The 72,089-nt window shown below is 36.0% G+C and overlaps 1 long non-coding RNA gene across 1 annotated transcript; it reads left to right on the plus strand.

The window, feature by feature from the left end:
• Positions 1 to 13,943: 13,943 nt before the first annotated feature.
• On the plus strand, positions 13,944 to 43,016 carry LOC127555204 (uncharacterized). The gene is made up of 3 exons (XR_007952181.1): positions 13,944 to 17,717; positions 28,208 to 28,284; positions 37,260 to 43,016. It is a non-coding gene; the product is annotated as an uncharacterized LOC127555204 (long non-coding RNA).
• Positions 43,017 to 72,089: the final 29,073 nt, after the last annotated feature.

Here is a 72,089-nt window from a genome sequence, read left to right on the forward strand (position 1 = left end):
ATTCCACCCATGAAAACCTGCAGGAAAAACTTTTCAATTTAAAATTTGGTTAAAATGCATGGCTAGATAAACACATATGTAAAAAGTATATTCATTAACAAACAGGATGTTTTTGTTTTTTAAAAAAAGATCTAAATCAAAATAAAAGTAAATAGTCTAAATTTAACAAACGGATAATTTTTTTTTAACAAAGCCTACTTCATTAACCAATGAAAACTAAGGTTTCAAAATAAGAAAGTCTCAAATGTGTTGCTTTAGATCACAATTTTGTAAAATTATGGTCTCTACTATTTTACTTAAATTACAAACTTCAGATATAGTGGAAAAATCTTTAAAAAAAATTTTTTTTAACTTACAGGAGTCCTAAGGAATATTTATCAGTTCTCATCATTAATTAAGCCAGGAATAGGGGGAAATCGAAATACCACCACCCAGTTCAATCTTCAACTCCCGAACCGCTTCCTGCCAGCCAATCGGGGGTCAAGAGACAGATCTACCCTTCAGTCCCCTGCTTTTTGGGTCCAGTACTACACAAAATTTGAAAATCATCAAACTCCTTTGCCCCTACGTTTCTCTCGAAAAGACTAGTTAAGCAAGGCCAGTCCTTCTCCCTCTTATCCCCGGGAACTTAATCCATATAATAATTCCGGAATAAACCCAATCTTCAGTCCAATGCTCAGCTAACAGTGCGTGAATTGTGTTCGCCGTGCATCATTATTCCTCTCGTGAACAACCCAATAACTGAAGCAAAAACCATCTTCCCAGGGCGAGCGCCCCACATGCCAAGGACTCGCCCAAGAAGGGTTAATCGAGCGATTTAGAGGAAAGAGGGGCAAAATCTAGAACCCGTATCTTTACAGAGAATTTTACAAGACACATTACAGATAAATAATTGCCTAAATGAAGTTGAAGTAATCACCACGGTCATTCCATGGCTGTAGGGCAAAAAAGTACAGAAAATCCACGGAGAGGAACCTACAACGACTAAGACAACAAGTAACACTTCCTTACCCCTCGGAGACAAGCGCGCTCTCTAGAAGAGATTGGTCCGAGAGAATACTTTTCGGGGGTAACAGACGCTTTGCAAATCGCCTTTTCTCTGATTGCGACGTGTTATAGAAACAGAAGTAAACTAGGTCCGAGGCAAAATAAGGGAGCACCCCCCTCCCCAAAACAAAACCAAACCCGACAAATCGCAGGGGAGAACAGGAGGCCAGAGCAGGGGTGCCACCTCCGAACACCGCCCTCCCCTCTTCCCCTCCCCCCCCAGCAAAGGAGAAATTAGGCGCCGTTAAAAGTCCCTCCTTGCCAATTTCCCTAACTGGGGCCGGGGGGGTGGGGGTGGGGGTGCAGCGGCTGCTGGGCGTCCAGCCTCTCTTCGGGACGTCCTGAACTAGGTTCACGAGAAGGACTAATTGTCCACCTGGACAGCGGGAACTGTCCTCTGCCCACTGCCGGGTCTTCTGACATCTGCTGCTCAGGTTCCTGAATTCCACCCCCGCTACCTCCCTCCCCTCCCCCACTCCCTCCCCCCAAGTTTCCTGTCTCGAGGAAGAATCCGTCAGAGGACCAGGAGAAGGGCACGAGGCACCCAGCTCTCGGGAACTCAGAAATCCGGAGTCTGGGTGAGAGCGCGGCGGGAGAAGCGTCAGGGCACACCCCGCCAGCCGCTGTCAAGCAGCGCAGCCGCCCGGACCCGCCGACCCCCGCTCCGACTCCCCCCTCCCCTCAGCTTCTGCGGTGGAGCAGGGATGACAGATCCCGCGGCGGCCTCGGCGCTACCGCCGCCGCTCCGCCGGTCCCGCTCAAACTAAGCTCCCCTCCCCCACCTCCACTTCTCCCTCTCCCGCCACATCCCGCCGGCCGCCGCCCAATCCCTCCCACCCAGGTTGGCCGGTCCCCGGGCCGGGAGAATTTTCCCGTCCGGAGAAAGGGCGGATTCTGCGCCCTTTCCCCAAAGCCCCCTCCCCCTCTGCAGCCGCTGCCGCCTCCCTGGTGGCGTTCCACCGTCTCCTCTGCTTCCTTACCGATGGCGCTAGCCCCAAAGAAGCTCCCCGAACAGCCTCCATCTATAGGAATTTTTAAAAGATTTTTTGGTTATTTTTCGGCAGGTTTCCCATAGGGTTCTCCAGCCGAACTAGGGTTGACCAGTCTCTCTAGCTAAATTGATGCGATCAGGCATCACTCGAAAATGGCGCCGAAAGCGCAGGGGCTCCTCATTCAAATTCGTTAGAGCCAACCCCGCCGCCCCGGGGCATGCCGGGAACGCGGGCGGCTACTACTGTCAATATCTCTCCCCTCAACCCTCCCCCTCCACTTTCCCAACAACTTTTGCACATGCGCAAAACCCCACCCAATTCTCCACCCCCTCCCTCGAGTCTTTTACACATGCGCGTCAAACTATTCGCGCCCCCTCATTTCAACATCCTTTAGCAGCGATCTTGGCGCATGCGTGTTTTCTCATGCCTCTCAACCGCAGAGATCTAGCCAACTGCTGCAGCTACGCAGCAACGGTTCGTAGGTAGTTTGCCGTTTAATGAACTGAACGGAGTAAACAAGTGTGGTTTAGGATAAACGTAAAAGAAAACGGTGGGCAACCGACCCTTCGGAAAGACTCCGAACAAGAGAATGCTTGTAAGACTTTGTGTGTATTTACCCATGCGATGAGTGTGTTCCTGTCTAAACCCATCCGTCAGTTTTTACGCTGCTGCCGGCTCGGACGTGTGCTGTCCGAAACCCCAGTCCGAGCGGGTATTAGTGGCATCTCCAAACACGATTTCGGGAGTGAGTTTAGAAGGAATGGGTTTTGACGATCGAGTGAATTCTTCCCTCCTCTAGGCTGCCTGTGTGTGCAAAGCATACGGTTCAAGAGAGACTTTACTTGGACAAATCTCTTCCTTTTTAACGTAATTTTTACTATAAACCAATAAAAGTCTAAAGTATAGAGTCCTTGGTAAGCTGAATTACTTCACTCAGAACAGGACTGAGTTTTAAGCGTGTATTGGGAGTAGACTATAGAATAAAAAGGTCCTCTCTTACCTTACCATGTTTGTTTTATGTAGGTAGCATGTTAAAGTGGAACGCTCCTGGCTCTTGAGTCAGCCGCGTGGAAGGCTCAATACATTATCCCGGATTCCTCAAGTCTCAGTTTCCACATAAGTAAAAGAGAGGGTTTGACTTGTTGATCACTGAGAGACCTTCCAACTTTATGTCCATGATCAGGGCATCCAACTTAAAAAAAAAAAAAAAAAGTGCTTAGGTCTTTCTGGCCAGTTACTTGCCAAAGTTGTGATCCCTTTCACTTGTTCAATTCCTGTGATTACTAAATCATAGAGTTTGCACTGGAAGAGATGTCAGAGGCTATCAAGTTCAACTTCCTCATTTTTCAACTGGTTATCTTTGCTCTGTCTCCTTTCTGAGATTTTAAGGTTGTCTCTGACTTCTGAATTTTCTTAGATTAATTACACATTTCTTTCCCACACTGTCCTGTTTCTGATGCGGACACCACCGTCTTTATTCTGTAAGGTCAGTCTTCTTCAACTCTTCACTTTCCCTCACCTCCTTTAATTAGTTGTGAGTCTTGATTCTTTATCCACATCTTAAATGCATTCCCTTCTCTCTACAGCCCTTGCCCCAATTCAGGTTCTCATCAGCTTTCCATACACTTTTTAACTTTGTCTTTATTGTTCTCCCTAGTTCTCTATTTTTAATCTATTTTCCAAATTTATTCTTCATAAAATAGTTAAATTTATCGTCTTTAGAGGTTTGACTATGCCATTCTTGTATTCAAAAATCTCAAGTGGTTCCTTATTTCCAAGATTAAAGTAATAATTCCTCAACCTTGTATTAAAACCTCCCACAATTGCCTTCATCTTATCTATTTGGATTTATTTCACATTATTTCCCTTTAGAAACTACATTTTGCTAGCTAGCTTTCTGTTAACACAACTTGACATGCCATTTTCTACCAACTTTCTCTTAACAATCCCAAGCTTTCATTCAAACTCACCTGCCCCTCCAAGAAAAAGACTTCCTGATTCTCATTGGTTGACAGTACAGGTTTCTTTCTGAAATTACTTTTGTCAACAGTCAACAAACATTTACTAAGTACCTGCTATGCACCAGGCACTGTGCTAAATACCGAAGATACAGGAAGAAAACAGAAAAAAGAAATAAAGTCACAGCTCTCAAGGACCAAACAATTTGTTTTGTATTTATTTAGCTGTTCAATTATAGATAAATAGGATAATAAGTTCCTTGAGGGCAGCAATTGTCTTTTTCAAAGTACTCTTCAAATAGAAAGCACTTAAATGTTAATTGAACTGAACTTTTATTTTATCCACCAGCTTTCATTAAATTACTTCTTCCTGGGCTAGGTTCTTGAAAACTTATCTAATGGAGCATATACTTTGAGAAAGGTCCTTGCAAGCTGGGGAAAGATGTGTCTATGATGGAGACATTGTGCTTATTCAAAGACTAGCATAGACACGTTTATTATAGAGTTATTAGGATGAATTCTTGGGTCACAATAACTCTCATTTATCTTTTATTCTTGTGTTTTATTTTTTTAAAAAAGATTTTTCTATGTTTTTGTAATGTTTTATTGATTTAAAATTTTTTTCAACACTTTGATAAAAAATTTTGATTTCCACTTTTTCAAGACCCTCCCATCCTCTTCTCCTTCCCCAAGACAGCAAGCAATCTGATATAGGCTATATATGTGCAATCATATTACATATATTTCCACAGTAGTCATGTTGTAAAAGAAGAAAAAAAAAAAAAAGAAAAACCATGAGAAAAAAACAAAAAAAAAAAATGAAGTATATGCTTTGATCTACATTTGGACTGCATAGTTACTTCTTTGGATCATTTTCCATCATGGGTTTTTTATCTTATCATGTGATAATAAGAATTATCACAATTTTTAATAGAGTAGGGATTCTTAATCTTTTATGGATCCTGATTTTTTAATAATCTGATGAAGCCCCTAGATCCCTTCTCAGAATATTTTAAATAAAGGAAATGCCAAAATTCAGTTATAAGTTAGTAATTACTTTTTTTTCTGTCCAAGCTTACAGAACTGCTGAAATATATCCATAGTCTTAGGGGGCCTGTGGACTTCAAATTAGGAATACTTGTAGCAGAATGTATGTCCATACAAAAGACATTCTGAATCCTTCGGAATAGTAAACTATCTTTCATAGTGATAGCAGGATATTCTGAAAACTGCAACATTTATTACCAATAAGGTATGTACAGTGTAAAGTATAGTAGTGAAGAAATATGTATTGGATTTTTTTTTCATTAACTTAAATTAGGATCAATACCTTATTTCCCAGATTGCTGTTCATGGCTAAAACTGATACTGTACAAGTAGGAAAGGAAAAAAAAATAATTAAATTAAAAAATAGCATGACTCCTTTACTGGTGAAACAAAAAAAGATAGCTTCTTGAATGCTAAGAATCTAAAATTCTGACCATTGGGGTAGAAGGGTAGGAGTTGGGGGTGAAGATTCTTGAGTCAGGTTCAGAAATCCTCAGTTCTCTTATTCTTTCACTTCCCTGGACAATATCTACCCTAGGGCAAAAATCTATGAAATTTGAAGTCTTATATGCTACTTAAAACAAACCCATTCTGTGTTTCCAATCTTTCCTTTTCCACTTGGTCTCCATCTAAAAATGTGCTCAGGTCTTTCTTTGTAAGAACAAACACTGATCCTCTGAACTATAAAATTTTTGTTTTTGTTCAACTTCCAGAAAGTAATATTATACATTCATTGCCTACCATTCTTCATTATTTAATTATCTTCAATCCTTTTTAATCTGGTTTCTGTTCCTAGTACTAAATATCAGGAATGACTTCATAATTGCTAAATCTAATGGTCTTTTTCAAGTCTAGTCTTATAAATTCTCTGACATTGCTGAATGTACCATTACTTTGCTGATGGTTTATATGTGTCTATGACACAAAACTCTTAATTCAATTTCTGTTTTTCCTTTTGTCCCTTACATACAGATTTAATTCTGAGATCTTGTCAGCAACTCTCCTCTCTGTATATGCATTAGTGGTATCATCCACTTCCAATGGCTTCAAGTTATCATTCTTCTTGATCTGTAGTTCCAGCTTTACCCTTATCTTTAGTTCCAGCCCCATATTTTAAATTAACAAATAGCAATGTGAGTTAAAGGCTTCATATATTTTCTCTTATTTTTATAAAAATCTTGTGAGTTAGATCCTATAAATTATTCCCATTTTATAGAAGAGAAAACAGACTCTGAGAGTATCTGAGGCAGCGTGCAAACCTAGCCATTCCAGACTTCATTCTAGTGCAAAAGAATCATCCTGCCTTTCACCCTGGCTTGCAACTGAAGTATACACTGCTAATTCCTTATTTCCTCCCAAAATTCAATCAGTTGATAAAGCCTGTTGACTTTATCTTTGGAATATCTTTTTGATATGCCTCTTTCTGATAATTGCCATCTTAAAACCTTATACTGAAGGAAACAAACATTCTGGCTGGTCTCCCTAATATCCCCATTCTAATACATAGTCCACTCAGTCAATTCATCCTCCTAAAAAGTCTAACTAATTCACTCTCCTATTCAGTAAACTCCAATGGCCTCCTATAATCACTTTTAGGATCAATTACCAAATCCTTTGGTTTGATTTTAGAGTTCTTAACTTAGCCTCCTGCTGCCTTTCCACATTAATTTCCTCCAAATAGTTTAGGATCCAGTAACACTGGCCTTCTTATTGTTCTTTCAAAAATATTTCATCTCTACAGTGAGTACTATCACTGGTTGTCCTCCATACCTGCAATTCTTTTTATTTCCTCCTCTTCCTCCTCCTCCTCCTCCTCAATTCCTTTGTTTCCTTCAAGTGTAAGCTAAAATTCCATCTTCTGGAAAAAGGCTTTCCCAAGCCCCTCTTAATAGTAGCACCTTTCATCAAGGATCATTTCCAATTTATCCTATATCTTGTTTGTATAAAGTTGTCTGCATATTGTCTTATCTCATTAGATTGAGTTCCTTGAAATCAGGAATTTTTCTGTCTTTTGTTGTATTCTCAGTGCTTAGCATACTACCTGTTACATGATAGGTGCTTGCTTGATAAATACCTGACTAATGCAATCTATTGTGCCATTTATTTGTATCCAGATGAGGGCTGAGGATGTGATATGGTCTTTTGCCATGCTATTTTTCCTATTCCTAAAGGCAATTTAAACCTAAATTTATTCCTATTATGATGTCCCTTTACCTTTCCAAAAACAACTCATTATCTTGCCAACAATTTTCTGATTTTCCTATTTCTATGAATAGGGCCCATTATTCTTCTAGTGACCTAGATCTGAAATCCCTTTCAATTATGTCTTCCTCATTTAATTTTGAAATTCTGAGTTGATTTTGCCTCAATAATATCTCTAGTATTTGTCTCCTCTTTTCCTTCTCGAACATTATCTCCTACTCCTATGAAGGACATGGGCCTTCCATTTCCAGTTTATCATCCTCCTAAATCATCCTAAATGCTGCTGCCAGATTAATCTTCCTAATGCATAAGTCTGTTCACAGCACTCCATTCCTCAAAAATCTTTAGTGGCTCCTATTACTTAGCAAATAAATATAATGATACCAACACGTAATATTAGTGTGTGCAGAAAAATATTAGGTGTTGGGAATATTAAGCCAAATTCTTACCTTCAATGAAGGAACTTAACTGTGCTTTCTGGCCTAAGACCTTTCTCACACAATTTCTCTAGGCCTGGAAAGTTCGAAGAACACCATACAAAGGGTTTTAAATAATCTTTATTTATTGTTTCTAATTTTTTTCTCTGGAGTTCCAGAAGGTTTATTGTTATTCTTCTAAATCACAATCCCTCAAATATTTGATGTCAATTATTATGCTTCCCCACTACAATTTTCTTCTCTCCCATTCATTTATTAAAAAAATATAATTCAGCACTATTTGGAGATACAAAGTTTGGGTAAAATTCTCCCTCCTCAAACTTAAAGGAGGATATGATACAAATATAAGTATAATATCATACTACATGGGACAACAGAGTGGCACATGAGACAGAGTGCCAGGCCCAGAGTCAGGAAGACTCATTTTCCTGAGTTCAAATTTGGCCTCAGACACTTATTAGCTGTGTATCTCTGGGCAAGTCACTTTACCCTGTTTGCTTTGGCTTCCTTATCTATAAAATAATCTGGAAAAGGAAATGACAAACCATCCCAGTATCTTCGCCAAGAAAACCTCCAATGGGATGGTAAAAAGTCAGATACAACTGAAAAATGACTAAACAACGGAAAATGTATATATACTGCATTAATGAGTTACTTTTAAACAAAAAACTAATGTGAAGTCAGGGGAGATGTCAGAGAAGGGATAGCACTGATGTTTGGTTTTTGAAAGAATGGTTAAGATATTAAATAAATACGTAGGTAAAATTGAAGATAGTTGAAGACTCCAAAACATAGGAATTGCATGAGTAGGAAGACTGAGCCAGGAAAAGGTATAGTGTATTTTTTTGAGGGAAGGATTGAGGGCAGAGAATAGTTCAGTTTGAATGGCAGATAGAATTTATGGAAGGATTAATAGGAAATAATTGGGGAAGGAAGATAATACCTTGAAAACTAGCTAAAGGAATTTGGACTTTATTCAGTGGCAGGCAGTATTCACAGAAAATATTTTCAGTAGAGGAATGGAATGACCAAATGTAAGAAATATTGTCCTGGAAATAGCATGGATAAAGTCTGAAATAAGCAAAAAATATAGTAATATTGTATCCAAGGACAATATTAGAATGCTGGCATAGAGAAGGAAAGGATAAATTTGAAAGATCTTGGAGACAAAAGGGATTTTAGAGACCATCTAATCCAACCTTCTCAGTTCATATAGAAAGAAACTAAAAAGTAGAAAAAGGAATCCCAAAGATAAACTTCAAATATAGGGTTTTTGTCTGAAAATCCAGCATCCTCAACTCTGTATCATAAGAAACTGACTGGAAAGATTCTTGGTTAAGTGGATAGCACAATGCCTGCCACACAGTAGGTATTTAATAAGTATTAGTTTATTTATTGGGAAAAGGGAAGAATAAAAGGTTATAGGTCTAAAATGTCGTGAATCAATGAATCAAGTAGTATTTTTCAAATACCTGATATGTAATGCTGTGCTATATAATAGAGGATACAGATATAAAAGTGAAATAATCCCTGCCCTCAAGGAGTTTACATTCCATTGGCAGGATACAACATGTCTACAGTTAAGTAAATAGAGAAATAGAAAACAACTTGGAAAAAAACAAACAGGAAAAGCTTAGACTTTATCTCTCTCCTATAGTTATCAAATTCTAATTTCTATTAGTCATACAGATGCCATGTGTAAGGTTTATAACCAAACTCTACTTAAGATACTGTGAAATCCTCTTATGGCAACTTTATATTATAAGTCATCACTCAAGAAAAACCAATGGCTGGTAACAATCTGAACTAACCCCCAGTGGCTTTAATTCTCCTGAATTGAATAGCTTATTCTTTCCATACTGATTGTGATGTATGCATGAATTAGTGCTTTGAAATTAATCATGCCCCTTTAATATTTTCTCAGAATTAATTATGCAAAGTGGAAAGTTTTTTTTTGAGTACACATCTTTTGCCTTTAGATCATAAGTCCTTAAAATCTAGAATTTCTCATTTCATTCTTGTCTATTCTTAGTGTCTATCCTATCTTTTATTCAACAAGTGCTCAGCAAAAGTTTGTTACATTAAAATGTCTATTGATCTAACAAACTTTAAAATCTTAACTAATGTGGAATAGTCTGGGTACCTCATTTTAAGAATCTTAGTGATTCTTCAATTGCAAAATACTCTTGTTTCTCTGTTGAACTAAATTTCTCTAGCTAATAGTAATCATATAATTCTTGTAAACTAAGATTTAACAGAAATAAATAGAATTCAAAAATTCTATAACTTGATTTTTGAAAAAGCTATCGATAGAGCACTGATGTTTGCCTTATTGTATTGATGTGAGCATTCAGTGTTTAAAAGCTCAGGCTTAATTTCACATGCTGGAACTTCCTTTAGAGGACAGTTAAATAAAATATACTCAAAATTTTCTGTATGACTTTACATGATTCTTTTGGTTTAGATTCTATTTGATTCATGTGAATATTGAGGCATGTTAATATGAGCCATAGAAAGGGGGAAGTTTGAAAGTAGATCAGAAAATATAATACTTCCAATACTGTACATTATTGAAAATATTTAGTGTTTCCAAAGTCTGACATGTTCTAAAATGGACCAGATTTTAAAAAGTAACATTTTCACCTCTTATTTGAGATGAAATTATTTGTTCAAATTACTAAATATGTATTCTCTAAAATTTTTCTTTAAGAATCTGATTTATTTTCTGATATCCTTATTCACAATTTAAGAATATTAAGATTCCTTGAGAGAATGAGTTAATGACTTGGGAAATAGGCCATGCTTTAGCAGCATGGTGTTAAGCTGTTAGTTTTTGTAGTTCATTGCATCATAGATTATAGATTTAGAGCTGGAAGGGATCTTAAAGAAAAATCTAATGTAATACCATTTACATGAAGAAACAAAGGCTTAGTGGGTTAACTGACTAGTCTCAAGAGTCACATAGCAAGTATCTGAGGTAGAAACTGAACCCACTTCTTTCTGGCCCTAATAACACCTTTTACATGAAGAAACAAAGGCTTAGTGGGTTACTGACTAGTCTCAAGAGTCACATAGCAAGTATCTGAGGCAGAAACTGAACCCACTTCTTTCTGGCCCTAATTGTAGCATTCTATGCATTATACTGTATTACAGTTTTTTCAACTTAAAAAAAAATCAGAATACCTATTTTCAAATGTCCTTAGTATGGCTATTTCAATTATCTTTTTTTAGAGTAAGAGTAAAAATGTTTCACTTGAACACAAACATATAAGTAACAATTCCCCCTCCCCTGCATTGGTCAAATAAACTCTACAGGAATTTTTTATGAGAGATTTTAGACCATCTAGAGTAAAACGAATCATAGTTTTCTCTCCAAAGGACTTCTAGGGGTCATTTCTTCTAATCTTTTAATGCAGAAATCTTACAATCTCTGACAATCTCTACTTAAAAACTTCCAGGAACAGAGTTTCCTTATTAAACAGCTCATTCCATTTTAAGCAACTCTAATTAGTAAATTAAGTTAAAATCTGCTTCCCTTTAGTTTTCATCCCTGATTAAGTAACACCTACCCTTTAAAATTTCATTTTAAATAAATTCATTTAAAAATTCAGTCCTTTATACACTGAAAACTGCATCATACCTCTCCTTGTGCCTCTCCCCTCTCTTTTTTTTGGGGAAAAAAAGGCTCATCTTTTTATTTTTAACATCAATATTCTTCCAGTGAGCTTCTATGACTGCAAGTAATCTTGTCCCACTTAAACAAAAAATTCTCCTTGTCTTCAACTATTTTCCTAATCGGTCAGGTTCACAACCAAGGCATCATACTCAACATTCATTCTCATCTCACTATGCAATCAGTTGTTCATTCTAACACTTCTCACCTGGATTATTGCCATAATGGGTCTTCCTGTCTCTATCCTCTAGAACCCACCCCCCACACCACTGCCACATTGGTCTTTCAAAAATACAGTTCTATGTTAGACTTTCTGCTCAAGAAGTGTCAGTGGCTTCCTAGTTACTTCCCCCTGTTGAGAATTTAAAGCCCTTCACAATTTGGCTCTATCTCATTTTTCTAGATTGAGATTACCCATCTCTCCCCCTAATGTACTTTGCCCATGCCTTGGAAGGTTTTCTCCTTTACCTCTGCCATTGGGAATCCCTAAATCCCTTCAAGGTTCCTTTACTACTTCTTTCTTGATTCCCCCCTCCCTCTCCCACTTCCCTTCTAGGGCTCTTCCTCCCCCTTCTAAAAGATCAGTTTCAATTTGTTTGTGAACACAATGTATCTCCTCAGTAGAATGTTAAGACTGAGGGCAAAGCTTAGGTACTTTGTTACTTTTATCCATAGTGCTCAGTATAGTGCTTGGCACATAATAGGGGCTTATAAAATGCAAGATTAATTATCTCTAATTATTTTAGGTATTCTTCATATAACATAGGTTTTCAAGCCCTCTCTATTTTTCCTGCCTTTTCCCTATATATGCTTTGGTATCCCAAAGTCTTTTAAAATGTAGAGCTTATAACTGAACTCAGTATTTTAAGCATCATTTAACAAGAGTAAAATAGAAACATTACTTCCTGTTACCTTGCATATACCAACTGCCTCTTAGACATCCCAAATTAACATGTTCATTAATCATTCCTCCTCTTTCCTTTTAAGTTCTATCCCCTCTTTCAAACTTCCCTAGCAATGGGTACCACCATCCTAAGTCACCTAAGCATGCAATAAAGGTGTTAATCCTCAACTCTTTCATACTTGCCTCATATCCAATGTGTTGCCAAATTTTATGATTTCTACCTTCATTATGTTTCTTGTGTATTTCCCCTTTTCTGTTTACATATTATGGCTGCAGATCCATACACCTCAGGCCTTGACTATTGTAATAGTCTTCTGGCCGGTTCCCCTGCCCATAGTCTCTCTACTCTAATTCATATTCTACTTAACTGCCAAAGTATTTTCCTTAAAGGGCAGATTTGACCAAATTGCCTATTTGATAAACTTTAGTGATTTATGTTTCAGATCAAGTATAAAATGCTCTGCTTGACTTTTAAAGTCTTTTAGAACCTCACCCTTCCTACCTTTCTAATATACTACTTTTCTTACACTTGACTTCCCTCCCCACACACCCCCCTCCAAAAACCTCAATCTTCCTACTGTTTCTGAACATGGCACTTCATCTTCTGATTCTTTGTGTTTTCATAGGTCATCCCCCAGGCCTACCACCTGCTTTTCTTCCTCATCTCTACTTTCTAGTTTCTCTACCTTTCTTTTAGATCCATCTCAAAACTCATTTTGAAAGGAGCTTTTCTTGGTCACTTTTCTTGTAATAGTGCCTTTCCTCTGGATTCCTATTTTTATTGTACATCTCTCATATATATATATATATAAACTGTTTTCAAGTTTGTTTTGCCTGGTAAAATGTGATCTTTGGGAACATTTTTTGGAAGATGCATAGCAATTGCTTAATAAATGCTGGTTCAGTGACACTTGGTTAGAATCATAAGGTGGCTCAGAGATTATCTAGTCCAATTCATTCCTGAATCCCTCTAAAACATTCCCAAGAGATGTTCATCCTGATTTTGCTTATCTTCTGAAAGTGTAATCTATTTCACTTCTGAAGAGCTGAAACTGTAAGGAAAAATGGCCTCACATCAAACCTAAATCTACTTTTCTTCAACTTCCTCCCTCTCTTGTTCTTGGTTTTGCCCTTTAGGCCTGGTCAGAACAAGTCTAATCCCTCTTCCATGTAAGAGTTCTTCAAAGGTAGCTTTAATAACTTCTCTGGAGAGAGTATGTAGCCATAATTCATTGTCATATGGCATGATCTAGAGGCTCTTCAGCTTTGTTTCTTTCCTTCGGATTCCCTTCAGTCTATCAATGAACTTCCTAAAATATGACACCCAGTAGTGAGTACAGTATTCTAGATGTGACATGTAAATGAGTCCTCTGTGTTCAATTGTATTGTTTTGGCTATTGCTTAGGTCATTAACAGATTATTTCTCTTGGCACTCAGCTTGCAATGACCCTAAAATTCTTAATTTAAACATTTTAAAACACTGTTTTATCTAAATCTTCCATTAACAAACTTGCACATTTAAAAAAAAAATTTAAATGCAAATTTTATGGACATGAAAATCTTTATTTTCAGGAAACAAATACAATTTTAAAAGCAGAACTGTTAAACATGTAGAAATTAATCTATTTTAACTGTTTAATTGAAAGAAATTAGAGAAGTTACAATATAGTAAAGTCCAAAGTTTAGAAAAAAATATTGAGGAAATGTTTTACAAGTAGTGCTTAAGACCTTATAAGTTTCTTAGGGATTTTTGATTTGATGCAGCATATACTGTCAGGGAAGTATAAAGAATAAGGGGACCAAATATTTCTGTTAACCATATCCCTGTTCCTCTACTCATCATTTCCTAATTCTATGACCCTACGCAAGTCACTTGCTTTATATTTTGCTGTTGTTCATACTGTAAAAATCAAAATAATTAACTTGCATGAAATTGACAGGAAAGTTAAGTTTTTGGTGATGGAAAGAAAAGGAAAAACACGGTACCAAGAAACCTCACTGAGAAACACTGGTTTTTTACATTATTTCAACATTGTGTAAACTCAATGAATCACAATATATTTTCCCCCTGAAGTAATTGGGGTTAAGTGACTTGCCCAGGGTCACATAGCTGGGAAATATTAAATATCTGAGATCACATTTGAACTCAGGTCCTCCTGACTTCAGGGCTTGTGTTCTCTCTACTGCACCAACTAGCTGCCTTGCTCACGATATTTTTTGTTTTAACATCTAGAAGGGACTTTAGAGTTTATCTGTCAGTTAAATTAGGTTATGCTGTCTACTGAGGGCATAGTCTTATCCTTTTTTATAATCCATACAATAGAACCAATCCTATAGTTAAATAAACTGAATAAAACATGTCTTTAAGCCAAATTACCCTCCAGACTGCTCTTGAAGAAATAGTTCATTCAAAATAGTTTAGCAGTTTATAGCTCTAAAGGGAACACTTTATTACTTACATTACTCCATTAAAGGATTAGACTTCTTATATTCTACATTTAAATACTTAACATTTTTGCAATTAATTTCATATTACAAAATACTGCCCTACAGTATTAATGTTAGTGATATGGTGCTTTAACATCAGAATAGGGACTTGACATTTTTTTTTTTTTTTTTTTTTTTACTATGATAAGTAACTTAACAAACCTACAACTAATTCTCAGCTCTAGAGTTAAGTAGAACAAGTCTGTCCCCTTTTCCCACACAGCAGCCCTTTAAATGTTTCAAATTACAACTATTTACATCCACTCTAAGTCTTCTGTTCTCTAAGATAAATATCCCTAGTTTCTTCAACCATCTTGGTTGAGCTCCTTTACATGAATGCCTTATGTTAGCTGTACTTTTTGGGACAGCTAAGTGATGAAGTGGATAGAATGCTGGGTCAAATAGAGAATAGACTGAAGTAGGAGAGATTTGAAGTAAGCAGACCCTTCTTCAGGCTAGTGCAATAGTCCTGGCATCAGGTGCTAAGGGTCCACACCAGGGTGTCAGTGGAAAGAAGGAAGCATATTTCAGCGATGTTGCCTTTTCCTTGTTAACAGATTGGATACAGACAGTGAGAGACAGTGGGGGATCCAGAACGACTTCCAAGCTGGGAACTTTAGAGACCCTTTATGGCCATAGAGAAGGTAAAAGGGGGGAGGAGGGCATAGAGGGAAAGCCAATGCGTTCTGTTTTATTAAGTTTAAAATGTTTCCTGGACAGCCAATTTAAGATGTCTTAAAGGCAGTTATAGATGGGAGAGTGGAAGTCAGCAGAGAGGCTGTAAACAGTAGAGGTAGATTTGAGAATCATCCTGAGAGAGACATTAATTAAATTCACAGGGGAACTGATGAGATCACCAAGTAAAGTAGTATAGAGCCAGAGGAGAAGAGAAGAGAGAGCCCTAGACTGAACCCTGAGGACTAAAGTTAGAGAGCATGATGTAGAAGATAAATCATCCAAGGAACAGGAGATCCAGGAGAAAGTGGTATCTCAAAAACCTATAGAGAAGAGACTATTATAAAAAAGGAGAAAATGATATCGAGAATCAAAGGCTGTAGAGTGATGAGGAGAATGAGGATTAACAAAGGATCAACTAAAAAGTTAGCTGGAATGATTAACAACTTTGGCAAAATTAGAGGATATAAAATAAGCCTACATAGACCATCAACACTTCCATGTACTACCTAGGAAACCCAGCAACAAGAGATAAATTGCATTTAAAACAGCTTCAGGCATTATGAAATACCTGGGAGCCTACTTGCCAAGCCAAACTAAGGCATTATATGTATACAATTACAAAATGATTTTTATACAAATAAAGACATCTAAATATTTGGAGAATTATTAATTGCTCATGAATAGGCTAAGCCAATATAATAAAATTGTTAATTATGCCTAAATTATTTTACTTATTCAGTGCTATACCAAACTATCAAAAATTATTTCATAGAGCTAAAAAAATAATAAAATTCATCTGGAAGAATAAAAGGTCAATAATATCAAGGCAATCGATGAAAAAAAAGTGAAGAAAGGAAGCTTCAAGGTTCCAGATTTCAAGCAATATTTCAAGTGGTATTAATCAAAACAATCTGGTATTGGTTAAGAAATAAGTAGTGGGATCAGTGGAGTAGATTAGGAACATAATACACAGTAGTAAATAATGACCATGGTAATCTAGTGTTTGACAAAATCCAAAAATTCAAGCTTTTGGAATAAGAACATTTGATAAAAATTGCTGGGGAAATCGGACAACAGTTTGTCAGAAACTAGGCATGAACCAACACCACACTTTGTATACCAAAATAAAGTCAAGACTGAAAAATAATTTAGACATAAAGAATGATATCATAAACTAGGGAGTATGGAAAAATGTTCTTGTCAAATCTATGCAAAAGGAAAGAGTTTATGATTAAACAAAAGAAAGTAAAATAATTTTTATTATATGAAATGTAAAAACTTTTATCCCAATGAAACCAATATAGCCAAAATTTGAAGGAAAATAGAAAACTGGGGGAAATTTTATAGCAAGTTTTTCCGATAAAGGCCTCATTTCTCAAACATATAGGGAACTGAACCAAATTTATAAACATAACAGCCATTTCCTAGTTGGAAAATGGTCAAGAATATGAACAGGCAGTTTTCAAAAGAAGAAATCAAAGCTATCAATAGTCACCACCGATTAGAGAAATGCAAAAGAAAACTTTGACTCAATCTCATACTTATTAGGTTTGCTAAAATGACAGAAAAGGAAAATGACAAATGTTAGAGGGGATGTGGAAAAATTGGAATACCCATGAGAACAGTGAACTAGTCCAGCCATTCTGGAAAGCAAGTTGGAGCTATGTCTAAGATGCTATAAAACTGTGTAATATTACCACTAGATCTGTATCCCAAAAAGATTAAAGATTAGGTGTAAAAACTATTGTATAAAAGTATTTATGGCAACTTTTTTTTTTTTTTTTTTTTGTGGTATGAATGAGTTAGTAATCAAGGGGATATCCATCAACTGGGTAATGGCAGAATAAGTTTAAAGTATGATTGTAATGGAATACTACTGTGCTATAAGAAATGAGAAGCAGGACATTTCAGAAAAACCTAGGAAGACTTATATAATGTCATGAAATGTGTAGTGAGCAGAATAAGGAGAACTCTTAGCACAATAACAGCAACATTGTAAGGATAATCAACTATGAAAAACTGAGCTACTCTGATTACAGCAACGATTCAAGATATTTCCAAAGATACCATGATGAAAAATGCTGTGGTGAGACAGAATGAACTCTGAATGCAAATTAAAGCATACTTTCTTTAAATTTTTTCTTGTTTTTACTTTTCTGTATTTTCTTTTGCAGCATGGCTAATATGAAAATTTGTTTAGCGTGATACTTCACCTGTGTAATTGAAATCAAGTTATCTACCTGCTCAAGGCAAAGAGGAGGGGAGAGAATTTGGAACTCAATATTTTTATATGTAAGTGGGAAATATTTAACAAAATAAGTAAAAATATAACCATATTAAATAATAGTCAAAAGACTGAAAAAAAGGAGAAATATGATATTCCTAACTGAATAGAATAATCTAATTGTATTCAAACTAGGGCAAAGCCCAATAATACTATCACCAACTTTGTTTTGGACATTATTCCTCTGATAAAGCAGCCTTAAGTTTTTATTAGTTTTTTTAGTTGCTATCTCACACTGTTTAGACTTTTGTCCCCAGATCTTTTTCAGGTGAACTTCTGTCTAGTCATGTTATCCCTGAAGTTTTTAAAGCCACAAATAAGCATTTTGTATTCTTACTAAATTTCTAAATTTTCTCTTATTAGATTTAGCTTATAATTTTAACCTACAAAATTAAAATATTATAAAAATAAGGTTGAAAATGAGGATTTATGCCTAATATTAGAATCTTTGCATGGATATTTTAGTCTCTTAAACATAATTTCAAAATTTTCTCAATAATTAGATCACTTCATAGCTTTACAAACAATGCATTAATTTGCCTGTTTTTCTGTCTAAAAATTCCTTCTATCAATGCTGATTGGCAATTCATCTACAATTTATAGTTTAGAGAGTTGTCAAGGAAACTGAGAGGTTAAAGTAATTTGTCCATTGTCACACAAATCCAAGTCTTCCTAATCTCTAGGCTAGGTCTCTACTGTCCTGGACTCCATCTTAGACTCCCCCAGACTATTTCATTTGATGATTTTATCAGCTCCCATGGTTTCAAAAAAAAAAAAAATGCTGATTATTTTCAAATCTACTTATTCAGCCCTAACCTTTCTCCTAATGTCCAGATTTATATCTCCAATTCCCTTTTAGATATCTCAAACTGAATGTCCCATAGGCATCTTAAATTCAATATGTTCAGAACTAAACTCATTACCTTTCTCCTGAATGTCCCCCTTTCTGAACGTCCCTATTTCTGTCAATGTAATACCCATTCTCCCAGTCATCCAAACTTGTAACCTAGTCAAGGCTTCTTATTTTGCCTTTTTAACATCTTTCAAACACACTCCTCGTCTCACACTGCTACCATACTGGTGCAGGCCCATATTATTTCATACCTGGATTATTTTCTTATTGCTAGTTGTTTTTCCTAATTCAAGTCTCTCACCATTCCAATCCATCCTCCTCTCAGCTGTCAAATTAATTTTCCTAACTTACAGATCTTATCATGCTATTCTCAACTCAAAAATCTTTAGTAGATCCCTACCATCTCAAGGATGAAATATATTTTAAAAAATTCTCTAATTTGACATTTAAAGCTCTTTATAATCTACCCATCTCCTACCTTTCTAGTTTTCTCACACCTTACTGCATATTACATATTTTCCAATCCAATGATACTGGTCACCTTGCTGCTGTTCACACAAGACCCTCCATCTCTAGATTCTAAGCATTATCACTGGTTGTGTCTCATGATTGGAATATGACCCTCTTTATCTTCCTCTGGCTTTTTTCATGATCTAGCTAAAATTGCATTTTTTACTAAAACTCCTTCTGATCTTTATTTACTTATCTATCTACTATATGTAGTTTATACAGGATTATAATCCAGTACATGGTGTCTATAGAACTAGTATATTATTTGCATGTTGTCTGTCCCATTAGACTCTGAACTCCTTGAAAGCAGGGACTATTTTTTGCCTTTCTTTGTTTCCCAACAGTTAGCACACGGCTTGGCACAGAGTAGGTATTTTTAAAATGCTTATTAACTGTGTCACACTCATATCTGACTATAATAAGTAAAATAATTTTCTTATATTATCCTTTTAGTTCTTTTGTTTCTTCTTTTGATCACACTCATTTTCCTTTCCCCCGATCATCATTATCATCTTCTTCTTCTTTTTTTTTTTTTTTTTAAATTATTCTCTACTTAACTGGATTTGCCAGTTCCCTCTTTACTTATCCCAAAGCCTGCATGCACACACACACACACACACACACACACACACACACACACACATACACACATGCTAATGCTCACTTGTTATGTATGTTATTTATATATTTACATGATGTAATGTAATAAGATAGTAGAATCTTATGATTTCAAACTCAAGAACTTATATCCAGAAAAAATTTACATACAGTGATAAACACATTTGTTAAATTTGGGGTCTTACTATTAAAAGAAAGTATGTGGGGAATAAAATATTTAAAAATTAATCAAGTATGTATAGAGATGGCTAATTTCATTCCTGGAGATGAGTTTATAATAGCAGCAGCTGAGGCTAACTAGGATTGTGAATTTTTATATGGCTGAATTAAAAGACATCTTTGCTATGCAAGTCAAAGATCACATGTGATTCCTCCCTGGCTTTGGAGAGATGTTTGGAGATTAGCTATAAAAGCTAAAGTCTTGACCCAGGTTTTGTAATAGGATATTTACTGCTTACATTTGTATACTTTATGGTTTACAAAATGCTTTACATATCGATTCTCTTTTGACTTCACTATTATTCTGTGAAGAAAGTGACATAAGTTTTATTATTCCCATTTTACAGATGAAAAAAGGAAACATACAAAAGTTATGTAACTTGTTTAAGGTGACACATAGTTAAGAAGTATAGTTAGGATTCAAACACAGATCTATTTCTATCTAGTACTGTTTTTACTCCACCACACTTCAGGGATCCTGCATTTATTTGTACAATTTAAGTATTTCCACTGACTTTATGACTTGATTTAATAAACTTTATCATAAGAACAAAATTTTAACTGAAATCTATTCAGGTTAATCCTGACATATTACATTTATAAAGTAATGGACCTCTGGAATAAAGATGTTAGTGAGATATGGTATAGGTACAATAATGAATCTCAGTGAAAAGAAACTATGATAATGTGGTTGTCTTTAAAGTTATTTATCATAGACAAGTCTATAAAATACATAACTCTTTTCATAGGGAAAAAAATTTCTGAATGTAATCTAAATTAGTTACTTTCTTCATTTCCCACCTGACTCCAACTTTTCCTTCCCCCCAAACATCAGAAAGCATGAAAGCAATCAAGACTGAATTAATTGTTTGTCTGCTTCTACTAAGTCCCAATGGGTCACAAAGGGAAACTTAACTCTTGACAGCTATGTCAGTATGAAAAAGAAACAAAAAGCTTATAGTTAGTCCTAACAAGCCAGAAAGGTTTTTTAAAGTCAAAGTGTGGAGTGGGTTTTTGACTGTCACTTATATCCTGTCTGTCCTCTAAGGACCAATTTTGTCAAGTTTGGGGAGCCTCACTGCCAGAAGACTGATTACAAATTGATACCCTTTTTTCTGATATAGCAGGTCTTGAATCCATTTACTAAAACATGCAAGGGCTTTAGTCTACATGAATGAAGAGATAAAAGCAGAGATCTTTTTAATTGCTTTCAAATGTAATCCAAATTGGTAACCAAAGGAGTTACTGACTGAGTAAAAGAACAGAAATTTCTGATCCTTTTGCAGTTGCATAGATTCCCAAAATGAACTTTATAAACTTTAATGTATTTTGCACTCCTTGGGAAATTTGCCTTAAAAGATCCTGCTGGAACACTTTAAACATACCTCATGAGTTCCTCTGGTGCAGCTAAAAAGTTTCAGGACCTCTAAAACTAATTAAAAGTATTGACAGGACAGATGAGGGAAATGGTTAAAAAAAATCTCTGTGACTAAAAAGTTGTACATTGACCAGGCTGTAGCACCAAGTGTTATCATTCCAACAGCTTTCAACATTTGCCTGATATCTCGATGCTAGGACTATTGGTTAAAATTGGTTTGTGGGATTATTTGTGGATTTCATTACTGCTGGCAGTTCTTTCCTCTTAATTACAAAGTCAGTAAGGAAAAATTTAATTTTACAATTTATTTCCTAATACAAGGCAGGTACCGGTGCTAGAATGTAGTTAAGGATAAAAACATAACCTCTTCCCTCAAGGAGATTATAGTCTAGTTGGAGGGATAATTAGGCAGGTTAGGGAAGGTTTTATGGAGTAGATAAAATGTGCAGAAAAAGTCTTCAACAAAAAAAGCACTCATTTTGGACTTGGCTCTTTATCACGATGAGATGATTCAAGGCAATTCCAAAAGATTTGTGATACAAAGAGTCATCCATATTCAGAAAGAGTATTATGTAGATTGAATGTGGATCAAAGCATAGTATTTTCACCTTTTTGTTATTGTTGGTTGTTTGTTTTTTTCTTTCTTATGCTTTTTCTCCCTTCAGATATGATTTTTATTGCTCAGCATGATGAATGATGAGAAAAATTGCACATATTCAATTTACATCAGATTGCTTACTATATTGGGGAGGGGGAAGGGAGGAACAGAGGGAGAAACATTTGTAACCACAAGGTTTTGCAAGGATGAATGCTGAAAACTATCTTTGCACATATTTGGAAAAGCAAAATACTATTAAAAATAGTACTCATATATGTTTAAAACATTAAAAAGTATTGGAATACATAGGTCTTTCCTTAATAAATTTTATTGTTCAGGTTTTTTTCAGTTATGTCCAACTTTTTATGATCTCATTTGGGATTTTCTTGGCAAAGATACTGGGGTGGTTTGTCATTTTCCTTCTCCAGCTCACTTTATAGATGAGCAAACAGAGACAAACAGGATTAAATGACTAGCCCAAGGTCACATGGCTAATAAGTGTTAGTCTTCCTGATTCCTAGCATAGCACTCTGTGCCACTTAGTTGCAAAGTAGCTATTTAAAACCAAAATTGGCATTCTAAGAAACAGTAAAAGCTTTACTTTTTTAATAAGTAAAGTAAAAGCAACTAGTTGGTAAGTGGATAGAGCACTAGCCCTGAAGTCAGGAGGACCTGAGTTCAAATCTGTTCTTAAACATTAACACTTCCTGGCTGTATGACCCTGGATAAGTCATTTAACCTGAATTGCCCGGGGAGGGGAGGGAGGAATCAAGGGTAAAGGATGTTGATTGTCAGTACTTTTTGTTACATTTTTAAAAATCCTAGTTATAGGAGTAAAACAAAAGAAATTGAGAGGATAAAATATATAAAATTATCTCAATTTGAAAAGATAAAATGGTTTATTTAGAGATACCTAGACAACCATCAAAAAATTAAATAAAACAACTTCAGCAAAATAGAACATGAAATAAACCTTTCTGCATATATCACTAATAAAATCCATTGGGAAGCATGAACTCATTATCTTTCCCCAACCTTCAAATCTCTTCCCAAACCTCCCAATTTCTGTTAAAGTACTATCATCCTTTTAGTCTTCCAAATTCATATTATGGGCATTACTCCTTAATTCTCAATATCCATATCCAATCAGTTGTCCAATTTTATCATTTCTACCTTCCCCACATCTCTTACATTTGACGGCTTTTTGCCACTCTCAAAGATAGCATTTTTAGTGCAGTCATCTCCTGTCATCTATACTATTGTAAAAAACAACCTCCTAATTAGTTTCCCTACCTCAAATCTTACCACTCCAGTCCATCCAACACATTACTACTAAAATAATTTTCTGGTTGTGTAACTACTAATGCCCTTCCTCTCCAGCTACTTTGTACTTATTCTTTCTATTTGTACATATTTATACACATTTATTGAGTTCTTCATTAGAGGAATTTGCAATCAGTTTGCAAGTAATCATCTCTAGTGTCTATTTCTTGATTGACTGATAGTATAATGAGAAGAAAAACAATAGCAATAAAAGTGCTTAAATAGTGCTTTAAGGTTTGCAGACAAACATCTCTTCCTATTCTATGTTTATTATTTCCTTTTACAGATAAGGAAACTGGAGAAAAGAGATGCTAAGTATAAGTAATTTCCCCAAGATCAGATAGATAAAAATAAAAATAAAAATCTGAAGTTGGATTTGAATTCAAGTTATTTTGATTCCAAGTCCAATGCTCTAGGAGAATATTGGCTGATAAGTCAGCAGCCCAAGTTGGAATCTTGCCTATGATGCTTAGTATAACTTTGGGCAAGTCATCAAATCTCAATATGCCTCAGTTTTCCTGACTAATTAATATGAATGAATTGGCCTAGATAACTTCTGAAGTCACTTTAGGCTCTATATTTAAGTTCCTATGAGTCTCTGACTTAGGAAATGAAATTCCATTCAAAGTTATTATAAAATGTATAAAATATCTTCGATTTGACCTACCAATATATACTTAGAACAGAATGTGGATATAATTATTACATTTTTTAAAAGAAATAAATTAATAATTCAATAACTGAAGATCTATTCAATATTCATGGTTGTGCCATAGCAGTATAAGTAACACATATCTTAATTTATAGGTTTGTTGTCAAATCAATCATGCCATAAAAGATTATTTTGTAGAAAAATAATAAAATTCATCTGGAGAAACAAAAAGTCAAGGCTGTCTAAAAAATAATGAAAATGGAGTCTAGTATTATCTAGTATCTAGAATTGTCAGACATCAAACTAGAATATAGTATAGAAATATCAAAACTATTTGCTACTGGTTAGTAGAAAAGTTGATCAGTGAAATAGATGAGATTAAACAAAATTCAAAATATAAATACACCAACTAATTTCTGAAATAAAGATTCCTTACTTGATAAAAAAACAAAACAAAACAAAAATCCCCAAAACTCTGAGAAAAATTAGAAAGCATTTTGACAAAAATTGGATTTAGATCACCATTTTATACTATGTGCTATGACAGTTTCCAATGGACACATAACCAAAATATGTAAATTAATGTAATTTGAAAAAAGAAAATAAAGAAGATACCTTATACAAAGGTAATTCCTAACTAAAAAAGGAATAAATATCTCTACAGAAAATAAGAGTTTTGATTATACAAAATTGAAAAACTTTTTCATGAACATAATCATTGTATCTAACTAGAAGAGAAACAGTTAATTGGGAAAATATTTGCGGTAAATACCTCTGAAAAAGAACTAATATTTTTATATATTTGTATCACTATATCTTCCATTAGGCAAATGGTTAAAGGATAGGAAGAGGCATTTTTCCAAAGGACTAAATACAAATTACTAGAACCATGTGAAGAAATGCTCTAAATCACTAATAAGTAAGAGGAATACAAGTTCAAGATCAGAGTCTTTTCCTTTTAAAAGATACAGTTGCATAGTAAATAGTAAGCCTTTCTTGGATTCAAGAAATTCCGCTTCTGACAGATGCTGGCTATGTGACCTTGTACAAGTCACAGGCAATCCTTTTAAGACTGTAAATTGCAAAAAATGTATTATGTTGAGTACTGGTAGAAGGAATTTCCGTATTGGAAACCATGATAGTAAAATCATAAATGTAGTTATATTTCATACCACTCTTAAGATTGGCAAAGAAGACAGAAATGATGTATATTGCAGAGTCCATGGGAAGAGAGATACACTAATGAACTGTTAGTGGATCTATAAACAGTTCTGGAATGCAATTTTGGAATTATACTAAAAATGGCACTTACATGTAAATACTCATTGATACAAGTATTAGGCATATGCCCCAAGGAGGTTATAATCCCATAAACACTAAAATAATTTTTTTTGATAATCACAAAGAATTGCAAAGAATCAAAGTTCCTATCAACTATGAATGGTTGAACAAATTGCAGTATATGACAAATGGAAACAAAGGATGCTGTGTGACAGTAAGAATATTAAAGACAGTGTGGTAGAACAGAAAGGAACCTGGACTTGGAGTCAGAAGACCTGGGTTCAAATTCCATTGTTTATCACATTATTGGTATGATGGGGTAGCTGGATCTCTAGGACTAGCCATCTTTGAGAATGAAAAACATTGGACTAGATGGCCTTCTAAGATTCCTTTCAAATTCTATCACCTTATGATTATTATGTTATAAGTAATGATATCTATGAAAGTCCAGAGAAACTTCAGAAGACTTTTTAATCAATGAATAAAGAGTGAAGTAAGCAGAACTGAAACATTGTACATAATGATCACAATCACGAAAAAGAAAACAATATAGAAAGACTTTCAGATCTCTGATAAATGCAATGACTTCAGGGAAGTGGATTCATTTCAATTCCTCCCTCTTCCCTCAATACACACACACTCCAAAATCCATTTCCTACTATCAGCAAAGAAGTACGGAGTGTAGAATCAGGCACAAAATTTTAGATATAAACCAATGTGTGGATTAGTTTTACCTGACTATGTTTGTTATAAGAAGTTCTACTTGATGGCTATAATGGAACCACTAAAAGGAGACAGTGATATAAGAAAAATAAAAGTGTTTCATTAAAATATTAATAAAATGAAATAAAACTCAATCTTGATCCTAGGGCACAGATAATGATACAACTTCTCGTCCTTTTGAAGAGAGGTAGAGATTTTCAGGGCTAAGTATTGAATGCATTGTCACTGTCACAGTGACAGTACTAGCTGTTATTGCTTAATTGTTTTTATTAAAAGGGTTCATTCTGGAGAGATTAGAGGATAGAAGTCCAGAAATAACTATCATGTTTAAAAAAAAAAGGTATCAATAGGGGTTGTTTTTTTTTAAACCGAGAAAAAGAGTAGAAAGTAGAAAATAAGATGATTGTAATTTTTTAATAAAACACATTTCAATAATGCTTTGTTATACTTTAAATTCATATTTCTACTGTATACATTGTTCAAAACTGTCTATGATAGTAAAATTATTGATGGATGCCCATGAGCAATTACTTAACTTCTGTCAAATTCCATCAACCAATAGAAAAATGGCCTTTGATCACAGCCTTACTATTCTGTACCCTCTACTTTTAAAATGCATCTGTCCTATTTTAAATCCTAAATTGAATGTCCTATTTTAATCCATCTTGTGACATGCTATTAAAGTGCACTCTGAATTTTGAGAGGTCTGTGAGACTGTGTGAAAATCAGTCTAGCTAAGGATAGAAGTTTATCATCAGAAACTTGGCTGTGACTGGAATATTCACACTCATGAAATTATGGGTCTTTTGAAGACTGAATGAAGAATTGAATGAAAAAATGAATTGTGATATAAACAGAACTCATTCATGCAAACCTGAATTTTTCTCTAAATTAATTCAATTGCTTACCATTCTTATTCTATGTAACAAAGATCTTGTTTTCATGTTTTTCTTGTTGCATAGTATGCAAATAAGAATCATAAGTGAAAAAGGTATTTTTAGAATACCAATCATCACATTTCCTTGTGTCTAAATAGATGTTGAAGTGAAATAACAGGAGATATTTGTTTCCTTTTTAAGAATGTTGAGAATAGTTATTGGCCCAAGCATCCATTCTCTTTTAAGAGTGAGTAACAAACTTTTTTTGTTTAATTGATAGAAAATTCACAATTTTCTTTTAGACAAATTCTTCAGGTAAGGCTGAAGTGGATACAAAGAAATTTTCTCTTTTCCTAAATACAAATATTTAAGATTGTGAGTTGACTGGAAATTAATGAAACTCTTTATTCTTTGAAAATTCCAAGAATTCTGATTTTGATTTAGCTGGACAGAGAGGCCATCAAAGTTAATCATTACCTTGATAACTATTTTGATAACACCTAGCATATGACAAAAAAAAAATTATCAATTAGGTAGCACATCACTTATTTTTACTGAGAGTTAAATTGTTAAAAATTGTTCTCTCATGAGTATATGTTTACTTTGATATAAATGCATACATGTTAATAGATAATGATATCAGTTTTTTTTAGTGAACTAATGCTGTAACAACTTTCATTTGAATATATTTATTGTATTCAATATATGAACATATATATTGAATACATCTAAATACAATCAGTGATGGGAGATAATTTGCAAAATTACTGACTAGTTAGGTTAAAAATCATAAAGTAGAAAATCTAAGTTAAAACTCAACAAAATACCCATTTTCAAGATAACTTCTCTCTCTCTAGTTTTCTTTATCTATTGCATTGATGTACCTGTTGATGCTGATAAACAACTAGGAATTGTTACCTGTAGAAATGTAGTGCTTCTTCCATGTTGATATTGTTGCTTACTATTTGTGAAGGTAGATGATTAGCTTCAGTTCATCTCTATTAAACATATCTCCCAGTTTGGGAAAAAGCTGCATGTAAGCTAGAATAAATGCAAGAGAGAAGTTATTCTTACTATGTGCATAGTATTTGGCTAGGCACTATGTGAATTATAAAGTTTAGCTGAGATAACTCTGCCTTCATGGAGCTTCACTAGAGTACTCTAAAATACGTTCATAATGTACCCTTAATAGTTATTTTTTAAACATTTCAGTGAATCAAAAATGAGATTAAAATATTCTATGGGATACAAATGTTTTTGAATGGTACTATAAAACAGTGCTTACTATCATAACTTAAAAAGTCTTTCTTAAACAATAAAATTCAGTAATAACCACTGTGCCAATGTTGATATATGAAGAGAGTATTAGTTTATCTATTATTAAGCATTACTAGTGAATAGGATATTTCATATAACTGAAGATCCAAGATAACTAGAGCTCCAAAATATTTTTTCATTTTAACAGAAATCCTTCTAAAACATCTCACTTCCCAGCTTCCTTTTGGATATTTTCTACCCCATTAAAATACAAGTTCCTTGAAGGTAAGGACTTCTTTCTTTCTACTTGTGTATTGTTGGAATTGCTCAGTGAACACTTAATAAAATGACTTGACTTGGTGATGTGCCTTTCAAAAGTAAGCTGGGATGATCTTTGGAGGACATAGAATCTATTATCAGGAAGGAACATATTTGAAACTTCTTTTCAGAAAAGTTGGGTCTTTCATATGGTTCTGCTATTCATATACAGAATACAGTAGGACTGCAATAATCTGCATAAACTGAAGATTATCTTCTCTTCTGATGAGGTTTTGGAGTAGAAGTTTAGTAGAGCAAATATATATACTCTCATTTTCTTCTTTTCATAATTTTCTTGATGACTTAGGATTGTCATTACAAAGGCCAGTTATCATTTCCAGTAATATGCCGATGACTTTAACACATATTGAAGCATGAAGAACAATTTACCCCTATTCTAAGCAATGAGTTCTACCAATTCTACTAAACTCTTTAGTTCTTGCATTTAGTTTTTATAGTTCTGTATCCTTGCTTTCTATCATCTATCTGCCTTCTTATTTGTTGCTTTTAATAATTCCTTAAATTGCTAGTCATTTAAGTTTTGTAAAACATCTTCACAAAAACTTTATAGTAGACTAATAAACAAATAACTTATTAGATTTGGATAAACTAAGAATTAATGTGGGGAAAAAAGGAGATGATGGGTTCTTGAGCAAGGAAGGTCTCAGGAGCTCTCCTTTGAATGAAGCACTTGAGCATTGTAACACTTATTTTAAGTGCTAGGAGGCTTGTTGGTTGGCTTCTTTGCTTTTTATTTGTTTGTTCTCCCATTTAATAGTATTTTTTCCTCCAACTACATGTAAAGATAGTTTTCAACATTGACTTCTGTAAAATCTTGATTTTCATTTTTTTCTCCCTCCTTTTCCTCCATCCTCCCCAAAATGGCTAACAATCTGATATAGGCTGTACATATACAATCATATTAAACATAGTTCCACATGAGTCATGTTGTGAAAAAAGAATCAGAACAAAAGAAAAAAAAATGGCAAAAAAAAAAAAAACAATAAAAAAAGTGAAAATACTATGCTTTGACCTGCATTCAGGATCTATAATTCTTTCTCTGAATGTGGACAGTATTTTTCCATCATTAGTCTTTTGGAATTGTTTGAGATCACTGTATTGCTGAGAAGAGTACAGTCTATAAAAGGTGATCATTTCAAAATGTGAATGTTACTGTATATGATGTTCTCTTGACTCTGCTCATTTAATTCTGCATCAATTCCTGTAAGTCTTAACAGGTTCACTTGCTCCTTATTTGTTTTAACACAGTAGTATTTTATTACAATCATATTCTACAATTTGTTCAGCCATTCCACAACTGATGGGCATCCTGATTGATTTCCAATTCTTTGCCATCACAAAGAAGACTGCTATAAACATTTTTGTACATGTGGATCTTTTTCCTTTTTTGCTGTTTTCTTTCAAATACTTGAGGCATCAAGTTATTACCATGTTTCCCCGATAATAAGACACTGTCTTATTATTTTTTTTTTTTGGACAGAAAAAAGGGCTTATTCTCAGGGGAGGGCTTATTTTAATGAACATTGACAGCAATTTTAATAAACAGGTAAATGTGAACAAAAAAAAGTACCTTTGTTCAATAATGATCATGTCATCTTCTTCAACAACATCGTCATAAGTGTCCATACCCTGAATTCCGTCCTGGATGTCTTGCGTCTCTATTTCCTTCAAAAGAAGTGGACCCAATCTGTCATGTCCAGCAATAGAGCTCTCTTTAAATGAACATGTCTTGTCCAGGCAACCTGCTCGTAGTGCCTTGGCGACACAGCTATCAGTAATTTTATCCCATGACTTCTTCACCCAGGGCTTGCAGACAGGGCTTCACAAAGTTTTCACGCTGATTTCTTTCCATTCTATTTTCAATGTAGTCATTGACTTCCATGCACAAATGGTCCTTGAATGGCTTGTTTATTCCAATATCAAGGGTCTGGAGTTAGGCAATCATTCCTGCAGGAATCATTACTTGATCTATTCTTCTCTCTGCAAGGAAGTTCTTCATTTCTTTAGCGCAATGAGTGCTGGCTGAGTTCTTCTTTTATCCTCCATCATGCCCCCTCACTCCCATTTACATACCGGGTTTTTATGTTGTCCTGCCTCAGCTCTCCTCTGTGGCACTGCTCTTAATGGCGTCAGCAAGCAAATCACTGGGGAAGAACAGGATGACGCGCTCACTGCTGCAGCTCTGATTGGATGCAGCTCGGAGTGCGACGTGCGTTTCACCCGGGGGGAGGGGAGAGGACGGTGCATACAGAGGGTACCGTAATGTAGCGTGTAGCGCAGGGGATCATCTTCACTACAGTAGCAATCTCAATAGGGCTTATTTTCGGGAGAGGGCTTATTTTAGAGGAATCTTACACAGTAAGGGGAGGGCTTATTTTCGGGATAGGTCTTATTATCGGGGAAACACGGTAATTACATAATTCCAACATATACTCTAAACTCATATTTATAAATGGTAAGATATTTAAATCATATAAATAAATGAAAATGAATTATTCAAACAAATACCTTTTCTGAAGAAAGTTGAAGATGTATGCAAACCATCTTTTTCATTAGTAGTTTGAATTAAGATAAATTTCAAAAAAACCAAAATGCCTCTAAATCTTGTTAATTTGAAAACTTAATATTATCCAAGTGATAAAACTAAACCACTAACATGAAAACAGAAAAGTTCTGCTTTTCTGGTTCTTATAATAATATAATAGTATTAATATAAAATATAATATAAAAATAATAATTCTTATTTTTCTGGTTGTTAAACTGCATGAAAGTCTTCCTGGGAGAGAGAAATGAGATATTATTAAACTACTTTTTAACTTGAAATGGGAACCTTTGTGTCTTGAAATTAAAAGTTGGTTCATCTTAACTTTATAATAGCTTACAACTTCGAAGAAAATATATTCTCTTTGTTACTGTTCTAAATTTATGAATACTTTTAATTCACTAAGTAGTAGAAATTGAATAGTTCAAATTGAAAAGCTCAATTTCTACTTCTTTATTAGTTATATTACTAAAAGCAAATAGATGAAACTGGTTGACACTTATTAAATGAAAACATTTCAACTTTGTTAAATAATTTCTCTTCCTTAAAAATTATATTAAATTATATTTCATTTTACTGAGCATTTGGTTTTCTATTTTCTCAATTTGCAATCCCATAATTTAGGTCAGTTACATGTAAGCTTGGGATAGCAAGACTCCCTAGCTAATTTTAGCTTGGGTAATTTTGGAGTTAGGTTTGGGATTAAAGCAAAGCACAGAAAAATCTTAAATAGCTTATTTTTAGATCTAGACTGAATTCATATCTTCTATCTAAGCCAGAAACTCAAAGAAAAAGGTGGGACCTGAAGTATGTCAACATAGTATTCTTCAATTTGATGAGTTCTTAGGTGATATGTCTATATAAATATATATATACACATATATATATATATGTGTGTGTGTGTGTGTGTGTGTGTGTGTGTGTGTATGATATATAATAACATTGAATATGATATTACAAAATCCAGAAGTTTGCTTTTTAAAGATAAGAATCTATTTCAGACTCTTAGCATCAAACAGAGGCTCTCTTCAGTCCAAAAGATTGCATATATTTCAATAAACTTAACTCTTATACAATGTTGTCTGGAAATATACATTTTTATCCAATAAATACTCATTTATTTAATTTCTTCATCTATTACATAGAACAAATATATCTGGAGAGATTTTGTCAACTATTCAAGTTCAATCCCTGTAAAACAGGATTAGTAAATTACTCAAAAGTAATATTCTATACTTTTGTGATAGGGGAAAAAAAGTGGAAGAAAGGGAAAGCTGGTTATCACCATAATTTTGATGGGATTTCACTCTCATTGCAACTTGGATTGTGTTTTTCCTAAATGTAATATATACTGGAAATAGTTATGAATGTTTTATACCCTACTATTTTACTAAAGTTATTAATAATTTCAATTAGTTTATTTGCTTCTCCATTGTTAAAGAAAATAAAATAGCATGTCACTTTTATGTTGGGATAAATTTGACTCTTTTTTTGTTGTAGTTGTTCAATGCTTATGCTTTTAATTTAAGCATTATTACTACTGAATCATGAGATGAGAAATAGTATCAAAAGACTAAAATAGATAGGTGTCATTTTTTTTAAAAAAGGAAGAAAAACAAGTTCTAGAAAAGAGACTAGTAAGATTAATGCCAATCCCTACAAAAGTCTAAAACACAGGGTTCATAAGCCAAAAATAAAAAATATAAAAAAAATCAATGACTACTGTATGACAAAATTGGTTCTCTAAAACTATTCAATAAAGCAGTTTCAATGAAAGTTTTTAGGTAGGTAGATAAAGAGAATAGCATAACCATTTATCTTAGCATCGATAAGATATTTGACAATCTCTCATATTTTTGTGAAAACATAAGAATATGGGCTGAATGGTAGTATTTTTCAGTGAATTGTAATGGATCTATATTATTGTAGAAAATGATCCCTAATATTGTGCTGTGGTATATTTGAGCCTGTCTCATTCAGTACTTTAATCAGTAATTTGCATGAGATACAGGAATTACAGTTAACAGATTTGCAGATGGCTTAAGGACAGGCAGAATGATTACTATTGTTAGAGACACAATCCAACTAGTTTTCTATGTTCTAAATGTCAGCCAGTTCTGACTCTTTCACATTCATCTCCTGTTTTCCAATTGCCACTATCCCAGGATATCTTTGTTATCCCCATACTGCCACCAGACTTGTGACCTTTCCTAAATGGTCTTCCTACTACCAAACCATCTTCACTGCTGCCACTTGTTTTCTTTGGACATAGATCTAGTCATGACACAGTCTTTGACGGAAAATATCCCAATTACTCCTTATGTCATTCAAAAATTTTTGCCTGGAATTCTATTTGTTCACAGTCCTCTCTAGTCTTATCTAAAACTACTTTTTGCCCTCCTCTCCATGCACTCCCTCTACATTTCAGCTACATTGCATTATTAGCCTTGTCCCTTGTACAGACCCCATGCTTTTATTTGTCTCTGTCAGTCACTGAGTTAGGCAATCAACAAATATTTATTAAGCACTTACTGTGTACAAGACACTTCACTAAATGATAGGGATACAAAGAAAGGCAACTCCCACCAAGGTCCTGCTACCATGTCCCCTTTGGCCCACATCTTCTCCCTTCTCTAGGATAACTATTCCTTCTTCCTAAAAGATGGTCTCAAGGCTCTTCACCGTTACTATCCTATAAATGATATTTTAAAAATAATGCCCCCAAATGAATATTAATACTCTATCTGACTAGAATGAAGTATGGAAGGCTCATTTCCTGGGTTCTGGGTGCTCTGACTCTATTAATGAGGTTTAAAATTACACTTGTTTATTTGGATGTGTTTTAGTTAATTATCAATAATCCTAAAATACCAAGAAGTTATATTTCCTCCCCTTCTCCTAATGTCACATGTTGCTATTTCTGAAATTAGTTCATTGCTGTTTACTCAGGTCCAGAATAGCAGGTCTTCCTCCTTGTCACTTCACTTTTCAAGGTGTGACATCTTCATTGATGTAAATCAATAACTCTGCTTTGTGCACAGCACACAGTAATTAAAACTCTCTGTCATTCCCATTTGATGCCTTTGTACCATGCGGGTATATCAGTTTCTTCTCTTCTTTATCATGGTGGTGGGTAGTATACCATCATATCAATATTGCTTCTTTTTCTCCATTCATTGATTTTCACCCAAATGTTCCTCACCATGCTTCTGTCTTCTGATTTCTAGATTTCCTTGTATAACTACAACTTTTCAACATGTAAGGCTACTTGCTTTATGATTTGTTTTCTTCTGCTACTCATTTTAGCTATTCTGTTCTTTATGAATAAGGTGTAGAATTCAAATTCTCCTGCAGAGTGTGCAACACGGATGGGATGGCCACATTTTTCAGATGCTAAACATACATTTGTTTGGATTATGTTATGGAGAATTCTCACATGGCAGAGGCTCACATGGAGGACAGAAGAAACAATACAAGAATGCTTCCCAAGTCTTTCTAAAGAACTTTGAAATCATTTGCGTGACATTGGCAAAGGGTTGGTCAGCATGGTGTGCCTGAATCCAAGAAGATGCTGTGCTCTATGAGCAAAGCAGTTCAAAAGAAACGTGAGATATGCAAATTTTGAGACAGCTCTACTCCAAATGTTCATGTGGATGAATTATTTGTGTCTTATATCTGGTAGAGCCCTCCCAAACTCTATTGATCTGATCAGCCCTAGTTGTACAATACAGTGATGTCATTTTGGTTCTCTTTGAAAATATGGGACAATAACCATATAATTCCAGAGCTTTATTCTAGTCACAAGGTCTTGTTAAAACATATATGAGGTCAAATCTGATTCCTTATATTAGGAGATCTAGTTCATTTTGTTATAACCCATATTTTATGCATTTATGTAGCTATGATACTATGGTTATTATTACTCTTGGCTCCTTTCTTGATTTTTGTCTTCTTTCTATTCGTGAGCATTCATACTGTAGCTGATAGGCTCTACAGAATCTGGTTTTAGAAGTATAAATTGATAGCTTTCTTCTCTCAGAATTATGATTCTGTTGATATTCTAAAGGAACATTAAAAACCAAGTGAAACTGTTTTGACATGGTAAGATAAAATTTATGATAAAATATTATTATACATTGGTAATTTAGATAACTATTATACTAAGTTCAGACAGAGTCTTAGCCTATAATTGTGCTTCAATAATATATGCTTAAACTTATTCCTACAGACTAGTGGTAAAAATGTGAATCTGAACTGAAGATTCAGGAGGCAGCTGTGACTGGAAGAATGTGACTTGAAATAGGAAAAATATTCGTAACAATTTGAAAGTAAAAGCCATGATTTTTAAAAATGCATTAGACTTTCTTGCTCTTCATTGTAGAAATAGAAGAAAATGGATATGGAATATTATATATACACTGTCAAGCATAGTTGATGTTTAGATTAGTTTTGCTGAACTACTTTTGGAAGAGATATACTCAGAAATGAATATGATGTAAGAACAAAAGACATCAAAATAAAATACCCAAACTCCCCCCCAAAGGATCAGATTAAATTTTTTATTCTCATATTAAGTAAATTCTTTAACTTAAAAAAATTAATATTTTTCCCCTAAGGAAACAGCTTAGAAATGTAAAACAAAGAACCCAAACCACTGTGCAACTGTACATTTAATCATGTAACAGTTTTTGCACTGGAGAAATTGATATATTCAGATTAAGATATATTCAGATTAAGTATTTTTAAAATTTTAATTTATTTTGGTTAAGATTAAATATTAAACTTTTCCCCCTGTAATTTGCTAAATATCTCACAGGTATTCAAGAATAAATTCTTTAAATAAATAGCTGATAATGTTGATAAGTGAAAGATACATTATACTACCCTTCATTTTAGAAATTCCTTGAATTTTATGACAGTTTCTTCTAAGAGTGATTACTATGAGGCACCATCACCAAGCTCAGAATTGCTTTTTTTCCTTGTTTATAGCATATGTTTTGTAAGGTAGTACATGATACTATAGTTTCAAATAATATAGACTTTTAAGAATATGTTCTTACCTTATTTCTTTTAGCCAGCTTCCTATGCCAGTTGAAGTTTTGTGATCAGACATCACCATTCTAGCATATGGTGAATCAGGGTCACTTGGAAGAGTAACTGGAAAAGAAATATAAAAGGGAGAGTGGTCAAGGATGTGTGCTCTGATGCCTGGAAAGAGTTGGGGTTAGGAAGAAGTTATGAGTTGTGGTTTACTTTAAAGAACTATCACAGAAATTTTCAGAGGTCTGAAGCTCCACATGTTAGGCCTAGGAAGTAACTGCATTAAGAGTGCAATTGAAACCATAGAGTGAATGATTTTACCAAGAACACAGAGAGACTACTGAAAGAAAAGAGGATTAGGACTAGAACTTCAGGGAACATTCATATCAGAGAGAGACAAGAGGAAAGTCAAGGGAATAGAAGATCTTAGAAGTCAAGGTAGGAGAAGAATAATCAGAAGGAAAAGGTGGTCAATAATATCAAATGCTACAGACAAGGAAGAAAGAAAGCCTGATATAATAATTAGTAGTCACTGATGACCTTTGAAAGAGCAGTTTTAGTAGAGGCATAGGGATAAAGGACATTTTGCACAACTGTCTATAGAGAGCAGATTATAGAATGGTCAATGGAAGATATTTTTAGGAATAGGAAAACAGCTCAGCTTAAGATATGTGAAAAAGAGGGATGATTTTCTGGGAGAAGCACTGTGAAGAAAGGATAAAAATTGCAAGTAAAGGGATTGACTTTAGAGAATAATAATATTAATGCCCTCTAAGATAGGAGAGAAGATATAATGGACAAGGACATTGTTAAGTTTTAGATTATGGAAGAGAGTCTGAGGAATTTTCCATTTTGTATTGAAGCTAAATGGCTTATAAGGACCATCCTAAGGAACCTGTGCCCAAAGTCAGAGCTCCCCTGGAAATTTCTGAGGACTCTAATGACATGGTGACTCATTGCTTGGGCCTTTAAGGATGATGAGAAATTTTCCAATGCTTCTAGCCATTTGTGTTGCTGTTTAATATGATTTGATAAATAAACCCTGAGTAGTCCCTTGACCATTTCCCTACCCCATGACAGTGATAGAAGGACTGGGTACTGAAAAACAGACACAGTTGCTGGCAGTTAGCTGGTGTTCTTTTAACTTTCACTCTCCAGATGCACAATATAACTCCTATTTGGGGGAGGGAGGAAGGACATATCTCCTTCCTCTGGTCCTCATGAGAGAAAGGACATCACCCGCATGGCAGCTAGTACCAGGGGCCAAAAAGAAGCAAGCTTGCACTTGGGTCCTTGGCCACTTCTGTAACCTTTATGTTTGTTCTTTCCACTATTGCAGACAATGTGAACCTGAAAAGTCTGGAAGTTCTACTAGCAGTTGGAATTAAATAATAGCAGAGGAGGAATTTCTAGTGATTATCCAGCATATTTGAAGAAGATAACCATTAATAAGAGGATTAAGTCTGGCTGCATCTTTTTAGTGTCAAATGAAGGTGAAAAATAAAATGTCTGATCAGTAGACCTGCAAACTGCTTCATGCCCATCTATTCATTCATTCAGTTAGTTAATAGTTTCCTCTAGTTATATTTAACACAAGTTTTTTATATTTGTTTTTCAAAATGTTGTGTTCCGGGGCAGCTAGTTAGTGTAGTGGATGGAGCCCTGAAATCAATTCATATCTGACCTCAGACTGGTAACAATTCCTATTTGTGTGACCCTGGGCAAGTCACTTAATCCCAATTGCCTCAGAAAAGAAAAAAAATGGAGTTCCAGACTTTCCCTTATCCCTACTTCCAGTCACCATTAAGAAACCACATGTGAAGTTATGCAAAACATTTTTATAAAAGTAATGGTGTGAAAGAAAACATAGATCTCCTACCCTAATAAAAACCCAAAACAAAACAAACAAACAAACAAAAAAAAAAAAACAGAGAAAGAGAGAGAGAGACAGAGACAGAGAGACAAAGAGGAAGGAGGGAGAAATGGAGGGAGAGAGGAATGTTTCAATCTATATCCAGACACAATCAGTTCCCTCTCTGAGTATGGAAAGGATTTTTCATCATAAGTCCTTCAGAGTAGTACAGCTGAGAATAGCTAAGTCATTCACAGCTGATCATCCTACAACACTATTATCTTGTATACAGAACATTTTACTTTGCTTGAGTTCATGGAGGATTTTCCAGGTTTTTTCTGATAGCATTCTTCTCATCAGTTCCCCAAAATCAATAACATTCCATCATAATATCATAATTTCCAACTCTCTGCTCTGAGAAAAGAGCTGCTATAAATTTCCATACACATAGGACCCTTTCCTTTTCCTTAAATTTCCCTTAGGATTCATGTCCAGCAGTGGTATTATTAGGTCAAAGGATATGCATGAATTTATAGCCCTTTGGGCATAGATGTTATTTTTTGATTATCAATTGTGGCATGGCTCTTATTTTTTATAACTTTTACTCAGTTCCTTCTATGTTTGAAAAATGAGACCTAATCAGAGAAACTTGCTTCAAAATTCTTTTTATAATTACTATTACTAATTGTATTTCCCCCCATTTATTCTATTTTCCTTTCATCTTGTCCCTCCTCAAAAGTGTTTTGCTTCTGACCACTCCCTCCCCCAATATGCTCTCTCTTTCATCACCTTCCCCCCTTCCCATACTCATTCCCTTTTCATTTTCCTTCAGGGTAAGATAGATTTCTATACGCATGAGTTTAAACATTATTTCCTTTTTGAGCCAATTCTGATCAGAGTAAGGTTCACTCACCCTCTCTTCCCCTACACTAAATGCTTTTTCTTGTCTCTTTTTATGGCAAATAATTCACATCATTCCACTCTTCCCTTTTCCTTTCTCCCAGTACATTCCTCTCCCATTAATTTAAATTTTTTGGTAGATATTATTCTTTCATATTCAACTCACATCCGTGCCTTCTATTTATACTCCTCTTAATTACCAAAATAAAGAAAAAGCTCTAATGAGTTACAAGTATCATACTCTCATGTAGGAATGCAAACAAACAAACCAAAAAAACCTTATGAAGTCCCTTATGATATCACTTTACTGATTACCTTCTTATGCTTCTACTAAGTCAAGTTTTCTATTCAGCTCTGGTCTTTTCATCATGAATGCTTGAAAACCTATTTCATTGAATTTCCACCTTTTCCTCTAAAGGATTAAAGTCAGCTTTTTTGGTTTGTTTTTGTTGTTTTTTCTTGGTTGTAATCCTAGCTCCATTGCTCTCTAGAATATATTCCAAGATCTCTGGTTCTTTAATGTAAATGTTGCTAAATTTTGTGTTATCCCTACTGTCCTTATCTCCTTACTCACTATATTTGAATTGTTTTTTCTTGCAACATTTTCTCCTTGACTAGGAGTTCCAAAATTTGGTTATTATATTCCTAGGAGTTTTCCTTTTAGGATCTCTTTCAGGCGGTGATGGGTAGACTCTTTCAATGTCCAATTTACTCTCTGGTTCTACAATATCAGGATAGTTTTCTTTGATTTTTTGAAAGATGGTATTTGTTTGTTTGTTTGTTTGTTTTTGATTATGACTTTCAGGTAGACCAGTAATTTTTAAAATGATATATCTTGGATCTATTTTCTAGGTCAGTTGTTTTCCAATGAGATAGTTCACATTTTCCCCCTATTTTTTTCCTTTTTCTTTTGCTTTATTGTATTTTGATTTCTCATAAAGTCATTAGTTTCTATTTGCTCACTTCTAATTTTTAAGGAATTATTTTCCTCAGCTTTTGTATCTCTTTTCCCATTTGGCCAATTTTGCTTTTAAAGGCATTCTTTTCCTTGTTAACTTTTTGTATTTCTTTTTGCACCACTCAATTCTTTCCCTATTTTTTCCTCTATTTCTCTTATTTGATTTTCAGAATCCCTTTGGAGCTCTTCCATAGTCTGAGACCAATTCTAAGAGGAAGCTCTGGATGTAGGAATTTTTAATTTTGTTATATTCTTGTATGTGTTTTGACTTCCTTGTCATCATAGTAACTTTTTACGGTCAGAAACTTTTTCTGTTGTCTGCTCATTTTGGCTTTTAACTCTTTATTAAAGTTGGGCTCTGTTTCTAGGATGGAGGATGCACTGTCCTAAACTTCAAGGGTTTTATATAGCTGTTTTCAGAGCTCCTTCTAGGGTCCTGATCACAAGCCCTCTTTTCTGCTCTGGAGCTGTTAGGAGTGTCCCTGCCCTGCTATATCTGTAAGATCTAGTGTGCAGAAGAGACTTCCTTTGCTGGCACTGGGGCCGGGCTATGTTGGGATTGCATGAAAGATCTGTTGCCACGGATCTTTTCTGTTGACCTTCCTCTTCAGTGTCTGAACTGAGAGGTCTGGAAGCCACCAACACCTGCTGATTCAAAGGTCCCTTGATCTGTTCCTGCTTAGCTGGGGTGGGACCAGGACTGGAGCTGCCCTGGCACAGCCTGCACCAGACCTGCATGCTATGGTGTCATAGAGCTTTTTTGCTACCTTCTAAGTTGTCTTCAGCTGGAAAAGGTTCTACTCTATCTTTTGGGGTGTTCTGATGCTCTAAAATTTGCTTATTTAAAGGAATTTGAAGTGGTTTGGGGGAGAGGTTGGGAGAGTTCCTGCCTTTACTCTACCATCTTGGTTCTGTCTCACTGCTTTATGTTCAAATGATGTTTAAGTATTTTGCTTTATGACAAGTTCTTTTTTTTGTTTGCGTTTTCCCTCTACAAGTTATTCCTTATAAATTAAATGAATTCCATATTAATCATGTTAATATGTGCTGTGATTCTCTTATGCTTAGCATTGCTTTCATATCATATACCAAATACCTCTTGGATTCCTCTTTTTCCCCCCAATAGTTTAAGTTGTAAGCTATTTTTTCTATAGGATCCTGGGTGGGTAGCACGATGGAATGAAACAAGTGGGAAAGGAACCTAGTCCTCATTAGAGAGTGAGAGCCTTATGTCTGATCTGGATCCAAACCACATGTCTACATTCAGGACCAAGAGGAACAAATGTCCTACCCCCTGTGGATTCATCTGAACAGCTCCTCAGATTTTCTTCAATATTCTCCATAAAAAAAGAAACTAAATTATCTGCTCTAAATCAGTGGGAGAGGGAAAAGGATACAAAGCAGTAAGTAGGGGGGAGTTAAGACTATAATGAAAATTTGAGAGAATAATAGTTTAAAGTCACTTTGGAGAATAAAATTGAGTCAGTAAATATTGAAAACAACAGCTCAGCTGAAATATAAATATGACATAAGCTTATGACGTACCTAGGTAGCTAGCTCAATGGATGAAGTGCTGGATCTAGTGCGAGGAAAACCTAAATTCAAATCCAACCTCAGACAGTAATAGAATAATCATGGACAATTTACTTAACCTCAGTTTGCCTTAATCCATTGGGGAAGATGCTAAATCAGTACCTTTGCCAAAAGAACACTATGGCCAGTATTAGTGTACTATAGTCCACGGGGTCACAGAAGAGCAGAGTAATCTCTTTTCTTTTAGCAATCTGAAGAACACACAATCTGATAGTGAGTTATTCAGGGTTGAGGATGAGATGAAGATTAGGGACAAAAAGCTCTCTAAGAACATAAAAGTGGAAAATCTGGGGGTCAAATTTAGTTGTAAAACAAGTGAAATTGGAATGGGGAAAATGGGCTAGGAAAATAAGGACCTGCAATATAAGTAGAAAGAATCATGTTTAAGGTGTATGAGTGAGACAGTAAATTATAGTATAAGGGTGGTATTGTAAAGTTTAGGTTTGGCCATTGAAGAATGGTAGAATTGGAGATTGCCAGAACTAAGGAAGCTGAAGAATTTCATCATTCAAGTACTATTCAAGGTAATTGAAGTGAGAATTAAGATCCCAAAGGATAAAGATTAGAGTGTAAAAGGGAGAAAAATCTAAGAAGACTGGCAAGATAGGAAAGATCCAGGTTGTAAAAATGTCAAATAGGATTTTTTATCTCAGGAAGTAGAATATATGGAGAAGAATGACATGATTAGACCATCATTTTAGGAAGCTAAGCTTGGAAGATCAGGTGGAAGCTATATGGGGAGAAACAAAACCAATCAGCAGGCTACTATATAAGTCCAAGCATGAGATGATGAGGACCTTTACCAGGGTTACTAGAATAAGTAGAAAGCAGCATATAAGAGAGAAGAGAGGATAGAAAGTAGGACTTGGAAAAATTGGATGTGTGGGAATGTGTGGGGTGTGTTTCAGAGAGAAGTTAAGAATTTCACTTAAGTTGAGTTTTCATATGAAAATAAATGTCCATTCTTTTGTTATTCTTCAAATGGAACTTCTTCTGGTTGATCAGAATAACTTTAAGAGGAGCATGCGAGAAATGAATTATTTTGGTAAATGGTTGTTATAAGTAGGCAAAGAAAAAATCAAGTGAAGCTTAACATATGTAAAGAGTAAAGGACAAAATATCTCATAAAAAGGCAAGGATATGAGCTTTAAAAGGAGATTTTGCCATAAAACTATACTGTGTTAAGTTTTTTTTTTTAATTTTTGTTATATGTTTATGAAATACAATTTTGGAATCTTTTAATCAATTTTTTTTTTTTTTTGCTAAGGTATTTAAAGATTACGTGTTGTCACAGGAAGTATGCTTAAAATATATGTAGTAAGATAACCTCATAGCAGTAGAAGGAAATAAGCACAGCATGTATAATCCTATAATGCAGTTAAATTTCCACCAGTTTGTAGTCATTTTATTATCTATGCCACCTTACAGACTATTTTATACACTGATAAACAGTGCTTGGTACAGTATTGAGCATTAGAAATAAGCTGATAAATGCATGTTGCTTTGACTATATATTATACTTCTTGTACATAAAAGGTACTCAAAACAATATTTTTAAATCTTCTTTCAAAATCCATTTTATATTAAACTATTAAGCACAGAAGATAGGTGAGATAAAGAACAGCATTATGCAGAATAATTTGAAGTATTAGTTTTTACTAATTAAAAAAGGCTATATGCTGGTCTTGTTTTAGGACACTAGCAATACTAGTATATGATCTTTATTAAACAAACTTAATATATCATTTTATTTTATTATTCTTCTAAAGTGTATTTAGTTATAATAACCTTAATGGAATACAAGGAATAAAAAAAGCATTTATCATAAAGTTAATTTGAAACTTATTTTGCAATCTTGCTATCTTTTTAGATTCCTCAACAAAAGTAACTCACTGACAATTTTCTGTCATAGGAACATTATTATGATGTCCTTCTACAATGCAGAGCAAGCCTACTGCTTTGTAGATAAATAGTACTGTAAAACTGTATGGAATGGTTTGGTGATAGTTATTCTCTCTTTGATAATCCACTGGAAATGCTGGTCTACCTAAGTTCCTATGGGCTTGTTCCATGGTAGTTATTAAGTCAGAAAATTAGGAGCACTACTATCACTACTACTTGAGGCCTGATATATAAAGATTGTGTTTTGTTTTTAATAAATAATTTTCCATCATATTACACCCTGAACATCTCCAAGAGAACTATCAATTATAATAAAGTTCAGGAAAACTAACCAACATTTTGAAAAAGTCAAATATTACATGTAGTATTCCACACCTGTATCTCCCAACTTCTACAAACAACTGGGAGGAGGTGACTTCTCATGTCATCACTTTGGGATCAAACTTGATCATTATAATCGCAAAAGTATTGTTTAGATTGTTTTGCTGCTTTTTCTATTTAAATTGTTGTGGTTATTGTGTATTCAGTTTTCCAGCTCCTGCTTATTTAACTTGGCATCAGTTTTTCTAAATCCTTCCATACATATTGTTTCTTGTAGCTCAATAATATTCCACTACATTCATGTTCTATAACGTTAGCCATACCTCAATGGATAGGCATCAACTTTTGTTTCTATATTTATCATAAAAAGTACTGATATAACCATTTTGAGGTAGGTATAATGGAGACTTTCATTTTTGTCATTGTTCTCCTTGGAAGATATGGAAAGTAGTAAAAAAAAAAAAGAGTAAGGATATTTTAGTTGCTTTCTTTGAATAATTCTAAATTATCTTGTAATGGTTCATTAATTCATAGGTCTGTCAACAATAGAATATTTAATATTCAGGTCATGTATCTATATTTTGACTTTACTATTGAATATATCATAAGATATTGGTCTAAACGGACTTATTACATTAATTTGCATAATTTTTTAAAAATATGCATGTCCTTCTATGTTCCAGTCAAATTGACTTGCTTGCTGTTCTCCATACATGGCATTCATACTTCCTTTCATTTCCTTCTTCAAGTAGCTGTTGTGCTCCATGCCTCTGCCTCTTAAAACTCCTACTTTAGAATATGAGTTCCTTGAGGGCAAAGACCAGGTTTTTGATTTTTTTTGTTGCTGTTTAGTTGCTTTAAAGGTGACTAAGAGCAATGGTTAGAGCACAGGACCTAGAATCCTAAATTCCAATCGCTAGGACATTCTCTCCATAACTAGTCCTTATAGTTAACATTTATTGTCTGTATATTTATTAGCTTTATATTTATGCAGTAGATATTTGCATATTGTACTTGTCTCTCCCATCAGAATGCATGCTCATTTCAAACACTAATCATTTCATTCTTTGTACTTGTATCCTCAGTACTTGGCTCTCAAGAGGCACTTAATACTGACTGACGAAAGGGAAAGGCTAAATATGACTTTTAAATTCAAAATTTATGATCCAATGATTATTTTGCACACTGAAGAGTATTTTTTAAAGTTTTTAAATTTACAGACACTTATATAAGACCTTACAGTTTGTAAAGTGTTAAACATCATTTAGGGTAGAAAGCAGAGGTATCCCCACTTTACAGATGAAAAAATTGATACTCTAGATCTCTCCAGTAATATAAGTAGATAATAAAATGACCTCAAAAAGATTTGAATTCTATAGGAATATTTTTGGTAATAACAAAATAGGTGCTACTCAAACGGGAAATGGCAAATAGTATGGTAAACATGTTCTTTCACTGTATAAGAAAAGATAGAAATGAAGAATATAGAGAAGCATAGAAAACAAACTTTTTTTTTACTTTTCATTTTTAGTTGACTCTCTGTTTATCTAGGTAGATAAAATTCTATTCTATTTCTATTCAAAAAAGCATTCTCCTTTTCTCTTTCAAATTATCTTCAAAGCCCGTTTCCTAAAGGAAAACTTTGAATGAGGACGTTAGAATTTCCCTTTGGCAGTTTATATTTCCTCTCTTTGCCGCTAGGTGGCGCTGAAGAGCACTGTACCTTGAGTCAGGAAGACCTGAATTCAAATTCAACTTGACACTAACTGAATGATCCAGGGCCGCTCAATTTTCAGTTTACCTCAGTTTCCTCAACTCCAAAATGAGGATAAAACTACCACGTACCTAACAGGATTGTTGTGAGGTTCAAATGAAATATGTCAAGTAATTAGTGTAGTGATTGACACCGAGTAGGATCTTTGTCTTCCCCTCCTGGCCCACCTCCCTCCTTTACTTCTTTCCTTCCTATAAAAGAGAGGGAAGGGAGGAAATAAAAGAACAGCCACTAATTAATAAACAAACAAAAAATTATCTACAGTTACTAAATATTTGCAACTTTCATTGTACGTCTGAAAATTTAAAATATTTGTGGTAACTACTGTACCACTTTAAAAGGAAAGCTCCTGGAAGTGATAGGTTTCATTTCTCAGGATAACTATTTAGCGCTATAAACCTCAAAGAATTTTTTGCCACATCTTTTGTAAGAATTAGTGTCTTCGTTACATTTTTTCAAGTTTCGTATAGGAACGAGACACTGTTACTTTGTACCTAGGCACCACATGGTAACGTTTAAAAATATATATTTTACAAATTCTGTAATTAGCCTCTGACCTCAGATCTGGATTTCATTGTCTCCCAGCTGACAAATTTGGTGCAACGGGACAGTAAATAACATTGTTCCTATAGTTTCAGAACCTCCTAACTAGGACTGCGGGGTCCTTCCCCGATTATATCGCTCTCAAGGTAGCACACCAGAGGGGATGAGCCCTGGGGTTTTTTGCTGCGTCCCCCCAAAATTCACCTATCGTCACTAATGTCTCAAAAAGTTACGTAGTTCCATAGTAACGAGTTTCTGAAAGACAGTTTCTGCGCTACACCCCGGCAGCCAAACATATGCTTTTCTACTAAGTTAAACAATTCAGTTCTTGCAAAGGAGTTATTCTGAATCGAGCGTACAGATTCGGGTGAAGTCTTCCTAGCCCACAACGAACCGACCTATAAATAGCTTCTGCGGCGCTGAGTCACCCCAAGCCCCAGCTTCCCCCCAGAGAGGAGAGACAGCGTGCCCCTCCCCCGGTGCCCACAACGAGCCCGTGCAACACCTCCTGGAGGCCGGGCCAGCGTGGGACACCTCCTCCTCGCTGGGGGGGAGGGGGGCCTTCCTCCGAGCCCGCCCCCGCACTAGCTACTTCGGCAACAACGCCGAGCAGCGGCCGAGTCCGGGGCTGCGGGGACTAGGCCGCCCTAGTGCGGTGGGGTCGGGCGGGACGCGGAGCCGCGGGGGTCCAGCTCTGGCCTCCGCCCCGAACGGTGGCTCACACAATGGGGAGGCGGGAACGTGAGCGGCGCAGCCCCTCAGGGGGGAGGGTTAAAAAAATTGCCCTGGCTTCGGGCCAAGCGAGAACACAGAACGGGAATGGAGGCTAGGGGGAAGGTGGTCTTAGTCCTTAGTCGTGTCCGACTTTCGCTGACCCCATTTTGGGGTGTTCTTGGCAAAGATACGGGAATGGTTTGCCGTTTCCTTCTCCAGGAGAGAGGATGTAGAGAGAAATAAGAGTTCCTAGCAAAGCAACGGCAGCGCCGGGGGCAAACGCTGTATAAAGTAGCGGAGGAGCTGGGGATAGGGGACGGAAGTGCCGCCTCCCGTTGTTAGGGGCCATTACGTCACTCTACCGTTGTCAGCCTGTGGCGGGGGCGTCTGCCCATCACGTGTCCTCAACTCTTTCCCTCCCATTCCCCCCACACCCCATTGCGCGCGCGCTCGTGGACTCCCCCACCCCCACCTTCTTTATCTCCCCCTCCCCCCCTCCGCCCTCCCCTTTTTGGCCCGGCTGTCAACAGCTCCCGCTCCGCCTCCGTCCCCTCCAACTCCCCTCTTCTCTCCCCCCACTCCTGAGCAACTGCCACAGCTGCGCGTCCGGGCGCTCGGCGGGCAGGTTCGCCGCCCCCTCCGCCCCCCCAACGGCGGGCTCTTTGGGTGAGGAGGCTCCAGAGGTCGGGCGTGTGCGGCTGGGCGCCTCTCCTGCCTCTAGCCGCTCCAATCTCCTCGGGAGTAGGAGAGCTTCGGTGAGGGTTGCGAGCGGGGCAGAGACTGCCCCACACTGCCAGCTTTCCTCCGAGCCGGCTCGCGGGGCGGGGCTGGGCTGCCCGGCGAGCAGACCTTGCAGCCGTGCGGCTCCCGGGCCCCGGTCCCGGCCCGCCTCGAACTGCCCGCGTTCCTTCCCGCCGCGCGCCTGAATAGAGGCGATTTTCCTGTCCTCTTTTCCCCGCTACCCTCTCTTCCCCAAGTCAGGGCGCACAGGACACTGGAGCGGGCGGCACCTACTGACCTGTCAGCCGAGGAAGACGGAGATCGCGGGCGGGCGAGGGAGGGAGGTAGCTGCAGAGCCACTGGCCTGGGGACTTGGGCTGCGGCTCTACAAAACGAGCAGGCGGCAGCGCCTGTAGCCAGGTGTCCCCCGCGGCCCGGGTCGGGCTCGCGCCCCGCTCTCCCCTCCCTACCGCCCCGCTGGAGGGAACCCCCCGACGGTATTTTTTTGTGCAGTTTCAGCAAAGCTCCGAGGAAGTTGGTCCTTTTGTTCCACTATTTATAGATTGCGTCAACATTGCGAAAAGGAGAAGGCGGAGCAGTGGCCCCTCCCCCCTCCTCTCCCCTTCTCTGCTCCTAGGAGAGAAAAGCCCCAGCACACGACCTAAGTACACAACAGGACAGCCCCCCACTCCTCCTCCCCCGCGCCTCCACCTCCTCCTCCTCCCACTCCTGCAGCCCCGAGAGCAATACGGCCAAACCCCGTCACGTGCCTGCCAGGGAAAACCAGCTTGCCAGAACCCAAGTGCTCCCGCGCCGCCTGCCATCAGCAGTAGCAGCCGCAAAGAGAAACTGCCTCCCACCCCTCCCTTCCCTTGAGCCCTCTCTCTGCACTACTTAGTACCAAACGTCCCCGCAGCTGCCCGATTCCAGAGCTCCTTAGCAAACGCGATCGGTTCCCAGTTGCGTTGGCACCTTGCTTACGTGTATTTGTGCATTCCCATGTGTCCTTGTTTCTACCCCTCCTGAGAAGCACGGTCTTACACCCGTGGGTATATTCATGTTCGTTTATTTAGATATTACTTAAGCTAGTGCGTTGCATGTGTATAGATGTGTGTGTTTCAAACCCTCTTGATTCTGTCTCATACTCTTAGCCGAAGAGGTAAGAGCGAGGTAAAAAAGATCTTAGTTGCTCCTAGGTCTTGATCAAGACACGACTGCACATTATCAGGAGACGGTGATCACAATGAAGGCATATAAAAGGTTCGCGTAAAGGATTTCTTCACAGGTGCTGTGACAGTTTGCCATAGTTTCCTTCCACCTACTGGGTGCCGCTAAGGAATAGAAACGCCTGTTGCTGGAAGGTGTTTGAAGACCGCGGGTGTTGAATGTTTTCTTTCTTTTTTCTTTCTTTCTTTCTTTTTTTTTAAATAAATCAGTGGCAATAGATCAATAAGAAAAATATTTATACCTGGTCATGAAATTATAGACTTCACCATGCCCCAAAATGAAACTGGGCACTCCTTTGGCTTGAAGCCAAACTCTGAACAGTGTAAATAAAGTATTCTCAAACGCTAGAGGCGGCCTTACAATGGAACTAAATAAAATTAACTTTTTGTATGTATTATTTACAATCTCAGTTTCCAACCGCTCCCCTATTCATTTACATATTTTGGTATCTATTGTAATTTTCTTAAGAGTTGTACTAGAATAATTTCACAAGCCAGATCCCAGCAGAAAACAGGGATGAGCTGGACAAGTGAAGAAGGTCAGGAAACACGTAGGATTTCTTTCTCCTCTTCTTGGCAGCTGTGCAATTTAGTAAACAATTGTCTGGAAAGGGTATGTAATTTCTTAAAAAAAAAAAAAAGTTTTTTTGGAAGGTGTTCTCATCAACCGCTTCTTACCCGAGGATAGAGGAGATCTTTGGGGCTTTGGCTAGAACATCCGCGGGAGAGGAAAGAGCACCATACTCTCTAAGTGCGAAGAGTGTTGCGGGATGTAAAGTAATGCAACAAGGCGAGCCTGGGGACTGGACTTGTCCGAACCTGTAGAGTGCTTTTCAAGTTCCAGATTCAGGTCACGGAGAAATTGCTTTTGTTAGATATTGGTGTAACTTTTCCAGCTGTATGTGAACTTCAGGGCTGGGGGATGGGGGGGAGAAGAAGGAAGAGGGATCGTAAATACTGGTCTAATCAATTTATCAAGTTTTTTTTTTTTTTTAAATAGCGAGACATGTTATAAAAATAGATTATGAGGATGGAGTACTGTACACTTGAACACTTTACACTGAGATTTCAAAGTCAAGCTCAATGAAACCTGTTGCAAATGAATCAGAATTTTGAGCAGATTTTAATCTTAACTCTGTTAGTTTCATGATTTTACCCACGCTACAGAAGAAAGATTTTCTTTATGGGTGTTTACCTCTTTTCCATTTGAGTTTCTAAGCAATTAGCAAATAGGCCTCAGTTGGACCTTTCTAGTATCACTTTCTCCCATATCTCATTCCTTTTATTTTACAGTTAGCCCTTAGGCTGTATTGAGGACTCATTTTCGCTGCCGTGCAGTCTCATTTACATTTCACAAAACATTTTTTTCTTAAAGTTAGAAAGAGTGGAGTTTTCTTTGTCACAAAAGAAACAATAGCTTTATGACACACCCTCCGGGGTCAGTCAGTCTTTGCAATCAGCTCCAGCGATTTAGAACAACTCGGCCAACCTCATGCTTGTTGGCTCCTTCCCCACATTTTCCTCTCTTAATGCCCCTTGTACACTCTTCTCTTACCCCTTCCCAATACCAGAGTTACTTTACTACCTCCAAAACCTACTTTTCTCCGCTCTTTTTATCACCCCTCCCCTACCCCGCCCCCACCTCCTGGCATTTTTCCCCCGTCTTTCCAAACTGCTTAGCGAAAGGAAAGAAAGGAAAACGAAAGCACCCAGATCCCAGAGCCCAGAGTAGACCAGCACCAGCGACTTTCCCCGAGATCTCGCCAAGACTAGCTGATGGGGGTCGGAGGGATTGAGGGAAGGGGTTGGGGAGGTGCCGATTGCTTTCCCGTTTGCTTCTCCTCCAGGGAAAAGGAAACAAATGCCTTATTCTAAGAGTCTGGAGTAGGTATACTTGAAAAACTTTTGGCCTCTAGCTGGTGTAAAAATAAAATAACTGTCATTAGGGACGCGCCGAGGGGTAGGGATGGCAGTTACTAAGTAGTAGGAGGGAAAATGTTCCCGATGTCTTTCTAAAAACAGTTTTGCCTAAGCTAGCCAACTGCCCAGAGAACGTAGCAGACGAACAGCGAGATGCTGATATGGGTACAGGAAGAAGGGGCGAGCGCAAGCAGCGGTGCGGAAAACAGTAGGCAGAGCTGCAATAGACCTTGGCTAACCACAGGGCAACCGGCAGTTCAACTGGGATTAAGATCGAGCAAAAAGTCCTAGTCGTTCAGAATTGTTGCAGCCTTGGAGTTGGATAACACCCAGCAGAAAACCGCTCGATTATTATCACTTCACGAAACTTGCGAGGAACTCATTCCTTTCACTTCTTGTAGCCAATGAATTACGGACAGATGAACCCAGTATAGATTTGTATTAAGTACAATTCCTGTGGGCAAGGCCCTCTGGGCAGTGGAAGATTTCCTGGGAGGAGCTGTTTCCAGAGTTATATGAAAACCCTTAGAGAAATGGCGTCTAGTCCAAGGCTTATCAATTGAAACGGTGATTTTTCTCACTAACAAAAGTTGCCTCTTAAGTTTACCTATTCAGTACTGTACATTGGTGGGAAAACCCGACCAGATGAAATCCCAATAAAAATCTAATGGTTACCGAAAGGGAAGGATTCTATTTAATGAGAGTTTGCAGCAGGGTCAGGTAAAAGCTTAACCAATTGTTTAAAACCTATATATCTAAATGACCCAGCAAAATATAGCATCTGTTTCACGTAACAAGTGCTTCATTCTCACCGAATTGAGTGGATCAGGTGACTGTGTTCTTCCTATAGCAGTAGAAAAATTCTTAGGGAGACAGCTCTTCTATTTCTCCTTAAAAATAGTCGAGTTATTTTTTTCTCCAATTAAATGTGCAACTAAATTTATTTAACTTTTGATTATCTAGAATCTGGATTGAGGATTAAGAACTCTGTATACCCCCAAAAGGATCCCTATTTTTAATGATGCTGGATGAAGTTTTGAAAGTGGAGCTATTTCAGCTGAGCTCTTTGGAATAGAATGATGTTTTCAAGGCGGTGTTTGGCAAAAAGTGACCAGTAATTCTAGAATTGGAGAAAAAAGATTAATCTTTTTAGCCATATCTGTAACCAGGGTCTAAAAATGTAGGGCTGACAGTCTCTTTTCTTTCCTTCCTTCTTTCCTTTCTTCCTTTTTTCCCTTTATTCCTGGAGAGAAGAAAAAATTTCAGAAGAAATGGTACTTCAAGTTCCGCCTTATAAGAAGAAATGCTTTGGATTTCTTTAAAAATAATTTATTAAAAACTTCCTTGGCCCAGATAGTGAGACAAAAACGCTGTATTTCAAAGAACCCCAGCGCTTTGAGTTTCCTGTGATTTACTTATGGCCAATGATCTTTTGTTTCTCTAAATTTCTTTTGCCAGTTCTAGTCCCTTTTAACTTGGGAAAATATAGATATAATACAATTTGATTGCAAACTGAGGCGACGAGAATAATCAGTCTATTGCCTCGTTAAGATCTAGGATATTCCTTGCTTGTTTTAATCCTTAAAAAGTAGAAATAGCAAAAGTATATTTAAAACCTTCACTTTATAGTTCCACTGTTTACTGTCTCTGGCGTTTTAAAAACAGTTGTGTCTGGAGAGAAATAGTTACAATTTAGACTTCTTTAAAAGATAATCTGCTAATGCAGCTATTCCCCAGAGCCATCGAAAGCCTCGGCCTTGCTCACACCACCAGAACCCTAACCAAAGACCTCGATTTGGATTCCACATCGGAAACAAATCTATTTCTCTCAGGGAAATGGGGACTTGCCCTAGCGATGGGTCTGGATTTAGGTTTTATGGGGAATATGATCTGGAAATGGGAACGCCTTCTTCTACAACGGCAACACGCCCCGCGTCTGTTCTCTTGGGCTCTTTCTAGCTTCCAAAGAGCTCGTCAACTTGCTACCCCTTTGGGACCAGCCTCTGAGGTCAGAGCCTTTTTGGATTTGGGAAGAAGCTAACCCCAAACGCAAATTATGCTCCTCCTTCACTTCACCTCAATTTACCCCTCCCGCCTCCCCTCCCTCTTCCGGACTACCTCCACAACAGTTTTTACACTGAAGAAAGTTTGTTTGGCGATAACGATAAATTCTTCATCAACAAAGGAGTTGGGCGTTTTCTTTTTCTTAATGAAAAGAAAGTCTTGCACAGAGTGACCCTCCGGAAGGCGAAATAACCGTTCTTGATTTAGACTAATTGATGAGATGTTTCCTGATTGGTTCTCTCTCACCCCCATCTTCTAGAAAGTCCTGAAATAGTCTATTAGACCCTCTAAGCTTCTCCACCTCCTCACCCCTTAAGCCTACAGGGAATCGAGCATCTTGCGAAATGAATTCTCCTCCGCCTTTCCTCCCCTAGCATCGTAAATATCTAAAGAGTTAAAAGAATCATGGAGAAACAAACAGAAATACCCGGTAAAGTAAAGGTAGCGGTTTGGGGGCGACACCGTAGAGTATCCTCGTTTGAAGTCAGAGAATCTTGACTTCCAGTCTTCCTTCGCTTGCTTACTTGCCTGTGTGACTTAAGGCAAATCATTTGGCCTCTCTAGGCCTCAGTTTCCTGATTTGTAAAAGGACTACATAGCCTCTAAAGTTCTTTCCACTACTATTTTCTATGATCTTCTGTTACAAATTCACCTGTTTTGACCAAACTGGCGGGAGAAGCCAGATTAGCATAACGGGATTTGCAAAAGCAGGAAGGGAAAGGAATAAAAGGAGGGAAAACAAACACCTGCAAAATAGAGGGATGGTTTTACTGAAGAAGGTGGAAGTAGTGGGAAGTAGAAGGAAAACAAAGCAATAGTTAATTGCATTGCTCGGTTCTAGCCTACAGAATTTAAGCCAAGAGTTTTCTCTCTTCAGCTTCACCTACAACCCGGCTCCAGGCTTGTGAAGCAATCACCAACACCCATTTTTCTCTTTAAGGTGCCAGAGCCAAGTCCCAGAGGACGAGATCTGATGCCTCCAAAATTCTTAAAGATTTTGAGGAGATTAAACATGATTTTCAAGTGACCTGTTGTGTTTTGTCTCTGGAAAGTTTTGGGGAAGAAAATTTCACTACGAAATAAGATATGCCCTCTTCACAACATCTCGAAAGATAATTTAAAAAGTTATTTATGTGAAGTGGAGCAGCAACACATGCCTTTAAACATGAGGCTTTTTTTTTTTTTTTTTTTTTTTTTTTTTTATCTTTTTCATCCTCTTTCTAATCTTAGTGAGATTTGATCATTGGGAATGTTGTCTTAAGTCGAGTCTTTTCGAAAAATAGTGCTCACAGCTGCTTGAGGTCTAAGCGCTCAGTGAAATATCACAGCCACCCTTTGAAGTTTAGAAAATAAGTAAAATGCAGTCTTTAACAACTAATGTGCCTGCTTTAGCTATTCATTCGCACCTTACTCTTTATTATCTTCTTTATCTTCATTATTACTTCATTATCTACGAACTAAGGAAGTTCTTTCTAATTGGCTCGTGCTTGAGAGGCACTCCTTAATATACCGAAGAACCCGAGTTGCACCAACTAACTCCACTATCACGACGCTGGGCAGCATCGATATGTGTCTTTTTTTTTTTTTTTTTTTTCATTCTGTCAAGGCGTTTGAGGAAAATACTAAATAATTTACTTTGTGGACACTCTGAAAGACCAGGAATAGGTATGCCTTTAGGTTTCATCCCAGATAAGCAGTTTTCCATGCAAAGTATGATGAACAAAATGTTAATGACTTTTCTTCCCGAGAATCAAATCTCTTCCCATCTCTCCTCTTCTCTCTCCTCTTAATTGCCATGAAGTTTTCCTTAATTTCTTTCTCATCTTCAATTTCAGCCGCTCAACTCTATTATATTTTACAGCAAGTACAATATCCCTCTTTTTTCGCATGTCCTTTACAAAATGAGTAATGTTTTCAGTATCCACCCACAGAGGCGGAATGGGTTTTTGGTTTTACATATTGTTATCGCACCCGGAGGGCAATAATTGTTTTATGCTCGTAATAGAAATAAAAATAATTACTAAGACTTTATTTCTTCCCTCCCTTCTCCCCCACCTTGCAACACTTCCAGGATATCTTTTATATTTCTAAAGAACTGGGGACATTTTCATCTGTGTTGAGTTTCTTTGTATTTTTTTTTTAGACGAGGGGGGGTAACACCTTGATAGAAAAGTCTGTCTTAAAAATGGCATTAACAAGAAATCTCATTGACAGAACACTTTTCTCTTTTCGTTATAGTGTAGGCTGTGTAACTTCGATGAGACAAGTAATACACTTAGCAACGAAATTTTTAGAAAAAAGTAGTCAAAAGCAAAGACACTTACCCGACTTTGACGGTGCAAATGAAGGAGAATTAGTCTTGAAAACAACACTTTATTATCCCAAGTTTCGGCAGATGACCCAAACTTAGGAGTGTTTTAAAGGCAATTGTGTTCGAATTTCTCTTGCCATTCATATACAGAATGTATTCACTTTAAAAAGTTCCAAATTTCTCTCTCCTATGACTTTTGTGGTTTGTTGTCTTACTGAACATCCATAGAGAAAATGAAAATCTTCTATGACAATTATGCATAAATGCGAAACTGATAAAAATAAATCAAGCTCTTTTAGTAATGTAAGCTGTCATTATTTGCTTCCATTTTTACAAGTTGCTTAGAGTAAAAACGAAATTTGTGAGGTTTTGACTCCCAGATTTCATTTCTGATAGAGCCGCCTTTCCATTGAGAAGCTTACAATACGTGTGTTCATTTATTTACTTTTTTTACACCTCAGTCTCGACTACATCATTACCGGGGCTGGTGCCTTTTGCGTGGACTGTTTCGGTTTTTAGAAAGAAAATAGGTGGGAGGAGGAGATTGTAGCGTTTATAGTTTGAGAAAATTCACCCTAGCTCCTTCCCTCCCCCTTTCTAACATCTGCCGGAGTTAAGAGCAAAGCAAAGGACTGCTTTGAGAATCACTACGGATCACCTAGTCCATGAATATTTTCTTAGGGGCCCATTCTCGGGGTATAAACAGACTTTTCTGGGTGAGTTTCCTCAGCAACACATTAGCTCTGCTCGGGAAAAGAAAAAATAAGAGAAAATTAAAAGACGAGAACTTTCCAGGACCATCGCCTCTTGTTACGTCTTTTCCAAGCTTAAAAAAAAATCGCGCTTCACACTTACCTTTTTTAGAACACATATAATCACGAAGGATGTTAAGTCTCAAGTTTGTTTTCTTCCTGATTTTTAGCCGAGAGCGCTCTGGGTAACACTTAAGAAGCGGTTGTGCACTATTTTATACTTGCGCGCACATGAAGGATTTACCTTTGCGAAGGCACATCAGAGTAGTGGGGGTAGCCGCCTCTCCAGAACTCTGGCTTTTCTTCCCCACCTCCAGAACTGCCATACTTTCCCAAAATAATTTGAGGTGTTAAGTTAGATAAAGTACTTTCCTAAATCTCCTTGAAGCGGAGAGGAAAGGAAAAGGAGGTTCCAATAAATTCAGCATCTCCAAACTCAGGTCTGAGTGGTGGACAAGCGCTCACGTTCGCTGACATTGGTTCCTCTTTCCTCAAATCCGCCCAAACCTCCAAATCCTTCTTCACCCTAAGGATTTGCTATAGGATTGCTGTTTTAACCTTCGCTAAACAGAAAAATAGTATTACGCTTGTCCAGTAAAACACGTATTATTTAATGATTGCCTTCACTTTGTTGTGATTGTAAACAAAAACTTGTCACTTTTTTTTTTTTGCAAGTTCTGAACAATCGAATTTGACAGCAAAATTCCTTGTCTCTTTATCCGAATAAATTCGAGAACTCACATATCTAGTTTATTAAATTGGCCGCTCCTCCAGGGAGAAGAGAGTGGTTCCGCTGAAACAGAGATGTTCACTAAGCGAACATCCTTGCCATCCTTTCCAAGGGAATCCTTACTTTGCCTAACTGCCTAATTCACTTAAGCTGCTATACTGTTTTTGCAACTCATTGCAGATTCCATCACCTGTTCCTGGCAAACAGCAATAGAAGTGTTTAGGTTAGGAAATTAGCAAGAGAAAGCTCAGGGGATAGGAGAACATAATCAAGCAGAAAAATCCCACAAGGATCCTGTATCTGACCCTTAAGCAAGAGTTGGATTAGTGAGAATTCAGGACTGATTTGGCCCACTGGGCCATTGGGAGGACACTTGAGACCAAAGAGAAAGGTTGGTATCTGTGCTAGGAAGCTTCCTTGACCTTGCCAGATTTGAACAAATTCAGCAAATGGTGAAGGAGGCCCATTATACCTTGCAAGATTTCGGCTCTAAGAGACCAAACAAAAACTGGAGAGAGGAATTACAAAAGGACATTAATAGAAAAGTTTATAGAGAGAAATTAGTGACAAGGATCCTCTGTTAATGTCCATTAAGGCAAACACAGCAAAAACTAGGTTAAAACGATCCAACTCTCTTACCGAGGTTAGGCCTTTAAAACCCTGAGTCACTTCAGTTCCAAGGCCTCAAGAGAAATCACAGGGATATTTCCATGTGTCTGTTGAATTGTAGTTGGAGTTAGTACTTATTTTTTCCTCATTCTGTAAACTATCCTGTAATGAAATTAGAAAATGAAAGTCCAAATGGGACTCTGCTACATCCACTTAGATTTTCTGGCCTTTAAGCATGTACTAAAGACAATTTTTCCCTTTTTTAAGACCAAGTTCTACAGTCAAAAATATAGTTGGCAGGACCTAGTAAGACATAGATAAAATTTATAAATATCCCTATTCCATGTGAGAAATGTCTCAGTAATTAAAAAAAATACAAAACAATTGAGAACAACTAAGAAGTAAGTTGAAGAGCATCTTTTAGGAAGCTTTAAAAAAATAATTTTTCAGTTATTATCTCACTCAAAAGTACATATTACTGACACAGTACCATCTCAAACCCTGTATCTTGATATGATTAAGTGGGAAATTAGAAGGAAGATGACATTTAGAATATTCCCTGTGGTGAAGTTTGACTTCTGAAATCACTGTTTAACCTCTGTTTAAGAAGGAACATGCTCTTCCTCCCAATTCCCTCTTTGTTAAATTTTGAATGGAAATGTTTTCCTCTTCCTTTAGCTCTTACATGATGGTTTCTATTCTTTTATTTGGGGAAGGGGACAGAGATAGTTCTTCTGGATTGGTTTCAGTTTTATTATCATTTCAGTACTTCAGAAGTTCTATTGTAAAAAAGTTGGACACCTACTGTATGTATGAATTTGCAACATGAGATGAACTTTTGACTGCTGTGGTGGAAAAACAACAGAATGACTTAGTAATTAGGTGTCCAAAGACCTTTTTTTTTTTTTTTTCCTTTAGAGAATGCCAGATGATATAGATGGATTTATATGTCCTTTCTTAATATAACATGAAACAAAAATGTTCTAAAATAAGCTGAATGATCTTTATAGGTAAAGTAACATCTAATTAATCTCATGTTTTATCCTGAGAGCAAATAGTAGTGAAGCATTGAAATTTTACTTTCTTTTGACGATAGTTTAAAAACTTTATGATTTTGTCAGTGTGTGTACTTTCGTCCCAGGTATGGAGAGCATCCCTTCTCCTCCTTATGAGTTTCTGTGGCTGAAATTTTCATTCATCACATGGTAGGAATATTTCTCTTCACTCAAAGTTAAGTTAGTAGGTCCTTGGAAAACAGATGCACAGAACTGTATCCAGACTTGAAATCTTTTCAACTTAGTAAACCTTATTGGAATTTGTATTCTCTTCCTCTAATTACTTCTATGTCAATGCAAAGAGGAATTCTTTAGTGGAATCCTACAATCTTCAGATAAATAAAAGTTGTTCCATGGAGAGAAAGGGGCTTATTTATTCAGAATTAATTTAGAGCTGGTCCAAATGGCTCATTTTATAGGTAATGAAACTAATGTCAGCAATGATTCACTTAAGATCAGCCAGATAGTAAATACCAGACGAAGCTGAGGTCCAAACCCAAGTCCTCTGATTTCAAATTTTCCTCTTTTTCTAAGGTAGAAAGCCAGCTAGTGCAGTGGGTATAACACTGATCCTAGAATCAGGAGGAAAAATTTTACCTTAGACACCATTTGTGTGAGCTTGAGCAAATCACTCAACTTATTTGCCTCAGTTTCTTCAACTGAAAATGGAAATAATAATAGCACCTACTTCTCAAGATTGTTTTAAAGATCAAATGAGATAACATTTGTAAACTGCCTTAGCATCCTGTGATGATATTGGTCCTCTTAAAAAATGAAGGACATAAAACAACAAGAAGTTATATACTAAATGCTATTAATGTTAGCTATTACTATTTACTATTATAGCCCAGTATTGCTTTTCAAGTTATAACATTGCTTCAAATGCAATTCTTGGACATTGGAAGAATACTAAATAAAAGTAAATACTTGCTAAGCATCTAGTCCTTTCCACAACAAATTACCAATCCTTCCACCAGCATTTTGTCTCCACTCCACTATTACCAGATTCAGGACTGAATATCTTTGACTTAGATTATTATGTAACAATAACAACTTCAGTAACAACTCCATAGTTCCACTTTTTTTTTACATTTATATGGGTATTCCTTCTATTGGTGCAGATCTTAAACTCATCATGCCCATGTAATTTTTGCCCAATTCTTTGTCATTCCTGGCTTGAGAAACATCAATAATTCCAATTGCCTCTAAAGATAAAATTCTTCTGCTTGGCATTTAAAACCCTCTACAAGCAGGTTGGCGCGAACCAATTTTTCCAAATTGATTTTCTTTTCTTTCCTCTGATCTGCTATACATTCCAAATAGGCAGGCTATTTGCTGTGTCCTGTGAGCATGGTTCTCCTTTTGTAGCCCAGGCTTTTTCATTCTTTGCTTTTCTCTTTTGTCCCTTGAAACACTGGCTTCTTTTCAAAACTCAAGCTCAAGTCCAGCTTTCTGTCTGAAGGGTAGTAGTCAGTTCTATTCCCCTTACCTGTAAATTATATTAAATTTACTTTCTATTTACATCTTAATGACTATATTGTTTTCCACAATGGAATATAAGGTTTTTGGAGCAGGGGTTCTTTTGATTTTGTTCCCTTCCCCCCAGCCTTGTAGTAAGGAGAAAGGTAGGGACTAGACCTGTAATTGCATTGGCATAAATAACTCTCATGTGGCAGAATTCCTTCTACCAATGTAGATTGGCAATTTCTCTAAAAGTTTTAATCTGAGAAAGATGTTTTGGTAGGTTAAATTTATTACCCAGAGCCAGATAGGCATATGTATTGGTGGCAGGACTTGAACTCAGGTCTTTCTGGGTCCAAAAGCTGGCTCTTTATCCACTGTGCCACATTGTTTCTCAGACACTATGTATTTAATAAATGTTTGTTGAATTGAATTCTATAAATCTTCTGTAGATGATCTACCCAACTTTCTGGAAGCCTTTTTCTATGATTTTGCTTATTACATGGATTCTATCACCACTCCAGGGCTGTTGATATGTGCATGATCAGCCTACATCCTTTTCTGGTCATAAATATTTAAAGGAGAAAATCACCAGGACTACATACTAGGAGGTATCTTCTGACTACTTCTGTTCTCTTTTTTAAATCAATTAATTATTTTTAAAGGTATATAGGTATATACATTTTTTATATATTGCTGTATGATTCACATTGAGAGAGAAAAATCTGAACAAAAGGGAAAAAAACATGAGAAAAAATAAAAAGAAAAAAGGTGAAAACAGTATGCTTTGATCTGCATTCAATCTGAATGCTCTCTCTGGATTGGGATAGCATTTTCTAACTAGAGTTTATTGTAATTGTCACTGAATTGCTGAGAAGAGGTGTGACTTTTATAGTTGATCATCACACAATCTTATCATTGCTGTGTGCAGTGTTTTACTTCACTCAGCATCAGTTCATGTAAGTCTTTCTAGACTTTTGTGAAATCAACTTGCTCATCATTTCTTATAGAACATTATTTTCATATAACATAATTTATTCAGCCGTTCCCCAATCAATGGGCATATACTCATTTTCAAATTCTTTGCCACCACAAATAAAGCTGCTACAAACATTTTTGTATGTGTGGGTCCTTTTTCCTTTTTTATGATCTCTTCGGGATACAGCCCCAGTCCAACTTGTGTCCTTTACATGGATGCTTCACTACCATTGTACTTTGTATATACTTTCAGGGAACTTTAAGGAGAGCAAAATCCTGGTTTGTGTGGGGAGGGGACATTTTTGAAATATTAGAAACCCCACACCCTCAATGTTACTTTTAGTACTCTGAAGGGAGTTGTAGTACTCTGGACATTGGGAGTGGATTTTAGAAGGTGAGCCGGGAGAAATGCTATTTATATATCTATCCCAATTATACCTTTTATGCATCATGGTTTTTTAGATCATTTTTACTTTGAATTCTAATAGCTTTCACTCACTTAATATTTGTTATCTCATTCTACCCCCTCCCCCAAATCTTGTGAGGTAGATAGTACAGGTATCATTACTCTTTTTTACAGATAACACCAGTGAATATTTATGTAGCATTTAAATTATTTCTGTGTTTTCCAACCTATGACCTCTGTGAGGTTATTATATAAATATTACGTAAGTGCTATTTCTCTCCCATTTTACAGATGAAGAAACTGAAGCACAAAGAAGGTAAAGGATTTTTTTGCATTGTCACACAGCTAACAAGTGATGGAAAGAGGGATTCAATTTCAGGCCTTTTGAGTTCAAAGCCAGGACCTTTCCACTATATTGTATCTGCCTTAATGAGTGGAACAAAATAATTTTTATACTGAGTGAAATCCATGGTTCATTTTTAAAAAAATACCAAAGGTCTTTATATGTTAAAATCTTTATAAACTTAACATATTTATGCCTTTTCTCTAAAGCTGTCAGTTGTAGAAAACTTGTTGACTTGCATTAATGGAGGAGATTTCCTCATACTGGAATTCCCTATATTAAAAATAACAGATCCAATTTTTAGTCCTGTTTTGTTCAAATCAAAACAGTTCAATTTTTTAATTAAAAACTTACTATGGAACAGGTACCATGCTAAACACTGGAAAAAGGCCGGGTAAGTATCAGAACTCTCTATTGGTTCTCCTTTGCCACTAGGATACAAATAAAAGCAGAATAACAGTCCTTGCTCTTTAGGAACTTGAATTGAAAAAGGTTAGGGAAAGGAAGAGCTGAAGATAGCCATTGAAATACTAGTATATAGAAAGTCTGGGAAGATCAGGAGTATAATCTAAAAAGAAATGCACACATGATTGACTTGGACCTCCTCCTTAAAATGGAGGTTCTGATATAAACCAACCAATCAGAGGGAGAGGACACAGGAATGGAGGCAGTCAGTCACTAAGTCAGTCAACAAGCATTTAAGTTCTTACTATGTACAGGGCACTGTGCTAAGTGTTGGAAATATAAATACAAGCAGAAAGGAGGAAAGTCCTGTTCTCCAGGAACTTTCCTTCTAATAATGGAGATGACACCTAAAAGGAACATATATATTTCATTACCCAGAGTAGCTTTGTCTCCTGCAAACCTGAAATGTTGCCAATGTTATTTCTTTTCCCAAATTATTTATAAAAATGTTATATTATGTAAGACTAGTAATCAAATTTTAAGAGAACTCAATGTTTAAACTCCTCCACCTCAAAAGATATCTCTTCTTTTTCCCCATTGTCTTTAATTCCTTTTCCTATTGATGAAAAAAATCATTCTCACTTTTGGTGAGTGTTTTTTAAAATGACCTTTCACTTGAAATCTTATAGAAAATATCTTGAAAAGTCATATATATTTAGTTGTTTAGTCATCCTACCACTGACTAGATTTTCTCAGGTTTTCTAGCAGACAAAGGGATGAGATTAACCAGGCTTTAAGCCTCAGAGTTACCTCCTGAATCTTTCTTATTCCTGAAAGTTATGCTGGCTATCTGCCAGTTTTCTGGCATGATGACTATATATATAATATTAGGTTACTCATTTTGACTAATAGTTCCATAACTTAACTTTCAAATTTCTTCAAACCTATCTGATAGATGACACCTCTGGGCCATAGTGAATTATCTTGCATTTGATTGGTCTGTTATACTAGATCTAGAGTATTCTGTATTTTTATCATCTGCTTTGAAAGATGACTTAAGAGGGTATATTTGTTAGATGTGAATTTGGACAATAGGACTCTATTATTCTGCTTGGAGGCTTTGCAATAATGGTCCCTAGATTTGTGATTAACATTAGTTACTTATCCTAACTTAGAATTTACAGTCTTTTTAACCTTGTCCTGTGTGAATTAAAAGTTGTGAAGGAGGTCTCAGCATTGCCAGATTAATCTATATTACAAAGCTTGAATGGAACAAAATTCTTTTAAAAAAAGATACAAAGTGTTTTGTTTTGTTTTGCTTTTTATTAACAAAAACCCCTCTAAGGTTGAAATTGACTCAATTATACTGATTCACTGTAGGTCATGTTAAGAGGTTTCCTTATTTGCTATTTTTAAAGCCTCTTTTGATCATAAAATACTCCTCCAGAACCACTCACACCGTTGCCTTCACCACCTGTCAGTTGGAGTCTATCTTTGGTTGTGAATTGGCTCAGGAACCCTTTTCAGTATTTCAGATTACTTGTGTGGCGGCTGAAAGTAGTCAGTTCACCACATTTGTGATTTGAGTAACATCAGAATATATGTTTAGCAGGGTGAAAGTTAGTTTTCAGCTGAATTGCAGTAATGTTAATAACAGGAGTATAATGTGGCTATCAGCATGACACTACGCACTATATATCTTCTGTTCTTTTTCCAAACTCCCCAACTCTGGCTTATGGTCCTTGAATTGACATTGTCTTTTGTTCTGTTTACAAAAGATATTCATATGGGTGTGAGGAGATGTGCTGTGTGTGTGTAGACACACACTTTTGTAAAATTTTGAAAAGAACCTTATACATTTTTGAATTACCCAGAGGTGAAAAATATACTTTACCCAGTTAAGAAAAACACATTAGTTTTTCTTTTTGCTAGCATAAGTGAAAAAAAAAATTGGCTATCTTTGCAAACTTTAAACTTGGCAGCTTTGTAGTCTGTATACAGGGAAGAAAAGCAAGCCAATTTTAAAGAAAATTGGTTAAGAATCTTCAGAGTTACAGACATTTAAAATCACATGGTCAAACATGTATGCTAGAACATTTTCTGCTTGATTTTTCAGGCCACATCACTCAGAGCTGCCAGAATTAAAAGACTCCACCCTATGAAGATTTTATTGGAGGGGGAAAAAGTATTGTGATTAAGAACTAAGGTCAATTACAGTTAATACCATTCCTTCCATGATGTTATAGTTTAAAATAGTTAATATTTTAATAGGTTAATGAAGTATTTTTAGGAATATGAAATATTCCTTAAAATATTTTTTATTGCTGCTTTTTGTCTTTACATCATAATAATTTCCTACCCCATTAGATTAAACCTTCCCAAGGAAAAGGAAAATCGTTAAAGATACTATAATACAGTTCAGAGAGACCTCCTTTGTAGTCAGGAAGATCTGAATTCAAGATTCTTGCATGATCTCTGAGGACTCTCTAAAACTTATAATTTGTAGGAATAATTCTGCATTGGGAAAAAAGCTCCTTTAAACAAGAATTTCCTATACTAATGAAATTCTACATTAAAAAAGAAGAAAACCTTTAGGAAAAAAGATCAGATGCAGAAATGATATATCTAGTATATTCAACATTGCTTTATTAGTACCTTACCTTTCCTTCATAAGGGAGGAGAGATGCTTTCTTACTGATTCTCTAAGACTTTTACAGATTTTTTTTCCATTCCTCAGAATAGTTTGGTGGCTCAACAGAGAAGGAATTGAAGTGGGGAGAGACTTGAAGCAAGCTGGTTATTGCAATAGTCCAGATGTAAGGAGATAAGATCCCATATTAGAGTAGTGTCAGTGTCCGAGAAAAAGAGGGCATATTCCAGAGATGTTGCAAAGGTGAAATAGACTGTATTGTCAGGTTTCAATAGACTGGATATGGGTATAGGGACGAGTACCCTAAGTATGAGAATGGGAGTGGAAGAAGAGAGACAAATTTTGAGCTATGTACTGAACTCCTTGAAGAAGGAAGAGGAGAGACTTGGAAGTCTATGGAAAACAGCTACCAAGCCACCAAGACTTTGTTTGAGCAGTGGATATGAATTTCATGATCCTTAAAGTAAGAGAGGTCAGTTGAGTGATGGAGGAAGAGGGAAAACCTGGAAGAAGCAATGGGAAACAAAAAGTATTCCTATCTCTTTCCCTTGATCAGTGAGGGGAAGGGAATGAGGCAAGATGTAGCCAGTAGTAGAAAGGGTGACTAGGGAGGCTATGTTATCAGGGGGATATAGATCTCAGTTATAGCTAGAAGACTGAAGGAATGGGAAAGAAAAAGACATATGATGAAGCGAAGAAATGTATGATATCCAACTGACAATTCTCTGAGCAATAGATTTAACGTGCCTATTCTCCCAAAGCTCTTCCAACGAGACTGTCCATCTTTTACCATTTTTTGCTAATTTAATAGTTATGAGGTAATGTCTCAGGGTAGTTACATTTTTAGTCTTAGTTCATGTTATTTCTCTTACCATATTCTTTGGTCATGATTTTATGGAGGTCTAAGCTTCTCAAATTATTTCTTAATATATTTTCCAGGTCATTTATTTTGGATGGTAGATATCCTATATTGTCTACTTTTTTCCCCCAATCTTTTGGCTTTAATATTTCTTCATATCTTTTTTAAGCTATTGAGTTTGTTTTGCTCCATTATTAATTTTTGGGGTTTCTAATACATGGTTATGGTTTTCCAGTATCTATTCTAAGCTATTTATTCTCCCTCAATTCCCCTTACCCCATACCAAAATATCGTATTTTATTCATCCTTTCCTTTGTTATCTCTTTTTTTATTTATTCCAGCTACTGTTAGAATCCTTGTGGTTAAGCCAATTACTCCTGAGCTTCTAAATTGTATTTATTGGGAACTTATCTTTTTTTCCTAAGTGTTCTCGTTGGGACTTTTCTTAATCCATAGTATTTCTTCATTATATTTTCTTCTATATACTCATATCTCCAGCCTCAGTTCTTGATTTGGTTCTTTATATGGAGGGCAGGATTTATCTCCCCTCACAGTCTTGAATAGAGTAAGCTGGCCCTGTTTAATTCTATCTCTGACTTCTGTGAGTCCTGCCTTTGGCTTCCACCTTCTCTGAAGTGTCTGTGTTTAGAAGATCAGCAGGCTTCAAGTAGTATTGGAGTAATACTAGTAGGAGAACTATAGTTCTTCGGGCTTTGTAGAGCATCTCTGAGACTGTATTGTCAGACTTCAGGCCTATTTACTTAACTCACACTGACTTTCTTGGCAGGACTTTTTCTTTTCAAGCAGTCCTTGGCTGGATCTTGGAGTTCACTGTTGTTTTTCTTCTAATTTCTTGATCATTATTTGATCTGGTACTTAAAAAATCTTTACTGCAGTATATGTGTGAGAGTTGGGCTCTTCTATAGCTTTTTACATTGCCATCTCAACTGGAAGTGATCCCTCAGCATACCTTGCTGAAAAATGTAATGTCACCCCTAGAAACTCCCTTCTCCCTTCCTCATCTTATGACTCTATCCCTCACCATTTTCTCTTTTGTATATAGCTCTTTTGAAGAGATGGTCAACCCTTCTGCATGAACCTTTAATTCCATCCCCTTTCTTCTTCTTCTAAAGATTAGACTCACTATTGCTCTTTTTTTTGTATCTTTTTTTTTCTATCTCCTGGTTTCTTCCCTGTTGCTTTCAAATATACCCAATCCTCCTGTCCTTACAAACACTCTTGCTAGGTCCTACCACTCCTGCTAACTTTATCTTACATCTTATCTCCCTTTTCCAAACAAATGCCTTGAAATAAGTGACATTGAGACAGGACGTTGAAGCAGAGAGATTCACAAGAGATAGAGAAGTAGAGGAAGGAAGAGAGAGAGAGAAAGTCATGCAGAGGATTGATAGAGGAGAAAGAGGAAGACAGAGATACACAGAGAGACAGACAGACAATAGATAGAAGAAGTAATTCAGTTCCAATTAAAGAATCTAAAGTAAAGGTCCTTTAGTAGGATACAACAGATCTCTGATGTATTCTGTCACTATTTTTGCATACTTCTGTGTTGGGCTTATTATTTTTCCTAACTTCTTCTTTTTTTTATTTGTTGTTTTGTTTGCAAGGCTATTAGTGTTAAGTGACATGCCTAAGGTCACACACCTAGTAAAGCATCTGAGTCTGGATTTGAGCTCAGATCCTCCTGACCCCAAGGCTGCTGCTCTATCTACTGTGCCACCTAGCTGCCCCTTCTGTTTCTTCTTACTACCTAGGTAGCCTGTAGCATATGCTATAGTGACAACATTATTTTTGTTTCTTCCACGTGGATATTCACCCAAAGAGTTTCCCCTATGATATTCTGCTCTAGTCCCAGCATTTCTTTAAATGTACATATCTTTTCATGTACTGTTTGACTCTGCCATTCATTTTATCTGTCCTGTTCCTTTGAATGAATTATACCTTTCCAAAGCCATATTTCAATCGTCTATGTAATATAGAGGATAGAGTATGGGCCTGTAGAAAGATCTAAATGCAAATCTGACCTCAAATCTGACCTGAACAACCTTGGGCCAGCCACTTAAAAAACACACCATAATTTGCCTCAGTTTTCATATCTGTAAAATGGGAATAATGATGGCACCAACCTCCTTGCATTGTTGTAAGGATCAAATGAGATAATAATTATAAAGTCCTTAAACATAGTAAAAGCTATATATGTTAGCCAAAAAAAAAGTCTCAGTGATACTTATAAAGTCAGATTGGCCTCTTTGCATTCATATTTCTAATTAGAGTCCAATTCATCTTATTTATGATTCATACTCAGTGTACTGTGTGTCTAGATATCTGAAGCCTGGGTTTTATTATTGTTTCCTTTCTTGTGTTTTGTATCCACTGAATTTGACAGTGTATGAATGATTCAGGACAGAATGTCATAACTGTTTCTTCACTTTAATTCTGTTCCTTATCTCTAGACTCTTCTCTTTCCCTAGTCCCTAAATCCCAAGTTATAAGCATGTGTAGTGACGAAAGAAGGTGGGGAGTAGGAGAAAATATATTGGTTCCTTGTTATTCATGTCAAACTCTGCATTTAGACATCTGGAAGATGAGGGTTCCTATCTAGTATAGGAATCCACCATTGTTTTTAATTTCTGTACACATTTCAAATATAATTGGTGACACTTGATTTACTTAGTATTATAGTACTATATCCTATTTCTAATTTCCCGAGGACAAGAAGGATCTCTTACTTAAAAAATGCATCTCCTATAATATCTAGCAGAGTATTCTGCATATAGTAAGCTCAATATATTTTAATTGCTTGATAGCTTTTTCTTTAGTTTCTCCTCCCTTCCCCTTTCTGCTTGGTTCCTCTCCTCTCTTCTCTTCTCTTTTTCTTCTTTCTTCTTCTCTTTCTCTCCTCTCCTCTCCATTCTTATTCTCTCCCCCCAACTTCCCTCCTCTTCTTTCTTTCTTTCTTTCTTTCTTTCTTTCTTTCTTTCTTTCTTTCTTTCTTTCTTTCTTTCTTTCTTTCTTTCTTTCTTTCTTTCTTCTTTCTTTTATTTTTAATAATAGAGTTTCCAAAAGAGTCACTTCCCATTGATCCAAACTAGATCCCATTGCCTTAAAGTATAAACATTTTAGTCTATCATTTAAAATCTGCCACAATCTGGCTTCATTTATTCATTTGACTAACATTTATTATCAACTATTATAATAGTTTATTATTGACTAACATCTGTTGTAGACAGATTAGTCTGCTAAGTACTGAGAGAGATTCAGAGAAACACAATCCTTACTCTACAGGGCTTATAATCTAGAACAGGGCTAATATATAAACAGAGACAACAATAATAAAAATAACAGTTACAATAATAATTTGGAATTTTGGAGATGGTTGAGGAATTGGGGAAGAGAATGTAGTGATATGTGAGATGCAGTTTACATTAAATTTATGCTTGTTTATCCTGTGTGACTGACTCTGTTCCACCTAAAATGAAGGGGAGGTAGGACTAAATAAAGTATTTTAACAGAAACCAATTTAATATTAACAAAACACAATGCCATCCCCTTAATGCAGCTTTAGAAAAATTATCCTTTCCTTGCCAAAAGTGTGGAAAAGGATTGACATTCTCAGACCACATAATAAACTGGTTAATAAACCAACAGAAATACTTTAGGAACAAGCAGACATCGCTTTACTGAGCAATAATAAAGGCCGATAACAGGTAGACATCATTGAATTTGTTGAATGTAACAAAAAATGGATTAGCTCCAGATGGAGCCTTCCAAATAGCCAAGATCCAAGAATGAAATCAAAAGACCCTCTGTGGGTGACATCTGCATGAACTCCACCAAAAATATGTAGACAATGAAGAGCCAAACCAATGACTGAGTCATGTGGATTTGTTTGTGGAAATGAAAGGGTTTATGTTGGCAATTCATAACCAGGTCATTGCCATCAGAAATTATATAAGGATCATCTGTAAGGAGACCAGATTGTGCAAGGAGTCATTGTAAAAACTGCCACACATTGTTGCAGACTGCAAAAGCTTAACACTTACTATATATCTAAGAAGATATGACCTGGTGATTAATATATTTACAGCAAAAGCTTGCTATCTTGAATTAGACTTACAGACAGCAAAACTTTTAATTATGCATGGAGACCATAAAATATCTTAGAGAATTTAACCCAAAAACGACTGAAACTGGATTGTAATCAGTGAATAAATGGTACTCACAATAGTTCAGAAAACACTTGAACCCATAAAAAATTAGGAACAGTACTTTTAAAAATAGATGTTGATGTGTTAAATACTCACAGTCCCTATGCTACATGGAATAAAAAGTTTTCAATTTAAAGACCCAGCAGAGGAAGGAACCATTCAGTGAAAATAGGATGAGGGACATTTCATTCCCATTATCCTGTCTGCTACTACCACAGGAGATAATGTTTGCAATAATATGTGCAATATTTAGCATAATAAGTTGTTGCTTAATAAATGCTTTTTTTCTCCCTTCCTTTTCCCCTTTCTAATAGAATTGTATCAAAAATGTTTTCAATGAATCTAAAAAAAAATGAAGTTATATCCTAATACTCTTATTCACTTGCAAAAAGCAGTCATTTTATTCTTTTGCACAACAGTCTGTAGGATATTTACAGAATAATTACGTAGAATAATAATAGGATAACTTGTCCTTGAAACAATTCTATATAAATTTTATTAAAATAAAATGAAAATGAGATGGCAGTGATATAAGGGATAATAATAGATAGAACTTTTGTAATGCTTTAATGTTTATAAAAACACTTTATATATTCTCATTTGATCATGTAATATTACAATTTCTTGTATAATATAATAAATACAACAGAGAGGGACTGTCTGATGCTTTATGACAGATATATAAGATCAGGGTGGTCAACGGGATGGAAGTAGATTGGTAGTTAATATTATGATTAGAGGAGCAAGGATGGTCAGCAAATCTTGGAAGAAATCATCTTCACACTTAGAAACACTTAGTGTGTTTGAGCTTTTCATCTTTCCTCCTAATTAGTTTGAAGTATCTGGATCACAATCACCTTCATACTAAAACAATTTATTGGATGGAGACTGCCAATGATCATGGGTTTTATGAGAAGAGCCAAACTCTCACTCAAGCATATTGGGTTAGTTTCCTGTTGGTGAGGTTCCAGAGAAGACTATGTTGGTTAATGCAAGAAGTCCTTAATAAACAAGATAAGGAATCCAAGCATGGGTTTTTGAAAGCTTCCAAAAATGAAATATCATGAGTGTTAGGCAAGAAGATAAAGTATGCCTAGTATTCAGGTTTTTTGGTCTATCACAGTGCAAAATTAGATAAATAGGTAAAAGTTATTACTGAAGAAGACTATGGCTTCATAGAAGAGGTATATTCTAGATGGACAGATTTGTAAGAATTTGAAAAATAGGAAAAAGGAAAGGAAGAAATTCAAGGTATAAAGAATACATGAGCCACATTTATGAACTACATAGAGAATGGAATAATATTTATAAGAATACACATCATTCTCTAATTGATTAATGCTCAAAGAATATGAAAAGGCAGTTTTCAGATAAAGTTAAAGCTATCTATGGTTATATGAAAAATTGCTTTAAATAACTATTGATTAGAAAAATATAAATTAAACCAACTCTGAGGTATTACCTCACATCTATCAGATAAACTTAGATCTTCTCAATAATGCAATGATCCAGTTCCAATTCCAATTCCAATTCCAAGGGATTCTTGATGGAAAATGCTCATCGCATCTAAAGAAAAACTATGAAGTCTGAATACAGATCAAATCACACTACTTTTACTTTTCTGTTTTTTTTTTAAAATTTCTCATGTTTTCCCCTTTTTGTTCTAATTCTTTTTTCACAACATGACTAATGTGGAAATATGTTTAATATAATTTACATGCATAATCTATATCAGATTGTTTGCTGTCTGGGGGAGGGGAGAAAGAAAGAAGGGGAGGAGAAAAACTTGGAGTTAAAAATCTTACAAAGATGAATGTTGAAAATGATTTTTTACATGTAATTGGAAAAAAACTAAGATACTATTAAGTAAAAAAAAAAGTGGCTTTAAGAATGTAAAAAAGTTTTGAAAAAAGAATACATAAGCCAAGCATTGAAATGAGAGAGCATAAGGCAATTTCAAGAGATAGTATATTCTATATTATTTGAAGCTTAGAGGATATGGAATGGGCATGTAAAAGACATTGCATAAGTGGGGTTGATATGTTTAATTTATAGTTATTATAAATGATATAAATAATTTGATAAATGATTGTATATGAGAGATTAGGGAAAGGAAAGAGTTAAGAGAAGTCCAATGTTATAGACATAGAAGAGGGTAAATAATAGTGCCACAAGCAGAAATCGTGAAGTGAGAACGAAGAGCAAGTTTAAAAAGGGAAGATAAAAAGTATGCTTTTATAAATTGAGATTGAGGTGTTGGTGGTATTCCTGTAGGGATCTATTAATGCACATATGGGCTTTAAATAAAAAATCAGAGCTAGAAATATGGGTTGGGCCTCATTTACATAGAAATAGTACTTGAAAATGTAGAAATAAATAAGATTGCCAAAGAAGAAAGTCTAGAGAAGAAAAGAGGGCCAAAGGCAGATCATTGGAGGATATCCATATTAAAGTGGTGAGTAGGGAATGCAAACCATGGGAGATAATGCCTAGTATCTAGGAAAGAAGAAATTATTATTGAGAGATCAGCAGCAAGATTTTATTTATTTTAGATTATTTTCAAAATATATGCATAGTTTTCAATATTCACCCTCTCAAAAACCTTGTATTCCAATTTTTTCTCCTTTCCTTCCCCCACCTCTCCCTTAAACAGCAAGTAATCCAACATATGTTAAACATGTGCAATTCTTCTATTCATATTTCTACATTTGTCATACTGCACAAGAAAAATCAGATGAAAAAGGAAAGAAAATGAGAAAGAAAACAAGAAGCAAGCAAACAACAATGATAAAAGTGAAAATACTATGTTGTGATCCACACTCAGTTCCCAGAATCCTCTCTCTGAATCAGAGGTAGACTATCCTTTGTTCTTCTAATTTGTTTATGGTATCACTCTT

Source organism: Antechinus flavipes, chromosome 3, assembly GCF_016432865.1.
Source record: "Antechinus flavipes isolate AdamAnt ecotype Samford, QLD, Australia chromosome 3, AdamAnt_v2, whole genome shotgun sequence".
Classification (NCBI taxonomy): domain Eukaryota; kingdom Metazoa; phylum Chordata; class Mammalia; order Dasyuromorphia; family Dasyuridae; genus Antechinus; species Antechinus flavipes.